This window comes from Cottoperca gobio, chromosome 9 (assembly GCF_900634415.1).
Source record: "Cottoperca gobio chromosome 9, fCotGob3.1, whole genome shotgun sequence".
Classification (NCBI taxonomy): Eukaryota; Metazoa; Chordata; class Actinopteri; order Perciformes; family Bovichtidae; genus Cottoperca; species Cottoperca gobio.
Window position 1 is genome coordinate 18,284,611 of NC_041363.1, and position 72,089 is coordinate 18,356,699.

General features: G+C 39.8%; 2 protein-coding genes across 2 annotated transcripts; both read left to right on the top strand.

The window, feature by feature from the left end:
- Positions 1-2,748: 2,748 nt before the first annotated feature.
- mccc2 (methylcrotonyl-CoA carboxylase subunit 2) lies at positions 2,749-20,005 on the top strand. The gene is made up of 17 exons (XM_029440747.1): positions 2,749-2,964; positions 4,419-4,485; positions 4,971-5,055; positions 5,364-5,465; positions 5,733-5,860; positions 6,242-6,354; positions 7,182-7,295; positions 7,559-7,623; positions 8,588-8,687; positions 8,795-8,890; positions 10,227-10,299; positions 10,418-10,494; positions 12,349-12,415; positions 12,809-12,965; positions 13,605-13,719; positions 15,342-15,427; positions 19,546-20,005. The coding sequence occupies exons 1-17, from the start codon at positions 2,833-2,835 to the stop codon at positions 19,661-19,663; spliced, it is 1,695 nt and encodes a 564-aa protein (XP_029296607.1). The 5' UTR covers positions 2,749-2,832; the 3' UTR covers positions 19,664-20,005.
- Positions 20,006-23,393: 3,388 nt separating this feature from the next.
- tmem8b (transmembrane protein 8B) lies at positions 23,394-56,571 on the top strand. Its single transcript, XM_029440770.1, has 13 exons — positions 23,394-23,556; positions 28,466-28,655; positions 29,234-29,441; positions 33,209-33,342; positions 33,988-34,256; positions 36,299-36,681; positions 43,001-43,097; positions 43,615-43,738; positions 45,945-46,087; positions 47,552-47,730; positions 48,399-48,545; positions 51,399-51,515; positions 55,464-56,571. Exons 1-13 carry the CDS (start codon positions 23,475-23,477, stop codon positions 55,797-55,799), a joined length of 2,409 nt encoding a protein of 802 aa, XP_029296630.1. The 5' UTR covers positions 23,394-23,474; the 3' UTR covers positions 55,800-56,571.
- The last annotated feature ends 15,518 nt before the right edge of the window (positions 56,572-72,089 follow it).

Consider the following 72,089-nt stretch of genomic DNA (forward strand, 5'->3'; position numbering starts at 1 on the left):
ATTCTTGCCCTCTATAAGGACAGATTAAACCGCTTTATAACAGTGCTCTTTCTTCTGGCACAGCACTAGTCGTGGTTTCTCAGAATATATCTACTTTTTTTTAACAAAACCTCAAGCTCAACTTATATCAGCAATGGGGAGGTTAGCAAACAACGCCCTTCCTTTGCAGCAGCTACTGTGCTTTGATCATACAACATCCTCTGAACTTCTAATCATTGGTCATTCTTTTGATGGAAAACACAAAATCCAAGGAGACAGCGGTGGGTATGCTGCTGTGTGTATTTACTCTTTTATTCCCTCAGAACAGGGGTTCTGACACTGTCCCGGTCCCACCCCCCCGCCCCCCACATGTTTACTTGCTTAGTTTTTCTCAATTCTTGGATGCCTATGGGATTATTAGTATATCATTTCATCCTATAGACACTCAATAATTGAGCCAAGATAACATAGTATTGCTGCACCAAATAGATGAAAAAAAGTCTGTCCTAAGGTATTTATTAGTTTCTGAAAATGAAAAAACTGTACCTTTCTCCAAAACTGCTGTATCTCTGAACGTCCAAATCATACATGTTTAAGATATTTGATGTGATTTTCATTTGATAAATAATGTAATGTGTTTTCACTTCCATTCAGAGAGCCTCCCCTGAAACTTAAATAATAAAAGTAGATGCATTTCTATTAAGCCTACATCCAACCACCAATAATTGCTGTTTTTTATTCTCCTGTAGTACACTGCAGGCAATTTAATAACGTTTGTCAAGAACCAGACACAACCTTATAACCCAGGATCAGAGCAACACTACTATCAGACAGTAATAAGGTAATAAAAACCTAAGGCTAATATGCACCAACAGGATTTTTTCACATAGAAATACAGCAGATACACTAACAGCTGACATGTTCCTTTGGTGCAGGGATATGTTGTGCTTTTATGTGTTCAGGATGTAGTTTAGTGTATTTTAATGGGATTCCACAGATGCAGTATAAGGCTTTTTCACGGCCTTGTATTACATTTGAACTTATACAAATATGTCCTTTGTTGTGGCTGACTTACTAATATCTCCTCCCACTTATCACCTTTCATATCTGTGAAAGATATTGGATGATGGTACATAGGAGGAAGCACATACATCAGTTCATCTGGTGGAGTAAATTTGATGGCGATCCTGTAATGAGATGAAAGATTTGTAAGGAGCTTTATACTTTTAAGTGATTCAAATGGACATTTCTCACAACAACAGATGAGGCTAACAATGGACTAATGATTAATTATTGTCGAGGTTATGCCCGTTAGTGGGCGCGAGGGGGGCGCACTCCGCGATGCTTTCATATCCTACATTCAAGGCTGTGTCACACATTAATGACTTCTTTGAGCTGTGAAACGAGCATCATTATCTATTTTCAAAAAGGGATTTCAAAGATTTCCCGACTTTCAGTCAAGACTTTCTGTCTGCTAAAGCAAGTGTCACCAGGAGCACATTTTGCCATGAGGACATACACACACCGACTTACAAGATGAAAATAAAGCCAACGTCGTTGTTGCAGCTGGCAATGATACGTTGTTCTTTCTTTCCTTTTCAACCACTGTGTGCATTTCACCAACCTTCCTGCACTCAACTCCCTGTCATCCAAATATGTTATTTATTCATATATATTTTTTCTTTAAAGAGGCTTTTCATGCCTCTACATATATTCTGTCACTCCACCGCTGCGGTAGTGAGAAAGGTTCAAGGGTCAAGGCAAAGTAGAGAGAGCTGGATGAGTGAGAGGGTTTAAGTTCGCACAGAGAGTGGAGGATTGTATATTTCCTAAGAAAACAGGAGCAGCCATTTGAGTGGAGGTCATGGACATTTCTATGCATGCCGACAAAATAGGTAGAAGCGTTGGAGGAGAAAGGCCTCTTAAAACTAAATGACCCAAAAGCTCTTGGTTTGAATACTCTTCAGCCAATACTCTGCCAAATGTACTCTAGCTCGAATAAAGCATGTGGGTCAGAAAGGATGTTTTTTTAAGCTTTTAGGCTTTTAACTCTGATTCCTACTTGAAAACAACTTTAGTTCCCATTTTGAAAATAATCTCGAAGGTATGAAGGTAATATTTGAAAAATGTTTATTGTAATTATCTAGACTTTTTATGTGGAGTTCAACAGTGGTGTTGTCAAAGAATATGTGCCTTTAATATAGAAAGCTCCTCACACACGCACACACACACACACACACACACACACACACACGCGCGCGCACACACACGCGCACGCACACACACGCACACACTCAAATTATTCACTGATTGTGGGGGAGTAATGCTTGTAAAATCCACATGATGGCAGTATAGATCTGAATAATGATCCATCTTCTCTTGCTTGGCATCTGGATTTGTTGCTTAATAGGAATCATATACACATTGCAATTTAAATGCAATAAAAGATCACGTTTGAATTGACCAATGAAGTTGTAATTTATTTTCTAATGTGAGAAACCATATTTGTATGGCTATCAATATGGATGAATATTGTATTATAAGGTACAATGTTGTGTTTACATTATTTTTGAGCAGTTCATAATCACAACATTTCATTGTTCATCTCAAGAAGGTCCACTCATTAGCTTTTTGAAAACTGAACATTACGCCCTGGGATGCAGATGAAATATATTAGATTATTACAACATTTACTGTATACAACTGATAAAAGTGTAATATTTATATAAACAGCAGATGGCGATATGGAACCTCAATCCTACTAACAAAATAACCACAGAAGAAGAGCCCTGCTAGGTTTGCTAGCAAGCTATCAGCTACAACTTGCACGTTTAGATAGACGTGTGCATCAACATGCTTTTACATACAGCCAGACCGTGGTTGCTTCGTTGCAGGAGTCTACCTTTGGCTTGCACAAGGTCTTACTACGCTGATAAAGTAGCTCGACTCGGGTCTCAGCCGGATAAACAGTCTTCTGAATATCAGGTAAGTTAGCCTGCTGCTAACGTCAGCTAGCCAAACGTTACAACTCTATTGGCTGCTGCTAATGTCAACGTTTATTCTTCAAAAACATAACTGACAGCTACTGTAAAATCACGCTAAGGTCAGCTAAAGTTAACACGCACGAAGACTATGGTTTACTTAGTTCCTAAACTACACAGAGACCAAATCTACCCTGTTTACTTGTGACAAGAGGTCAAAACCTTGAGCTTTCATAGTACAAGCTAAGGTCTTAGCATTATCACACTAAGTTAGCCAGGCAGGTGCATTTCTACTATTCACTATTGTGCTGCCTTTCAGCAGCTAGACACAAGATGTTCAGTCCTGGTCGAGTAAAATAGTCCTTCAAGTTATTCTTTAAACCACGTCGGTTTTCTGGAGTGCAATTGCCATGAAACATTATGCATCCGAGCCCATGTTGTGCCTCTATATAGTAATCATCATTTTTACATTTGAGACTTTTGGGTCATATATACTAACTCACCAAGACCTCCCAGTTCGTGCCATGGATTTACAATGTAAAATATTTTTTTATGCAATGCATAATAACAATTTCTCCAAATTATGTTTTTTTTTATGAATTTGATTACTGTAAAGATATTTGGCCACAAATATTTACATGAATACACGTTGCACGTTATCCTCAGGGTTTCTTGGATATTCAGTGCAAATTTCAACCAGGCCAATGAAAAATAAGTAATTAGTGAGGCTTAGAATACACAAACTTCCAAAATGTCAAAACCCTCAGTAATTAAAGTATTTGGAGTTGAACTATAGGATTTAATGGAGGTTTTCATTTTCTTTTCTTAAAGAAGATCCATGACATGAACTGGAAGGTCTTGGTGGGTTGTTATGGAATGACCCTTTTCATAACCGGGACTATGTATAGTAAATCCCAGTTATAGATTGCTAGGGTGGCAACCAGCAGAGCTGTGGTACTCAATTAACAGAGTTGAGAACCTCTGCCTCAGTGGTCTATACACTATAAATAACAAGGGAAATAAATGAAATGCATAAAGAGCAACATCTACCATAAACAACACTTGTTGTTTACATGTAACCTCTGAAAATGAGGCATCAGCATCACTGACTTTAATCACAAGAAGCGTCGGTGTAATTATTTGTACATAGTGTCGACATTCAGTAACCAACAACCAATTTGTGCTCACTGATGCAACACCAAAGAATGTCACTGGATGGCACCACAGACACATTTTCTTTATGTTTCCTATTTGAATAAAGAAAATATACCAATGTAAACATGTTTATTAAGTGATCCCGTACCACATTAAGTCATTGCAGCTATATTCTTGACCTTTTTCATTTCCTCTTGATAAATGCAGTTTGGTGTTTCTGTTAGGGCTGACTGGTATTTGGATTAAATAGTTAATTATGTATTTTTGTCATTAACATTTAATGATTTATACATTGTTTTTCAGGAGAATTATGATCGAATGCAAGTTATTGTTGATGAACTGAAAAGCCGGACAGAGAAGGTTAAATTGGGTAGGTGTGAACACCTGACGGATTACACACTACACTAATTTTAAATTCATCACTTTGTGTTTTCATCAGTGCAAATTAGGTCATGCCATCTGGTTGATGAAAGTGTTGACAAAAAACAAATTAATTACCCGTATCTCTTCTAATAAAACTGCTCAGGATTCACCCGTAGATATTAAGGCCTCCAGGGCCTGCTGTCACGTGTGAATGTGCACACTTAATTACCTTGCTTAAATAAATAAAAGGGTAAAAACTCTAACTCACACTTTAATTTACAGCAGATACTTAGCATTTAATCTGCTGGAGTAGATTACAGTTTAGCTACAGTGAATTTCATGACGGATGATTCACTTGAGTTTGAAGTAATGCAAACATATTCAAAGTTTATCTTAGTTTTAATGTGAAGGGTATACGTTTCTGCTTTGGGTTACGATCTGTCCAAAGTTTTGCCAAATCTTTGAACATTCTGTTTATTTGTATTATTCCAGGTGGGGGAGAAAAAGCCAGAAGACTTCATACTTCTCGTGGGAAACTTCTGCCTAGAGAGCGTATCGACAGACTGCTGGATCCAGGGTACAGTATCATCTACTTTCATCTTCGATTCAAAATTCATGGCTGACTCATACCCAGCAGACCAGATGTAAAAGATGTGCTCTGGTTTGATGTCATTACACAAACCATGGAGCAGGTTGTTGTAACGTGTAAAGCTCTTCACACTACCCTGTACGAAGAGGACAAGGGTAGGAGGATAGCATTTCAGTCATCTTAACTGTAAAACAATCCACCATCATCACAGTTTCCTGCTCAGAACTTTGGACATATCAAGTTTCAAAGGGTCATTTTAATTGCCATCCTGTATTACATGTTTGGTTTTTTTGCAGGACCCCTTTCTTGGAGTTCTCTCAGTTTGCTGCATATGAACTGTATGGAAAAGAGGAAGTCCCAGCAGGCGGTATACTTACGGGGATTGGTCGGGTTTCAGGGTAAGCACCATGAATGAGCACGAATGAGCTACTAAAACTGACTTCACAATAAGTATGGATTTTAAGACACTGTCTATGCCTCTTTAAATGCAAATTAAACATCCTTAACTAGATGCAAAATATTCACATTTTAAAGTCTATGATAATTGCATGGGGTGTTAATTTAATCTTTGTGACTTGTAATTAGCTTTTTGGATCATTTCCAATAAGATCTTCCTGGAGTACTCCAGGTGCACCACACATTTCAATTTTATTTTTTTCTCATAGGGTGGAATGTGTTATTGTCGCAAATGATGCTACTGTCAAGGGAGGAACATACTTCCCAGTTACAGTGAAGAAACACCTTCGTGCACAAGAGATCGCCCGGCAGAACCACTTACCATGCATTTACTTAGGTGAGTTGTTCTATATTTGAAAGGGGGGGGGGGGATATGTTCACTTCCAGAATCATAAATATGAAAGTCATGAAAAAAAGAGAAATGTTGTTTATCAATAATTTCAGAAAATGAGAATACTAGAAGTTGTATTTTCACTGTTTCATTACATTCAGTAACTTGATCTCTGCAGTTGTTCCAAAGTCAAACGGCCCTTGTGGGAAAGATCCTAATGTTTTTTTTGTCAGAGAAGACTTGGCACATCCCAGAATGCCCTGGTTGAGGCTTTAGACTCCGGTTGATTGTATAAGGAAGACTGTGTGTCTGTAATAAAGCCAGAGGCCAGATGTTAATACTAATCACTGAGGTCTCTGAATATTCTGATATTCTTGACTCCTTCAGTGGATTCAGGAGGGGCCAATCTTCCCAGACAGGCCGAAGTCTTCCCAGACAGAGATCACTTTGGACGTATTTTCTACAACCAGGCCAGGCTGTCTTCAGAGGGGATATCACAGGTAATGCACACGTTGATCGTATGACACACTTGGAGCAGCTGTGACTTTACAATGGTGTCATGATTTGCTTGTCTACCTTTTGTCTGTTACTGTAACATATTGCTTTTAATCGTGGATACTACATTTGTTGTGTTTTGAAATAACTTTGCAATTATTCATGGATCAGTTCTTAGAAGCAGGATTATCTGAAAAATGTTATCAGAAAGAGCGGGGGGAATACATTAAGCATTTCCAATGAACTGCACTATTGTAGGTTATTCATCCTTTCATTGTCTGCAGGCCACTGATCCATCTCGCTGTTGTCTGTTAGAAGAAGTCCGTTTCTATGAGAGCTGATAAATGTGACTGGTGACTTGGAGAAGTCTTGCACTCACATCTCACCTTTTAGATCCAGGGTTTGAATACGTTAATACCACCAGAACAATTAGCAACGATTGCTAATATTGCCCCTCCTAATGATTTAAAATGGTCATTTATTCAAAGATCTTTTTCGCCCTCGTCCTGTTTAGTATTACATCCACATTTACCACAAGATTGCTGTACTACAAATGTACAAGTTCAGTTTCCTAGTACCCAGCACATTGTTGTTAATCACATTGACAATTCAATTCTTCGTTGTAAAAAGGGCCTACAAGGACAGATCCCTAATAGAGCGTACAATCAATACTGAATCTGAATTCCTACTGGTACAATCAAGTGTGAAGCTACAACCTTGCTTGGGGCTAAGTTGTATTCTAGCTGATATTACACTGTCATATAAATCAGACATTCATTTGATAGCAGAGTTTTCATGTCTTTGTTAATATTAGACTTCTTGACTCTTTTAGATTGCAGTTGTGATGGGCTCCTGCACTGCTGGAGGGGCGTATGTGCCTGCCATGGCAGATGAGAGCATTATTGTGCGGAAGCAAGGAACCATTTTCCTCGGAGGACCACCGCTGGTAGGACATATTTCTACTGTTTGATTATCTAAGACTAGGATGAAAGTTGGAGCAGCAAGTTAGCTTGTAATCCTGTTCATGTACATTATCTAGGTTTTTACCAACGTCATTAATTAAGAATTATTAATGAATCATACAGTTTTTGTTGAAGTTATTTCATTTAAATTGTTCAGTAAATAGTGAGAAGGTAGCAGACTTCTTAAAAATACTTTACGGATATTGTTTGTGTTTGTTTGAGAGTTTCTGTTCTTTTGTATTTATAGGTCAAAGCTGCCACTGGGGAAGAAGTTTCTGCAGAGGACCTTGGTGGTGCTGATCTTCACTGCAAGTAAGAAAGTTTCCAGTTTCTTTTTAATAATACGTTGTATGTGTTTTTGCTTTTAGAAAAGTGTTGTTCATAAACCAAAACATCCTTAAGCTGTTGTCCATACAACCCTACAATAGACCAACATTCTTGACAAAAAATGACAACAGATTGTAGAAATGTTTTCATTTGAAGATGTGTTTACACAGAGTAGAGTTTTCTCCTCAGTGAATGTAATGGACAATTCCGCCCTTTCGAAAACAGCACTGATGACACAGCGTGGCCTCCTAAAAATGACGTTTCCATACCATGAATGTGCAAATACTTTTTGAGGGGGAAATTATTTATTATTATTATTATTATTATTATTATTATTATTATTATTATTATTATTATTATTATTACTTTTGCTTTTGACGTACAAAGTAAGATGACTTTCACACAGCAGATTTGTGTCCTGTCAACGTTGACTTATTTTAATTTAAGTCCATAATGTAACAAACGTACTGTTTTTAAGCCAAATCATGATCCAAAGTATTTTTGTTGAGTTTTTGGTTTTGCTTTAATTTACAACGTTAACCACAAGTTTGAAACTGCAACCATAATCCGGGTTGTGTTTTATTTTACTATGGAAACGTGATAGAGAATGCAGGTTACTCGTATGGAAACGTAATTTAGCAGGAGACGGGGTTGGATGAAAAGAGTAATTCTAAACTCTTCGTCCGGTCATTATGTTCCTGTCCTGTGCGATTTTCTCTTTTACTCATTTGTTTTTCACTGTTCATTGATTTCAGTATTTTATAATGCAACTAAACAGGCAGAAAAGGTCACAGATTTAAATACTGTTGGTGTTTTGAAATGTCTTGTTGTTAAAACATAATTTTATTTACATTGATGAAACGCATGCATCTATCAGTATCAGTATGTTAAGTAATGATATATGTGCCGTAATAATGTCACAGTGATTGATTTGCTGCTTATTTTGCAGAAAGTCTGGTGTGACGGACCACTATGCTTTAGACGATAACCACGCGCTCCATTTAGCAAGAAAGGCAGTGAGAAACCTCAACTACAGGAAAAATATTGAGGTCAGTCCAATGATGACGATCCTTAGAAATCACCTTTAATACCGTCTTCTACCAATTTAAGCTGCCTGTGTTTGGAGTTTAACGAGGAGTCTGTTTATATTTTTCAGGTCACCACAGAACCCACTGAAGCCCCCCTCTACCCTGCAGACGAACTCTATGGCATAGTTGGAGATAACTTGAAACGCAACTTTGATGTCAGAGAGGTATTTGTCCGGCTTCCTCTACAATGTCTCAAAGGGGCAAGGACACAAAGTTATAGGCTGTACTCAAAGAAAGAAATGATTTTATATTGCCACAAAGTTTGGGTTTAATGTCCCGGTGGGTTGAGTCGCTTTTAAAGTCGTAAAACACTTAATTAGATACTACATAATCATCAATTAAAAATTATTTCTTATCTCCATTCACTCGGCTTCAGATATAACTTTGCCATGATGCTCTTTTTTTTACTGTGTGTTTAGCAGAGCATTTTCAGTGATTACATTGATTTATTATAGTATTATCACCAAATGAGATTTATAGAACATATCCACACAAAGCAATTCTCTTTTATTACTTAAGATTTATGGAAAATTACAAGCAAACCTGGCGTTTTCAGGTTCAGAATGCACTGTAAAAAATATTTAGCTGTCGGCTCTTTCTGTCAGGAGTCGATAATGGACAGCGGCATCAATCACTTTGTTTTTTTTCTCTGGCAGGGCTTGCCAGATGTTCTCATTTGGTTTAAAGCCTTTGCCTTTGATTCTTGATGTAGACCCTCGAGCAAGAATTACTGCTAACTGTCGAGATGGCAAACTGTTTGTTGTGTAGAACCGTATTGGCAGTCCATTTAGGATGCAAGATCAAGTGGCTGCTCCCTCTTAACAGGAGTTTTTCTTTTTAACTGTAGTAGGCTTTTCAACACAGGGCACCCTTAAACCACTTAAGTGAAATCCTTCAAATAAAAATGATGTCAGTCTGGTGACTTTATATATTTCTCAATAGTTTTGAATAGATTAGCCAAAGCCTGATTGTCCCTATTCCTCTGTGCCATAGAGCTCCATTGTTGTCCCAAAGCTATTACAACTCATCACTGCTGCACATAGGCATTGTATTTTTTTTAATTGTTTGAACAAACACTTCCTTGCTGCTATAAATACTCACTACCACCATATCCTCGGCTGAAAGTAATCCCCAACAAATACTCTATTAACTCCTTTTTTATTAACTTCTGCTAAAAGAAATAAAAGAGCCAAGATGGAAACTCTCCAGTTTTTTTGTCTCAAAGAAAAAATATATTTATAATACAATATATTTGTGGCTCATAAAAAGGTACACCCTCAGAAGAAATAGTTTGTGGACCTATCTCGTGCAGGTGAAATAACCAAAGACCACAAATTACATCTCGTGCGCACAAAATAATAAATCGTGGATTTATTTATTTATTCTCTCCCTGGCATATCCCAGGCTCCGTATATAACAAACAAACAAAAATGACTCTTGGTCTGTATTTGGCTTTGCATTATTGCCTTTTACAACTTTCCTCTTTTCATTGGATTGCAGGTCATCGCCAGAATTGTGGATGGCAGTAAATTTGACGAGTTCAAGGCTTTCTATGGAGACACACTTATTACAGGTATGGGAAGTAAAAATGTTCTACAACCCAGAGAATTATGTTTAATATTATGTTTTTTCTCATGTTTTTCTTCAATCTACCAAGCTCAACATTGCACTCTCATTATGTACCCGTTCAGGCTTTTCCAGAATATTTGGTTACCCCGTCGGAATCATTGGCAACAATGGAGTCTTGTTCTCAGAGTCTGCGAAGAAGGTAAATATCGTTTGTACCCTAAGATGACTGAAACGGTTCAAGTCAGTGTTCTCTAAAGGATGCATATGGATTCCTGACATCTCTTCAAGTATCTCCATAGAGTTAATTAGAAAAGTTCAAATGCGTCTCTGGCTTCACACAACATTCAGACTCATGGTACAGCTTTGATCCTGAGATATTATAAACAGAGTGACGACACCTGTGCAAAAAGCTAAGCCTCATGATCAAGGTGAATTGGAAAGTGAAAGTGGTAAAAATTGTACTGGAAATGTGTTTCTCTTAATGTCAAGGACTTTCACCTAATACTGAACCACTTCAGATAGTATTCTCCACAGAGATTGGCTGCTTAAAGCACCATCTACCGATATTTCTCTCTTGAGGGAGCTTTAGTCTTCGTAGATGGTTCGCACTGACCTTTCACAGTAGAGTTTCTCTTGTACAATAAGCTCTGAAATTACACTAGTCTGGAACATCTCAGGAGTACTCTGGTGAAAGGCATAGTAATAACGTAGCATTTAGAAACCATGAACAAGGGACAATCAGGATTTTCATTCAATATAATTCACTTAATTTGCAAGCCAGTCTGCCGTGAACAGCTGAACTTTACACAGGCTCACGAAAGATGAGGAGCTGAATTTGTGATTATACACTAATGCGTTTTTCAAACACATTTTGAATTAGATTACAAGCTTGACCTGAAAAAAAATATTTTTTCTTTGATTCATTTCTTTCTGTGAGGTCTCAATATGACAGTAAGAGCATTGGTTATCTCATCAGTGTAATTGCTGATGAAAGGGACTGACACCGTGCTTCAGACACAGATGTGGAACAGACATGCTCAGAGAGCATATACAAGAAGAATCAATACAGCACCTGCATCTTGAGATGCATTTTTAAGACACGCTGTCATCACTTAAGACATGCCCAGGCTTCTAGTATGCTAACTGCTCAATTGTGAAAAGCTTTACCCCAGGTGTTTGTGAAAGAGAGAGGTAACACAGAAAAGATTAGATTTCTGTTGTTGTGTGCACATTTGGGAGCAGACTGACGGATCATTTTTCACCAAGTGACAGTTTCTAATAAGCAGCCGTCTTTCACGCCGTCTCCAACTTCTGTTTACACTTTGCAATGCAAGGCAGGATGCTTCGCCGAAAGAAAGCCGGCAAAGTTAACTGCCAAAATAAAGAAAACACCTGAGCAATTCAGCAATACAAAATATATGGAAATGAGGTGTCTCCGCACAGTGCACAGTCTTTTGTGCTTGTTTTCCTGTGCAATAGCTCCTGGCAGCTCTGTGTTGTTCACTGTATCTTTCTGGCAAGGCTGAAGGCCATTCAGTTTTGCCTATTCAAGTAAAAATGTAGCAAGAACAAAGGCAGTGTGAAGCCAGATGACCTCCCTCCCAAGTTGATACATTTCTGTCTCGAGTCAGATGATGATGAAGGTGAGGCCAACTGCTCACAGGACACACACTTAATGAATGACTCCATGAACATGAAGCAGTTGAGTTTGATTCAGACTTTCCAATATGCTCCCAGAAGTTTCTGTCTTGTGAAAAGCACAAATGCCAGATGTGATCCAGACATTAAATGTTTAGCAACAGCCCAGACACTAGTCCAGCACCACAAGCAGGTCACATGCTCACTTTCTCTGTTACATTAGAAACGGCTGTTTTTCTGTTGGCGCAGGCAAAGTTCTTGTAAATCTGAGGTGCCAAGAACAACGAGTTGTTACCGTCCTGTCATTTCATCTAAAGGTTGCGATGGTTCATGTGTGTGTTTTGTCCTCTGGCCAGTTGCTTTTGTTTCAGTGGGAGTATATTAGATTCACTGAATATCTTTGATTCCTTTTCAGGGCACGCATTTCATCGAATTATGCTGCCAACGAAACATTCCACTTATCTTTCTCCAAAACATAACAGGTCAGTGGGAATTCGTAATATCTGAGGTTTTGGAATTATTGACATCTCAGATTGTATTCTGTCTGGGTGTTTTTTATTTTTCCTCTTAATATTGATCCATCACCTCAGTTCAGAGTGAAAACAATAACGTAATTCATTATTATTTAAGTACTTAAATAACTGAAAATATTAATGAGATCTTAGGCCCCTAATGAACCCCTGTATTTAATACAAGCTTGTAAAGTGATATGTGATTTTAAAGACTTTCACATGAGGCACATTTCTTTTCGCAACATGCTTTTTACCTGATTTATCATTTATTTTTAACACATCTAGACGCTGTCCCTTGAAATGACGAAACACAAAGTCAATCCAGTTTTTATTTGCAATCTCTCCTCTGCATCTTTATCTCAGGCTTCATGGTGGGTAGAGAGTATGAAGCAGGAGGAATTGCCAAGGATGGAGCTAAGATGGTAACTGCAGTTGCCTGTGCCAATGTACCCAAGATTACTGTTATCATTGGTGGCTCCTATGGTGCAGGAAACTACGGCATGTGCGGCAGAGCCTACAGGTAAGAATAAGTTCATGAAAGATAAAAAAGGCAGCACCGGTAGCATCACAATTAAACAACAAAGAAGCCTGGCCAAGACCTAGAGTAACATGAAGATCGTTAGCTGTTGGTGCATCATTTAGATGTACAAAATGTACTCTGCATGCTGTTCAGTATTTGGAATAATCTGCATCAGAAGACCATGGACTTTTATATTTAGATGGAAGTGACCTTTTGTAACTGCAGAAACGGAGGCTTTCATATTTGAACCTTTCCGATGCTAAAAGAATATTTTATAATAAAACCATCCATTTGAATTGGACTTTTCTGACACTGACTACCATTCCTCGCCTCTTCATTGTTTGTTTGGATTAGGTCCCCTGACAGCTTTGTTTCTCTAACGATAAGATGCAGATGATTATAATTCTGCTTTATTCAGCCTTTTCTCACATATGCAGTTGTACACGCAATAATTCTTGTTTCTTCTCCATCGATTTAGATACAATTATTTAGTGTTTCTTAAGTGGTGCTTTTGCTGTTCCGAGTGCTGGTTTCTGTTTGTTATTTTGTTCTAATTAGTTGTTCGTCTATGATTTATCTGATTGTTCTGGCTCAGCAAAAAACAAGAAAATTAATGAATTCATTATTTTCTTCTCACAGCCCACGTTTCCTGTACATGTGGCCAAATTCCCGAATCTCTGTAATGGGCGGTGAACAGGCCGCCACTGTCCTGGCCACTATCACCAAGGATCAGAGGGCACGAGAGGGAAAGGAGGTAACATTAATCATCCCGTCTGTGCTTCACTGGAAAGGCTTAAATTTAGCTTTTGTGGATTTGCTGCCAAAAGCATAAACATTATGAAGACACTTTTCTTTCAGTAATGGCTTGACATGGCACTTAACATTGATATATTTTCATCCTTGTTTAAGTGTTACAGTGATGACTTATCCAGAATATTGCAGTCATCAAATGGCTGTAATTAAATTGTGTCGGGGATGCTGTTATGGGTGTATTAAGAGTGCATTAATAGCTTCAAAATATTACCTCTCATCAATACCCTGTATGACAGGCATTTCAATCAGTTATGTTTAAGATTGTTCCACAGTGTATGGCATTAAATAGTCATGTGATAGTTTTTGAGTGATATAACCAGCATTACTCTGCAAAACATTGTAGACGTAGCTTGGCTCGGGAATACAGCAGCAAGGTGCTGTTGGCCTTCACTCACACCACCCTCACCATGTTATTAGGAGATGGGCGAACAAGGGAGAGATAATACGCTGGACCTCTCGCTCAAGGTTTTTGCCATCTTGCATCCAAACACACACCTCTGACCCATGATCTCACTCTTCTAGCTACAACAAGCTAATGCACAAGTGTGGCTTTATATCATGGGTGCCAAATCCCAGTTGGTTAGAGACATTTATATTAATCAACCCCGGAGTTCAAGATGAGTCGAGGGATTTTGATTATACAAGTACTCAAAAGTTTGTTACCTATATTTTCCATTTAACAATAGATAGCTGAATGATTGATACGGGATTAGAATTTGGAAAATCTTTATTTTTTGATATTCTCCCGCAAGAGTGAAATGCACCCCAAACTGCGCTGCCAAGTGAATAGTGTCTTGCTGCTCCTGTGCTGTTAGCACATATATCAATGATGTAATATGCAAACATTTTGTGCAAAATTGGCCCCTTTCTATGCAAATGATCCTCATTGTGAAAACAGTCCAATTCACAAAGTTCAGCGCCATTAGCCACACGCTGTTACAGTGAAATGATTAGCTTCTTCAAAGACCTGGTGGTAACTGAAGCCCAGATGTGAGGGGTGTTTGCGCAAACACATTTATTTTGGGATGCAGTGACAGGATGCAATGACAGTTGTGACATGAAAAATAAATGAATAAAGCTCCCCTAACTGGCATTTTTGAAAATACATGAGAGAAAAAAAGATAATATTTTTGAAAAATAAGGTTATTATATAAATGGATAAACAAATTATTTCTTCCCTCTCCCACCTTTTACCAAATCCTGGGATTGCTTTTTTATTTTTGCTTTCTTCTTTCCTCACTGCCTCCGGGAGGATTGACACAACCTCTGGCTCAGGCTGCCTCTCAAATTGCACTCGGCTGCAAAACTTTGCGTGCGTGTTTGCTCTGTAATATCATTAGCGCAATATCTTTTGTGAATCAGACCTGGAGACGGAGCAGATGGCAGGTGTAAATAATGCGCAGTTCATGGTGCTATCAGCGGCCTCAGTTGCCAGTTCTTTCAGTCTTCCTAGCTAATGCAGTCTAATACAGCAGCCCTGCAATGAATGACATTTTTCCGGCTGTTATCTTTGGCAGAGTTACAGCACCAATTCCTTTTTTTGTTTTAACAATTCATTCGCAGTTCACAGCAGAGCAAGAGGCTGCCATGAAGAAACCAATAGTGCAGCGGTTTGAAGAGGAAGGCAGTCCATACTTCTCTAGTGCTAGGTGAGCTTTGGTCACGACACTGTGTGTGTGTGTGTGTGTGTGTGTGTGTGTGTGTGTGTGTGTGTGTGTGAGTGATGAAATGATTCACCGAAAGGCTGTACAGCATTGACTAAATGTATACACCAACAGGCCATCAGCATTTGTTTCTAATTAATATTTTTAAATCGTTTCTATATCATGTTATCCTGATTTTCCAAGTCACAAGAAAGACTGGTCATGCATGTGTTGCTGTGATTGTGTGATGCTGGGATGTGTCTAAAGTGCATTTCTTCTCCATTAGGTGTCCTGTTCTGCTAATATGAGCCCTTTGCTTTTCATTTAGTCCTGTGGGTTATTTTCTGGTGTATGTGAGCAGAGCACATATCAAATGTTGGAGGTCTTGCAAACAAGATTGTTTATATGTTGCAGTACAGGGAGACAATTAAGATTTAGATTTTATTTATATTTAATTAAATGGGAAAAGGCCTTTACTGAGATGTCTCATAACACAGACTCACAATGAATTAGATAAACTATAAATAGAATAATCAAGATTCACAAAAACACACAAGTTAAAAGGATTTTAAATGGATGAAATGCTAAAATATAAAAGATGGTTGATAAGAAAAATCTATAACCAGGCATGATCCTGCTGATGGCTTTATCAATAGAGGCTATTATTGTTATTATTATTGTAGAGATGATCACATTGTAATTGAGACACTGATGTGTTTTGCAGAGGGGAGGGATCAAAACTCTAGTGACCACCAACCGAGGCCCCATTAAAGACACTGACCAATAATAATCACAAAAATAATAACTTTGGTCCGAGTGTCCGGTTAGAATTTGCCAAATGTATGTTAGTCAGACAGTATTGTGTGAAACCTTTTATCCCATCCATCCATCCATAGTCTACCGCTTATCCGGGATCGGGTCGCGGGGGCAGCAGCTCCAGTAAGGAACCCCAATCTTCCCTTCTCCGGGCCACATCCTCCAGCTCCGACTGGGAGATCCTGAGGCGTTCCCAGGCCAGAGAGGAGATATAATTTCTCCACCGAGTCCTGGGTCTTCCCCGGGGTCTCCTCCCAGCTGGACGTGCCTGGAACACCTCCCTAGGGAGGCGCCCAGGTGGCATCCTTACTAGATGCCCGAACCACCTCAACTGGCTCCTTTCAACGTAAAGGAGCAGCGGCTCTACTCCGAGTCTCTCACGGATGGCTGAGCTTCTCACCCTATCTCTAAGGGAGATGCCAGCCACCCGTCTGAGAAAACCCATTTCGGCTGCTTGTACCCGTGATCTCGTTCTTTCGGTCATGACCCAGCCTTCATGACCATAGGTGAGGGTAGGAACGAAGATCGACCGGTAGATTGAGAGCTTTGCCTTCTAGCTCAGCTCTCTTTTCGTCACAACGGTGCGGTAAAGTGACTGTAATACCGCCCCCGCTGCTCCGATTCTCCGGCCAATCTCTCGCTCCATTGTCCCCTCACTCGCGAACAAGACCCCGAGGTACTTGAACTCCTTCACTTGGGGTAATGGCTCATTCCCTACCCGGAGTAGGCAATCCACTGGTTTCCTGCTGAGAGCCATGGCCCCAGATTTGGAGGTGCTGATCCTCATCCCAACCGCTTCACACTCGGCTGCGAACCGATCCAGTGACTGTTGAAGGTCACAGGACGATGATGCCATAAGGACCACATCATCTGCAAAGAGCAGCGATGAGATCCTCAGGTCACCGAACTGCAACCCCTCTCCTCCACGACTACGCCTCGATATCCTATCCATGAAAATCACGAACAGGGATTGGTAATAAAGCGCAGCCCTGGCGGAGGCCAACATTCACGGGAAACGAGTCCGACTTACTGCCGAGTATCCAGACACAACTCTCGCTTTGGGCGTACAGGGATTGGATGGCCCTCAAAAGTGACCCCCTCACCCCATACTCCCGCAGCACTCCCAGGCCCCCTCCAGGATCCTTGCGAGAGTGAAGAGTTGGTCCGTTGTTCCACGACCAGGACGGAATCCGCATTGTTCCTCTTCAATCAGAGGTTCGACTACCGGCCGAACCCTCCTTTCCAGTACCCTGGAGTAGACTTTACCAGGGAGGCTGAGAAGTGTGATACCCCTGTAGTTGGCACACACTCTCTGGTCCCCTTTTTAAATAGGGGAACCACCACCCCGGTCTGCCAACCCCTAGGCACTGTCCCAGACTTCCACGCAATGATGATCCCCCATCAGCTTCCAGCTCTGCCTCAACCATAGAGGGCGTGTTAGTCGGATTCAGGAATTCCTCAAAGTGCTCCTTCCACCGGCCGATAACCTTCTCAGTTGAAGTCAGCAGGGTCCCACCCTTGCTGTACACAGCTTGGATGGTACCTGGCTTCCCCCTCCTGAGGTGCCGGATGGTTTTCCAGAAGCACCTTGGTGCCGACCGAAAGTCCTTCTCCATAGCTTCTCCGAACTTCTCCCACACCCGCTGCTTTGCCTCTGACACGGCAGAAGCTGCCGCCCTTCTAGTCCTTCGATACCCTGCAACTGTTTCCGGAGTCCTCCCGGATAACATAACCCGGAAGGACTCCTTCTTCAGTCGGACGGCTTCCCTGACCACCGGGGTCCACCACGGTGTTCGAGGGTTACCGCCCCTTGAGGCACCTAAGACCTTGAGACCACAGCTCATCACCGCAGCTTCAGCAATAGAGGTTTTGAACATCGCCCACTCAGGTTCAATGCCCCCAACCTCCACAGGGATGGCTGAAAAGCTCCACCGGAGGTGTGAGTTAAAGATCCCCAGGACAGGGGCTTCCTCCAGACGTTCCCAGTTCACCCGCACTACCCGTTTGGGTTTACCAGGTCTGTCCAGAGTCTTCCCCCACCCCTTGATCCAACTCACCACCAGATGGTGATCAGTCGACAGCTCCGCCCCTCTCTTCACCCGAGTGTCCAAAACATGCGGCCTCAAGTCAGATGATACGATTACGAAATTGATCATTGACCTTTGGCCTAGGGTGCTCTGGTACCACGTGCACTTATGAGCATCCTTATGTTCGAACATGGTGTTTGTTATGGCCATTCCATGGCTAGCACAGAAGTCCAACAACAAACGACCGTTCGGGTTTAGATCAGGGAGGCCCTTCCTCCCAATCACGCCTCTCCAGGTGTCTCCATCGTTTCCCACGTGTGCGTTGAAGTCTCCCAGGAAGACTACGGAGTCCCCTACTGGAGCCCCCTGCAGGGCTCCATTCAGGGACTCCAAGAAGGCCGAATACTCAGAACTGCGGTTTGGGGCATAGGCACAAACAACAGTCAGAGTTTTCCCCCCCCATAACCCGAAGGCGTAGGGAGGCGACCCTCTCGTCCACAGGGATAAACTCCAACGTAGCGGCGCTCAGCCGGGGGCTAGTGAGTATCCCCACCCCGGCCCGACGCCTCACACCTTGGGCAACTCCGGAGAAGAATAGAGTCCAACCCCTATCCAGGAGTACGGTTCCAGAGCCAAGACTGTGCGTGGAGGTAAGCCCCACCAGATCCAACTGGTAGCGATCCACCTCCCGCACTAGTTCCGGCTCCTTCCCCCACAGAAAGGTGACGTTCCACGTCCCCAGAGCCAGCCTCTGCTGCCCGGGTCTGGTCCGTCAAGGTCCCTGACCATCACTGCCACCCATGTGACAGCGCACCCGACCCCAGCGGTTTTTCCCATGAGTGGTGGGCCCACAGGATGAAACCTTTTAGCCTGAATCTAAATGTCTTGCTGGACATCAATGCACTCTGATGGTGGGAAAGTGTAAGAATAAGTCAAAACAAAATCAAAGGATTTGTGATGTGTCTTTTTAGAGGAGGTTGTTGGGCTTTAATAAACTGACTATAATGAACATTCAATACCATGCTGGTATTTATTTACATTAAAAGCAACAAAATACATTTGAAAGAATATAGCCATTATTATGATATGCAACAATTATGGTAACAAAAATAATAAAAAAAGAACGGCACAGAATCATTTTTGAATCTTTACAAATGTATTAAAACTGGAAACACAATTTTTTTATTTCTGTATTGAAGTAATTGATAGACCTGCACACGTACTACAAGAAGCCATCAGATACGTGAGATTATCTAATAATGTGCATTGTTTTTGTTACAGACTGTGGGATGACGGGATTATTGATCCCGCTGATACTCGCCTGGTTTTGGGACTGAGCCTCAGTGCAGCACTGAATGCACCAACAAAGAAGACACACTTTGGAGTCTTCAGGATGTAATGCTCATGTAGCTTGTACAGGTGTAGACTGTACTTACACTAGTCTTTATAGTTTTACTTGTGAGTGAGTTGTCACCAGATTAAGAGCAATAAACACAGAAAAAGAAGAAGAATCACTCGAGTAGAATCACACGACCCTGGATCATCGGGGATGTGATTGGATGGTGTGCTGTTGTTGTTGTTGTTGTGGGATATTTCCACAAATAAATTGTGCCTTAACTGTTACTATTCCAGTGTAAATGCAAACTGTACCCAACGGCTTTCCTTCCCCTCTTTCCTCTCATACTTGGATGGGGGTTTTTATCAATTACTGTAAATGATGAATTACAAAAATATGAAAACATACAAATTGTCGTCTTTTTATTCAGGACCGTCACTGCTGCTCAGTACCTGATAAAAAAACTATCAGAGATTAAACATCTTCATAAGGGGGCGCTGTTTAGCTATAAATATCTGATTGGTCACAGTCTAGAAGCACACTCAACCTTTTTCACGCTAAATACCTTTCAGATAGCGCAGTGGTGTTCTAGTGTTAACAGACGAGCTGTTTTTAGGAAAATCATAATAATTTTTTAATGATATCCAAGCTCGGTGCAATTATCTTTACATACTCTACAGTAAAATATCGTGGCCAGAGGCACTAGTGAGTTTATTTACTTATGTTTGCTTTCCATGTTAATAATTGTGCAAATATTGTGTTATAGCAGGCAGAACTAGGATGTAGTCTTATAGATCGTATGCTGCAGGCAGAGTGTGCTGTGTACTGAGGAAGAGTGCTTAACTTTACCAGCTGGCCACCCTGTCTCTCTCTCCCCCTCCCTCCCTCTTTTCCATTGCGTCAATTTATCTCTTGAAATGAACATGCTGCACACAGTTGGTATGCTCACATAGTAGACCATCTGAGTTCACTTTGGCAACAAGTTACATTATTTCCTCCATAGAACTTTTGGTGTGCGAGGATTAGGTGCAGCAGTGGATTTGAATGTTTGAACGTCCTCCTATGAAGCCAGCTGGTTAAAATGCTTAACTTGAAGCCCTTCATGCTCCTCTGTGTATGACCGTGTGTGCGCCACACACACACACACACACACACACACACACACACCGCCTCCGACCACCAATTTTAAAAACTGGTTTGCTGGTTATGCTTCATCCTCTTCCACCAAATGTCACTGTGGGTTCATTACCAAACAGCATGATCCAGTATTACAAGTTTTGAGATTTAATTGAAGTTAGAAAAACTTGCCAGAGATGTTGAGATTTAATGATTTGCAAAAATCTTTTCCTGTGGATGTTTTCAAGGTGTTTGATGAAAGAAACAGACCATGGAAATGTATGTTAATCAGGTTTATGAAAATGTATGATTTTACTCTTCATGACCTAACCTTTCTCTCTGACCGTGACTGCTCTTAGCTGCTGTAGTGATGACTCAATGGGTGTCTTCCAGGTCTTTAACAAAAGGATGAGGCTGTCTTTCTGTCTCATCAGAATATAACAAACTTTCCATTTGATGTTGAGTATTCTGTCTTTGAGGTTGTACAACACTTCACAACCTAGAGGATGACAGCCTTCCCCAGCACACACTGGATTAAAAAGGCAATCTGGACAGGTTGGCAGATGGAGAGATGCTCTCATTAACAGCTGTGTGCAGCCAGTGTGTCCAAACTTTAATATCTTAGAACCTAAACCATAAATTCCACATTCAAAAGGGACAAGTGTCAAAGCTGGCACGACCCTTTTACAGGACCACAAGGACCACTTTTAGTCTTCAAATTCAATTTTGTTTGTCCATGTCGTATCAGTGCTGTACATCTTTGAAATGTCACTGCCTTCTAGGGATTATAATGTCTGCAGCTAAAAACACGCTGGGCCGTTTCAGTCAGACACAATGGAGCAGTATTCACCATAGCTGAGCTGATTGATGCAGCACTTGATGGCAAGGCCACATGTACAAGATGGGTTGCTATGCGTAGGTCGTGGTATCTAGGGAATCTGGCATTCTTTACAACTTTGAAGAACACTTCTAACTTTGCTACCGACCGTATGCCGGTTATCAACAAGTTCATAGACCGGTCACCGACATGTACTTTACCTGGTGTCTTTTGTTGATTTTTAGTTGGACTACAGTTGATGTGATGGGATTTAATAACTGCCTTAAATGGTGTCAACTCTGCACTCAACAAAACACAAACTCTGTTTTCAATATGATTCTTTTTCGCTTACCTTCCTTTACCCCAAAAATACAAGTGTGTTGTGAGTTGGGTTAGTTTGAGGTCAGCAAAAAATGTGTCACAAAGTGTATTTCAACCGACTTATCATTCTTAACCTAGACATTTGTTCTTAGTTCAGTGTGAACAATTCAGTTTAATGATTCATTTATGTCAAATAAATTGTACCCGACCTGGTTCAGGAGCTCATTCGCTCTCTTGACAGATCTACTTGGACAGTTATGACTCATTTTGAATTCACCCCACAGCCTAAAAATAATCATGACTGAGAATTTGAGTCAGTTTTAATGTCCAGCTCCTGGAGGGAAATGGATTATTGTCTGATGTGAGCATTGGTGAAAAATATTTTGTTCCCCAAAAGGAGTCTGCAATCACCTACTGAACATCTTTTTTAAATTATTTGTGTATTAGTTAATGAAGAACAGTTATGCCTTGCTTTTCAATTAGAATAAAACTTGATAACAAAAATGGAATTTTGATACCATCAAATGTTTAGTCCAGTGCAACTCTGTTAATGTCCTGATTGGTCTATTTAGTTTACCCTTCATTGTTTGGGCTTACGCATACCCCACTGTTGTGCGTTATAATATATATATTATTAAAATAATAATTCAAACTTTTCTTTCTTTTCATCTGACCTTAATAAAATAATATAATATAATGATCAATATGTATTACCCATCCCTTTGATAGGAATATTGAATATTAGATGAAAGTGACAAAATACAAAGAAAATACCATAAAACAGTGTTTACAACAGTTATTTCACGTTTCATTTCATATTCCTGTTTTGCCATTTGTCATTTGCATGCAAAGAAAAGTAGGCTACCATGTTGTCCTACATAGTGACATTACTTTACATTTGGGGTCAATTAGACACCAAACTTATAAAACAACGGAAATCCAAACACAGCTATTTGAGCTTTGGGAGTGGTGCTGCTCTGTAATCGTTACTGTCCTCACTTACCACAGACAGGTTCGATCAATGTTGGAAACAATGTTTATTGGGCTGTTAAGTAGACACAGGAAAACCTAATGAAAATATAAAGAAAAAGCTTAATGATTCCAACTTCTTAATAACTAGTAATCTTGGTCTAAACACAAGTATCTGTTTTGTTGCAAATTAACTGCAATGCAGAAGAATCTGCAATTATCTACAAGATAAATATTTCTCAGGACACAGATGTTCCTGAGTTCAGAGGGCTGTACATGATGAGATCAGGTCAGATGCTTTATGTCAGCCCCGACTTTGTGTTCCGGCTCCTGGGTGAAGAGGCTGCAGCCTGTCGCTCGGCCCTGTGTGGTGTGTGGTGTGTGTGGTGGACGCCGAAGTGACGAACCTTGTGGTGCAATGTACGTCTGCACCGTCCCCGGACTGACAGGGCCGGAGGTCCAATGAAATAAGTCGACATATTGAGGTTGTCAAATCAAAGCCAAAGGGGAGGCGCTGTCCCGTCGTCGTCTGAATTACGTCATGCACAAACAGCTGGTCGTTGGCAAAAACCTGGAAAAAATGTAGACCCGCACAGCGACTGAGAACTGCACCCGGGCTGTAGCCCTCCACACAATTTTAAGATTTTAACGATGTGGCAACTGGAGCGTCTGAGCTCAGGATGTAGCCCTCCGAGGCTCCTCTTGCTTGTTTACTATCTGAGCGCTCTTGGAGGTGAGTGCTTTCCATTCAGTGTGTGTTGCTTTGATTCACGGGGAGCTGTTCCTTTTGTCGGGGGTGCTGAAAACCTCCCAGAGAGCAGAAGCAGCAGCGGCAGCATCGGATCCAGTTTGCGGGTTGAATCCAGTTCTCCTAAACATCCACAGATGCTGCTTTTAGTCTCGGACACTAAATACTACCGTTTTTTCTTAATGCACACAGACTCGCTTCAGTTACGTGACGCATAGGGAAGACTGCTGCTAATTATGGCACGCAACACATTGACATATGCTGCTATAGGTTGTACGATACGATACTGAGAGCTGAATGTGGCCACAAGGAAACACATCTGGCTGGACGCTTTCATTGTTGTAGCCTTTGGTATTTGTTTGTCTTTGTTTTGCTTTGTTAAAAAAAGGCAAAGACAAGTTAAGACACATTGGCAAAATGCAAAAATATGACTGAATTCATTAGGCAATAAGGCAATGTTTAAGTTAAACCTTGTTATTCCCTGTTTTTAAATTAGCCTACTTGAAAATAGACAGATTACTTGAATAATGTGGCCATATTTAAGATAAACCTTTGAAATCCCTTTGATTTTGGCTCGTTTTATCATAAAATGTGACCAACAAGTACAAAATATTTTCCAATCTGTATATGTATTACCTTTAAAAATAAGAAAATCTAATGTAGACACCCATTAAGAGCGTTTTTTCCTTGTGTTATTGGTGTCCATGCACCAAGACATGTTTGCTACTTCAAGACAGAGGCGTGAAACAAAACGCTCAGAGCTCAATTGTGAGACAACAATGAATCCATACCTTCAGCACACGCTGTACTGGCTGCGGTCACAGAAGACCTTAAAGGTCTGTCTGAGGATGTTGCAGTCCCCTGACAGACTTGTTGCTGTTTCTCTCCATCGGTGTTGATATATTCTTGGACTTGGTTGAAGTCAGTTAGTTTAATGTCCCCATTTATCTTATTTTTCCTGGATTACTAGGGTTCTCTTTTTAGTATCACAGTAAAAGGGATCAAAGTCATATTTAAGAATTGGGTCTTGAATTGCAGAATTCAATGCTTTTGTTTGTTTATCCGAATGTTCATTGTCTCGATAAGAAATCAGTTTATCAAGTTAGGATAGTGTGCTTGACCAAAAGTGGGAGTTGATGGCCAGTGTGTGCCAAATTCAGTTTTTCAGTCATTGTTGTTACAGATGGTTCTTCTTTCTTTCATTCATTTTTAACATTTATTTAAAAATCCTACAAGATCATGCTAATAGAAGAGGCATTTCGAGAAGCAGCCTTTACCTACGCTGTTCAAAAAAATAAAGTTTAAAGACTATCCCACTAAGCATTCAAGGATAAGTCTCTAGTTGAGATGACAAAAAGCTGGATTATGCCTGTATTAAGCCTCTAACAGGGTAAAACAGTAGTTGGGAGGCGCTCATTGAAGATTACTGCGATTACTGAATGCAGAAACGGCCTGTAAGAACGCCTGTAAGCACTGAGCTGCCTTTATCTTTAAATGTCTTTATTTAGCTGGCAAATAAACGAGCACATTGAAATATTTTGGCGTGTTTACACCTTCACTTTCAATGCAGTCACAATGTGTGACTGCTGGATTGTCACTGAGACGTTTCCTCTACTGAATCTTTTTTTTCCACATAGAGGCGGTTTAAAAATAGATGCACGTTTATTTTTCTATTTTTATAATAATAACTTGGCATGTTGTTTTCAGTCATGCATTTAATTTGTGACACAACAACCCTTTTAAAATGTAGCCTGTATTTTGCCTAATATATAGTAGTAGTAGTAGTATTATATATTATATATATATGATAATATATGAATGTACCTTGCACACTACATTTGAAACACAAGGTTTTTGACAATTACCATTAAAATGCTATTTCAAAATATCACAGACCCTTGACATAAATAACAAGTAACAGAAACATATTTTTGCACACCTTTATACAGACAGGTGTGTATGAGAATAAATGATTACTGAAGATAACAACATGAATCTGCTGCACACTGTCAACGCTTACAGTGTTGTCAGGCATTTCCATATACCAAGACGTCTCTATGTAGAACATTGGTTAATACGAAGCAACATCTACTTGCGACTTAAATGTCACTGACTTGTGAGCAGTTCAATGGAAGAGTGATTTTCCCTTAAGTAAACACTTGCATTATTTCTCTATGCTGAAGAAGTAAAACTACAAAAAAAAGCACAATTGGATAAAAGTGTAAAAATAAATGTTTACGTACCAGTAATGAGATTTTATTTATTCCCACAGGTTTGGGAACCACTGATTTACAGTGTATGGAATCTTATTTTTTTAATGTAATAATAGTGTATTGTAACTGGGAGTGGTGATGCACAATTCATCCTCATTTAAAGACTGCTTTTGAATACTGCACCATCCATAACAATATCCAGATGTGCAACATTGCTGACCTTTTCCACCCAAACATCTGTCTGACTAGCAAGTAATCAAATATTTACAGTACATTATTACATTTTAGTGGTGAAGAAGTCTGTCCGTTTCTCATCATACGAGCAGAACATACAGTAGGCTTGCTGCAGAGGGACTTCAGCAGTGTTAGTGCCGTGCTCCACCTATTGAGTTATAGCACTTCAGTCTGTGACATGGAACTAGTTTCTCCTAAGCCTCAGTCACAGGCATCACTGTAATGAAATTGCAAAGAGGAACCTTAATGCAAAGAAGGCTCACATATAACGCTGATAGAGGAGTAGAGAAAGGCTGGGATGAGAGTGAAATTTAGTCTGAGAGTTTTGTATGGGATTAAGCTTTAGCTCTTGACAGCAAGATTGCTTCATTCTTTTGAGTTTCTGCCTCCTTATTCTGCATCTTTAGTATTCAAGGTTGCTTCCATAGGTGAGAGCCAGTGCGGGTATTGGGGGCTGGTAATAGTGTTGGGGAGAGGAGCACAGCATTTTTCTCTTTTTCCTAACACGCAATAGAACACACTGCACATTCAAGAAAACCTTTTCCTTTATGCCTCAGCACCTTAATACTATAGAGGGTCGCTTGGTTTTCTTTACTCCATGTCATCAACAAGGTAAAAGCAGATGCAAGAGCAAACCATGCGGCTGCAAATGACAGCCTTAGTACAGTGTGCTCGCTTACTGTGTCGCTGCGACTCTTAAATGAATTGGGCTCGTGCTGTTTTAGAGGCAAAGGCTTTCATTGCATCCTTAAAACAGTTTTATGAGATTTTACTATTTTTGTACCAATTGCAGGTGAGATAAATTACCCCCAAAACGAAACAAAACAGTAAATGACATCGCCACAGGTATTCAAAGTACAGATGGTAGAAATGCTTGATATGCATAAACACAAAGGGAGTGTGGAAAACATTCTCCTCCAGTGAAACATCAAGCCTCATCGTTGTCCTCTTTATTTTCTACTTATCTTTATATTCTACTATATTTTATGTAAATGTAGTATGTTCTAGTATAACAATTAACTGAATCACACTCCATTTCCTCAAGATTTTGCCCACCCAATGGGTGTAGCTGGATGGCTCATGTAGGTAATATGGCAGATTACACCTGTCACTTGTTCTGCTGCTTTTATATGCAGAGCCTTTGCTGGATGTAATCCAAGGATTTGACATTATACAGGACGCGAGTGAGCCTGCATACATACATCTCCCTCAGCTGCTTTAAGAGGAGTTAAAGTCTGTGATCACATATTTAGATGATCTAGCTCTCTGCAGTTTGTCGGGTTCAAGGAGATGCTTGTCATTATGGACTTAAGGCAGAGAGACTACTTATGCCTCTGTTCTGTTTACAAGAATGATAGTGCTAACAAATTGGAAAATGTTTGTACTTGGGATTCAATCTTTAAAAAGCAAAAGTCTCAACTTTGTCAGCCCCGCCAGCAGCAAGGCTAGGGATAGCAATGTTGGTCTGTCTGTCGGTGGATCGGCCCAGCACTTTGATTCAGACTGAAATCCTTTGAAAATGACTGGGTGGGTTGTCATGAAATTTGAACAGATACCAATGAGGATGAATTCTAATGACTTTAGGGATCTCATGACTTTGTATCTACCGCCATCAGTTGTTCAAAGTGTTCTCTTATCCTGTGAAATATCAATCAATCAATCACATTTTATTTCTATAGCCCAATATCACAAATGACACATTTGTCTCAGTGTGCTTTACAGACTGTACAGGATACAACACCCTCTGTCCTTAGACCCTCGCAGCGCACAAGGAACAACTTCCTAAAAGAAACCCCATAATTAAAGGGGGAAACATGGAAGAAACCTCAGGGAGAGCAACTGAGGAGGGATCCCTCTCCCAGGACGGACAGACGTGCAATAGATGTCGTTTGTATAGAATAAATAACATTGTAAAAATATAACATAGACACTCCCTATGACAAAAATTATTATGTGAGCATGTATCTTAAGATCTACTCGACAGATTGGCACAACATCTGGTACAGACACTCATTGTTCCCAGAAGATGAATCCTAAATACATTGATGACTTTTCATCTAGTGCCATAATCAGGTCATAATTTCCATTCGTCCAATACTTTGGTTTATGACTAAATGACAGCAAAACTAATGATATTACCATCAGCCTTATCTGAACTTTGTGTGTAGTGCAAATGAGCAAACATTAGCATGTTAACACTTCAAACTAATTAAAGGTAAACATTACAGCTGCTTAGCAATAGCACATTAGCATTGTCATTGTAAATGTGGTAGCACGGTTACACATGGTAAACTCAAAGCACCTAAGTACAGCCTCGCAGCCGCAATCATGGCTTTAGAGTCTTGTTGATCAAAGTAGACACTTCTAAATGAGGATATCACATGTATTCCTCATATTCATTCTCACAATTATTCAGGGAGACTTTGCTCTGGTTCTGTTCCCTACAGATTGCCTTTTTGTGACTGAATACTTCACCCGCACGCCTCGTAAGCTGAATGCTTTTAACTCCTTCGCCAGCGTGGAGCTGTTCCACTTCAATGTGCCTGACGACACCATGATGGCCGTTTGGAACCTCATCACCTTCAAGGAGCAAGGGGGCACGTTTGGAGACAGCTGCCCAAACCGCAATGTGACTGTGTAAGAAAAAAGACCTTGTCACAACGTCTTTTTCTCCTTCTGGAGCCGCTTGTGTTTATCTTAAAGCCTTCCTTTTGTTGCTATTTTGTTAAAGCTAGAAACTGAGAGGCTGAAGTCTGCTCCTTCTCTACGGTATAAATAGATAAGAACAAGAATATTGTACACTTTACCTTTGAGGAAAAGGTTATAGCAGCTGGTTGAACCTGAGCAGTGTCAGCTATTACTGACAGCCTCGACATATGGAGGGAACTGCTGTTAAAGCATTAGCTGCATTTAACTTTTAATGTTGTCTGTCTATTCCTATCATAATGGTGTTTGTCATGAGAGCTGGTATCTCAGGTGACTCTTCTGTGTGCCTGTGAAATTGTGATTGACATGGTTATCACATTCAAATATGTAGAGCTGGATATGATAATTAATGTTTTGGATTTGAATTTTTCATATTTTAAATAGAAGATGCCATCTGTGCTCATGCTGTCAGCTGTTCTTATGGATGAATTTTATACTGGCAGATGCTTTTGTTGTTTGTCGAAACATAAGGCCTAACAGGGACTGAAGTTTGGCTTTGTGTTTAATAGGTACTTCAGGTCTGGGGCTCCTCCAGTAATCAACCCCCTGTACACTCACTTCCCGCGGGATACAGTCGTCCCAGGATCCTTTGCTGTGACTCTCACCTGGACTCTTCCAAACCGTACAACAGGAGCGTTCAACGTGACCAGCCCGCTCCCTGGAGATTGGTTCCTAGCTGCACATTTACCCAAGGATGAAGGCAAGATCTCAGTCAAGGTGAGCCTGAACATTTATCACAAATATACATGTAGTTTCATGTTAGAATATGAATCCCTGAGGAGGCGTTAACATTGGTCACTTTGTCGTTTCTGCACTGCCCCTCTAGAGGTCCACTTATAAAACAAACAGTGGACAAAACTGTCTTCTGTAGATGGCCCTCTTTTGTTTGTCTGTTCAGCCATATAGTGGCTTTTACTGCTTAAGTTAACAACCAGATTCATCCTTAATAAACGAAACATTGGCACAGTGACGCTTTAAAATAAATGCTAACACAAGCATTCTATCATGGTCGCAATGTCAATGCTAACGTGCAGGTTTAATGTTAACGTTCTTAGTCTGGTGTGATAGCATGCTAATAGTAGCTATTTTGCACTAAACAGTACAGCTAATGCTGCTGGGGATGTTGTTAGCTTTGCAGGTATTTAGTCATGAACTCATTTTGGGCAAATTAAAATATAAACATTTTGACCTGATATTGGCCAAAGTTAGGCTATTACATGAAGCGCTGAACCAAATGTCATGGTAATCCATCCAATTCTCAAAATCACAAATGTCCAGTTCATGGTGATGCCGGTGGAAAAGTCACATGCTCGGCACAAGTTTTATGTCAATATATCTCTTAGATGTTGATATATTTCAATGCATGAGTGAATATTTTGACATGCTAGTGGTGCTTGGTAAAAGTCACCTGTCAGTAGGATTTATGCTCTGGGGACTCTCAATGTCTTTACCAATTTTCACGGCAATCCATCTTTTAGCTGTTGAGACATTCACTAATTACCAAAAATGTCAACCTCATGGTTGCACTAGAGGAAAGGTCAGGGGATCATTGCGATTCATCCCCCTGAGGACCATGAATGTATGTGCAACATTTCATGACAGTCCATACACTAATTGTATGTGAGACATGTCAGTCTGGACCACAGTGGTGGACCGACAGAGCAACATTGCCACCCCTAGAGCCACGCTGCGAGCATGGAGAAGGAAATCACATGAACATTAGGCTGTTTAGGGCAGACAATGTGTCACTGCTTTGTTAAATATCACTCAAGCTTATTTATGTGTGAGTGTTTTTTAATATAGCTTAAATGAGATCTAGATCTAAAATATTTTCTTATTGGTTACTTATCTCCCCTTCATAATAGAAAATAAATCCAATAGAAATGATGTAAGTGTTGGTTGGGATTAGTATTCCTGATTGTGCTGCAGAGCTTAAAGAGGCAGAACAGTGTTTTCTTCATCTCATCATGTTCGCCTATTTGGCCGCATAAAAAAGCCTGCTGATTTGCGTTTCAGGCAATGTATTTGCCACTGGCACGGTGTTCAGTTGTTCTTTCATTGAGGTTTCCACTGGCTGGCACAAGTGCACCTGGAATACACAACAATCAAACATATCATCACAAGTTGCAATCAACATTGCATGTACAAAATAATTGGTTTGCTTTGGGGGCACTGAGAATATAAGCTGCTGTGGCTAAGATGTGAGCAGCATCCAGTGACACACGGTATAGATGGAAATAATATACCATTTCCCCTTTCTGCCTTCTGAACCAACCTTTTATCAACCAAGATTTGATGTTATCAGTTCAGAAAGGAAACAACGCAAGCCGAACAGGAGAGAATATATTAAATACTAATAATAAATACTGAACACACTGGATGAATATTTGGCAACCAAGAACAAAGAAGCAGTAATAAACTGTCAAATACATTATTTCTATATGTTCTCCGGCTTGCTTGAATGTCCTTCGCAAAGTTTAAGAATGTATGTGATCATAATTATTTAATCCAAGCATATATTCCTGAGAATCATTTGACCTGGAGTAACTAATTGTTGAATATATTTATTTATTTTATCTCATAGTGTCTTTAATAAGACAAAAAGCAAAATTGGTTACTGTTCACGACATCTATTGCACGTCTGTCCGTCCTGGGAGAGGGATCCCTCCTCAGTCGCTCTCCCTGAGGTTTCTTCCATGTTTCCCCCTTTAACCTTTAATTGTGAGTTTATTTTAGGAAGTTTTTCCTTGTGCGATGCGAAGATCTAAGGACAGAGGGTGTCGTAACCTGTACAGTCTGTAAAGCACACTGAGACAAATGTGTCATTTGTGATATTGGGCTATACAAATACATTTGATTTGATTTGGTGATTCACATGTTTTTTCCATCATTTTCTCATCAAGGCCACCAGGTGTATCATATCCTCATTAGAAGTCTGTGCACGTCATGCAAAGAGAACATGAATGGGAAGTGATGAGAGTAATAAATTATATAAAATGTTTACCCATGCAGCCAAACCATCTGTGTACTTTTAGACCATTATTGGTGCGACTTCATTAAAGTGTAGCAACCAATCTATCTGGTATCTGAGTAAAGGTGATGCTTTAGTAACATATTAATAAAAGCAAGGGTTGTAGGGTTTCTTTTCTCTCATTTACCCATTACTTAAACAGATCGTACCGTTTTATGATGATCATTAAATTCTAGATTTTACATGCTGTATTAGCTTTTTATTAAATGCTGGATACTTGTCAGCATTGTCTACTGTCAGTACAATAGGGCTTATTAAAAACAGTCTGTAGAAGCTGCTACTATTACTATCATGTACACATTATTTACTAATTCAAACATTGTAATTTAATCTATTAATCAAACACACTAAGGTTTCTTAGCTGATAAAGTCTATTTCCATTCAACATATTAGTCCTGCAATAAATCCTTCCTATGAGAGTCTTAAAAGTATATTGAGAGGTGCTCCTTTCTGTCTCATTATAATGTGTATATTAGAGTATTTATATACGAAACTCAATGCAATGCAATTCAATAAAACACATTTTACATTACATTTCTTGCAGCACTATTGCGGCAGATTGCATTAGATTGTTTAGGTGTACCTAATAAAGTGGAGGCTCAGTGTATACCCCAGAGTCTTCCCTTTGCAAATTGCACAGTCTCAGTGGGTCATTCGGGCTGAAAGAGCCAAAGTAATGCAATTAGTCAGATTTCAATGGGGAGTTTTAGTGCTATATGGCCTAAATGGAGTTTTAGAGGCTTTAACACACTGCCAAGACTGAAATTCTGGGGGAAATAAATTAATACCAATATCTTTTTTGGCATGAAAATGGTCACATTTAAAGCCATCATAAGATGTCTGCACTTATAGTGTAAAAACATTGGCCTTAAAATCCCCATTTTGGTTGAGCCTTAATTAAAGCACGACTTGCTTTACAAGACACATGTGCAGGTCCAACTGACAGGCTGCAATAAATCAAAGGGTCACCTCGGCCGCTCCTGGACTAATGACATGCCACAGTAATTGTGGCTCGAGCAGGCGGGGTCAGTGATCGGCTCACAGGAATGAAGGGCCTCATTTGGCATTCACACCTGTCCTTTTGAATCTGGTGCAAGAGACACCCCCTTTCCTTTTTAAAACAAATGTTTACATCAGATCATGTGTAGAAACAATGCACAGCCTCCTGGCTCTAAGTCATTCTGTCTGCTCGGCTCATCTCACAGAGTAATGCACATCAAGCATTAATGGTTTGGAACAACATGAGTGAAATAGTGGCCGCATGTTATGCTGTGTGGCAGGCAGAGGGAGGACAGAGTGATATTAATCCAGGAGGCTGACAGGCTCTGCACACAAAGTCCATTAGGAATTTTCAGCCAGTGTGAATGATATCTAATGTCCTCCCTACCAACGTTTAAAAACCAGTGGTGAGTTAACTGCTACAATGCCATTTACTGCTGTGTTATGTTTGTAGGGTCTCTCTGAAGAATGCCAGTATCTGTTCCAACCTCAGCTCATCGTCCAGAGGCTAATTGGGATTTCGGTGCTTTATCCTGGATACTTTATTGACCAGATGATCCCCGTCCATAACAGATCTGCACTTTATAAGTAAGTCTTTTAACTGAGCTCCCAAGAAACAAAAGAGAAAATACTTTATTATTTTTTTTTGCACAATGTACCTCCCCAGTCTACCTCTTCGTCTGTTTCTTATGATTTTCCTTGGAGTCTTCTCTGTAGGCTTAACTTGCATTCTCATTTTTATAAAGATGCAATTTCCAAGTGTGTGTTTATCGTCTGAGCATCTTTATTAACTTCCTCTTCTCTAAAAGTCACCTCAGGTCTTGTGAGCAGAGGGATATGAATTTATATTCTGTTCTTTATTATCTTTTGAATGTGCCTAAGGATGGAGAGTCAATGTCATTATTATTATTATTATTATTATTATTATTATTATTATTATTATTATTATTATTATTATTATTATTATTATTATTATTATTATTATTATTATTACTATGTGCGTTCAGCGTAAAGAATATATAAAAAGTTTGGTTTATTTATTTGCTGTTCTCTTCTAGGAATAATTATTGGGGCCTTTTTTATACAGTTTTTTATCTCATAAACATGAACCTGAATACATTGTATATACATCGCTGTTCTACAACGTGCTTCTGACATAGTGTATAGTATTATTACAGCCTAAAACATGTGTGTTTTTTTGTTCTGTGTGTCTTTGTGTGTGTGCTTGTGCAGAGTGTTCATCCCCAATTATATATCAAAGGTGAAGGTTCAGCTGGTAAACTGCAGCACCAAGAATAAGAGCAGCGACAGTTGTCCCGTGGTGCTGAAGATAAGAGCGCGGGCGCCGCCGGTGCATAACTCAAGTGCCCTCGACTGCAGGGAGTGGAGCCCCTGTGAATTAGACACTCTTGTACCTGCCTGGGAACAATGGTACTACATCCTTGTGGAGAGATATCTAACTAACAGCAACGTCTACTTCCGCATCGGGGTGCAGGTCACAGGTGAGTGTCTTTTACGGCAAAATGCCTTCCCTTTTTACATTGTATAAACACATAACATCAAACTAAAAACACTGATATACTGAAAAGAAAATGATAACCCTCTTTATCTATTCACCTATTAAGCTTAACTTTCCCACTTTTCCTAAGAGTTGTGTTGTAATCCAACCATTTACACACTCATTAGTTAAAACAGAACTGTGTCTGTATACAATTAATATTAATATTTAAACATTCATTCTGTTAAATGCATTTAAACTCACTAATGTGGCAACAATCATCGGTAGGTTGGACATTTATTATTTTTGGATTATTGTATTACTTTTAAAGTCAAGTATGATGTTTGAGCTCTCTGGTACTTTTGCTTCTCGTCTAATTGTGGAAATAACTTGCAATGTTTTACTCGCCCTATTAACTTATTCAATGATCTCTGAGAGGTAATGTGTAAGATTACTCTTTTCTCTCACCATTTCAAAATGAATTGTTTTGCCCCAATCTGCGAGATTCAGCATCGTTCATCAGTTCTCTTCCTGCTGCTTTCGATGTGCAATTCAAGACGATACTGAGGTGTTTTTTATAAACCTGAGAACTTAGCGCTATTTAAAAAAAGGTTGGTTAGGTGGAATTTTGAAGCAAAAACCTCTTAAAACGTGCCCAAGATGCTCATGTGAGGGGCATGTATTTTCTTTTTAACGTGTGTTTTGATGGGGAAACGGTGGCCAGACATGGTCAGACTATTAATAGGCTTGTTGGAGAGAAGACCGGAGCGCAAACTCAAGGGATTCATATGGGATTGCAGTGATACCAAGCTAAAGTGCTGCATGCTGTTGTGGAGAGTGGAGATATTTTTTATGCTCTTCTCTACAGGGATGGCTCACAAATCTGTGGAAGTCTTCTCCCATGTAGCGATCCCCTCCCTCCGTTGGACACTGTACAGTGCACTTTGTCACCATGGCAACACAGACACTAATTATTCACACTCTGTCTCTCCCCCTTCCTGCCAGGCAGATCTTACTTGACCTTTTGTGGATTTGAATTGAAGAACACCTCAGGTTTAGGGAAAAGACCATCTGGAGTCCTCACCTTCTCAAGCTTTCTCGCTGTTATTGGTTATTGTTGTTACGAGTCGTCTCAGAATGATGTGCCCTTACTCGAATTCAGTCCAATTTACAGATATCACGGTGGCTGGCTAGACAGGAAGTGGTGAAACTAGGTTGCACTTTATTATTTATTATTGTTGTTTACAGTATTTTCACCGCAGGTATCTCAAAAGAGAGTTTATGTGTCGTGCTGTGTATAAAATCAAAAATAAATCATTTCTTTGGATTATGAACTTTATGAAACGGTATGTTTACACGGCCCCTCCTCTCCCACCCACCCACACATATTCATACATAAACATATTTGGTTCTTAACTGATTTTACATCGATTTTTCTTGTTTCTACCAAAGTTACATTTGCCTTGAGCAAGCAGTATTTGGTGTTTCAGTATTTTTACGAGTGCTTCAGCTGCCTGAACGGACATCAAAATACTTCAAACCCTTTCAGAGACAACACTATGCAAACGAGGCTGAGCTAGAAAAGCCTTTGAAATCCTTTCCCCTTGGGGATTGGCGGTATGTGATGGTACTCTGCCAGTTGCCATCAATGACCATTTTGCAGAATTGTTTTGTGTTGAGTGAAAGCATACTGTTTGCAATTAGTGTGAATCTTTGTCTCATTAAAAAGCAGTGTTCGGAGCTGAACCTCGCTGTTTACATTATGGAAGCCAGCCGAAGGGTATCATTTCAAACATTTGCAAAAGACTTGGTTGCTTAGCATGCATAATGACGCAAGTGAGATAACTGACTTAGTTATTGCCTGTTTGTTTGAGACTTGCAGGGGATTGGTTGTTTGACTTTAGGATAGGGATTGTTATTACACTACACAAGATGGTGCACGGTGCATTTGTAAAAGCTTCTGCAACAAGCCAGTGAAAATCCATCATACTGGAATCAGTTTGATTGATTTCCTTTGTGAATTTGACATCTTTCTCCTCTCGCTAGATTGCTCCAAGTCCAATTCGCCGAAGGACCAATCACAGCCCAGCTCCTCCATGAACATGCCTCAGTCTTTTGGAACAGCGATGGGTTTCTCCCTGTCTGAGACGCTGTCAGTGGCGTCCCTGCCCAGCGTGTCGCAGAACACCAGTCACCTGCACACGTCAGAGGACAGCATCATTTACCTCGCCCCCACAGCCGACAACAGCAAGTGCTGGCCCATCCGTCCGACCCTGCGCAATGAGCTGGACACCTTCTCGGTGCACTTCTACGTCTTCTTTGGTCCAAATATATCGATCCCACCGGACAGGGCCGCTGTGTTCGCCATCAACCTGATGCCTGTTTTAGACAGTGGAGGAGTCCTCAACATGGAGCTCAAACTCAACATGGTGAGTCGCTCTGATGATGCTATCGCTGACCCTTTTAAAGGCATAATCCATCATCCAAGAGTAAAAACGTTTTGCTATTAAACAAATTGATTGGGAGGTTTTCTATAAAGGTATAAACACTACACAATCATTCATGTTGGTGCTGTTAATAGTTTGTTTACTTACATTTTTATACAAGAAAACAAGATTATGTTTTCAATCATGATCAGTTGACATCCTCTTTTCTGATTACGGAGGAATTCCTAAACTCAGACCTCCTCTCTCATCCTAACTCTAAATGGAAACTCAATGCTTCAATTGGCACTCATCCTGTCATGCCTGTATCCATGTTTCAAATGTACACGAGACTGTCTGTATCTGAATGTAGGCTATTCCAGATGGACAAGCCATAATATCGACAGATATCACTTAGCTAGCTGGATATTATGAACAAAGGAAGACGGGCATTAAATTAAAGTCACCATTCACCTGCTGTACTATTGAAAAGGATCAGATAGTAATCAGTTCAGTAAATATGCAACAGTTAGCGCATGGAGGCTGGGAAACGTGTGTGTCAGAGCGAGCCTGCTAAATACAGATTGTTGTGACTTTGCTGTGGGAGCTGAAAAGGTTCACAATGAAACAGCCGCCAGTGTTTTGGCTTGTGACATATGTCTCTAATTAAGAAAAACAAAATGCAAATATCAGCCAAGAAGGATTTAATATGTCTTTGTTAAGACATTAATTTGATAGTAATGACATTAGGAATGCACCTGCAGTGGCTCTAGAGGACTACAGGAAGCCAGAAACTGGAGCGCTACAGGCTGGCAGATGGACTTTTAAACATTTCACTCCTAATAGAAAAGTACTGAAGAAGCATTAAACCCTAACAAATATATTTTATTGTTCAGTTCAATAGCATATCCTGACATTTTGTGAAATATGCTTTTTTTTCTGTCTTCCTGGGAGTCAGATTGTTATCAGTTTTATCTCTCTGCATTGAGAAAAGATATTGGTCAAGGATATTAAGCCTGCATTACCTGTAGTTTAGCACAACAGGCAGGAGGAAACAGCTGGCCTTCAGAAAAGGCAGAAAAATACAGCAATACAACTCTAAAATGAACAAAGCAATCACCACAATTTGAGATTGAAAGTTCATTCTTGACTGTGGTACGTTCAAAAGCTCCGATACAGCTTGTGGTGAGATGGTTTTGTCAACTACTGTCTCTCAATTTAAAATGATTTATTTACATGTTAGCCACCAATAAAACCAAGATTCACCTGAGTTATGTTCAAAGTGAGCCCATGGACTCAGTTATAATACTTTCAATACATCATTTAATTGCTGATAACATATATCAATATACAACATATAAAATTGAAATTGAAAATTGGTAAGACAATTAATTTATTCGTTGACTGAAATTGAGATAGAAAATCAAACCCAATTTCTTTTAAGCAGAAATGCCAAAAGTCTAAATATATTCTGCTTTCTTTCTCTCCATTTTATATGATATCAAGCCTCTTTGGACATTTTTAAAAGACACATCCATTAATCGATTAATCAAGAAATGAATGATAACAATAAAATAAAAAAATCCCTGAAACACAACAGATTAGACGTTCAAAGTTGTTATCATGCGGCCTCTATGCTGCTTCCACACTTAGTGATAAGCTAGGCTAAACACATCTTTCATCTGAACACACAGAGATGAAATTGATAATCGATCTTCTAATCTAATCTCCGGTAAGAAAGCAAACAGCCTTATTTCCCAAAATGTCAGAGAAAAACACAAACAGTTGACTCTAAAGGACAGGAAATAATTGACTGTAATGAATCTGATGGTTTATTGATTGACAGTGAGTTAGTGGATACCGTCATCTCTCAGAAAGATCGTCCTGCGTATAGATGGCAACTTTCCGAATGTTTATTATGTGGTGAGAACCTCTGTCTGTACTGTATCTCTGTGTTAGCCCTGTAAAAGATTTCTCCTGGGTGTTTTCCTTCCTTATGCATTCTGGGATAGACCATGACCCCTCCAACCCACTACCCTACACCCCATCAGTTTGTATAGTTGGTTGATTTTAACTTGCCGGATGTCACAGAGAGCGTGTGCTATGATGAAACCTGGTTGCTGTTGCTGTATGAACCGCAGGATGTATTCTTCAGAGAGACTGTCATGTGATATTATTCTATGGACAGATTTCTCCCCCCTCGGCGATGATCTGTCAGTCGCTTGTCACAGGAGCAGAATCCAGTCAGGCGCTGCCACTGGGGGATTTGCAGGGTTTTAGGAGACAATAGCTGGAGCTGCTTGTCTGCCTTGCATCACTCTCTGTGAAAGAGTAGGAAAGGAACACATATGGCTTTTCTTTCCACCGATACCTCAACTGGCAGTAGATCAGTTTAATCGCTTCAGATCTGTTTTTTAAATTTCTCTTCAGGTATGGCTTATGCAGAGAAAGCAATTGTATGCACTGTAATAAGCATTACTCCCTATGCCTTGTTAGCTTTTCTATGTTACAGTTGTTTTTTCACAATATACTATATACTACTAATATATTATCATCTGAGTATTACAGGCTCAAATAAAATAATGAATAAACTAGCATGATGCATTAAAAATAAATTAATAACGGAAATGGCATTAAAAGTTTTTCTGTATGTATTTTTTTATTTATAGATTTATTTATCTCTACATTTATTTATAGATTTTAATATTTACATCCACATTTATTATCAACCAATAAGAGCCCATGAGAGAGACCATGACATAGTTGTGTGACACTGTCTCTCATTATCCCACAGGACATGTGGAAATACATTTGGAAATAAACATGTAATTAAATATATGAATACATAAATATAACATTCTTTATTCATGCCCATTTATCCATTTAACTATTATATTTTTTTGGGAATGATTATGATTTATTTATTTTTAAATCATAATGCTGATTTATTTATTCATTTATTTATCTCCCGTGTCACTTTGGGGGTGTGGTGTGTGTGGGGGCGTGTGTGGGGGGGGGGGGGGGGCATATTTAAGAACTTAATTGTAAAATGATGTTTGATTTGATTAGAAAATATTGAACTGAAAAAATCTTTTCAAATGTTCATGTTTGCTGTTTTTAAACAACATTTCTGTGTTCAGACGGGGAGATGCTCACAAAACCTAATCATGATAATCATAATGAGTCAAAACAGAAGACTGTTTAATATTTTACTAAGCAAAATGAAAACTCATCAAGGAGTTCATTTTAATTAGTTTGTGCAGTGGGATGTGCTGCATATAGTGCACATGCCAGCTTCATCCATGTTCTGGCATTGTGTCCTGGCTGGCATCAGCATAACTCCTGGGAAATTTAGCAAAGCAAAAGTACACAACAGAGATAAACTAGCCTTCATCAAAAGTGTTTTTATATCTGGAGCAGTTTTATTTTATTTTACGAGAAATCAGAAATCTGTCTTTCTGTTGCACTTATTTCTAAAAGATGTTTACAGCAGTTTACTGTCAGTAACCTTGAACATTGCATTTTTGTAAGATGGAACTCACGGTTGAATTATGCCTCTGAAACTCACGTTCCACACTCTTAACTAACAGCTGCATTATGGATCAGGCATATAAATAACAACATTAAACATGATTAATGTAGCAATGTTCACAACACTGTTACAAAGTGCTTTAAAACTAACCGTAATGAATAAAAACCCAAACAAATTTAACATTAAAATTCCAGGCATGAATTTAAAATGGGGCACAAAACAGACAAGAACTGAACATACATTAACAAGAATGCCCTGACAAGAGAAGAGTGATTGAAATCCTTTTTTAATCACTGGTTACTGGACAGCAACGCTGCAAGCTGCAGGCTGCAGGCTGCAGGGTCAGCCTGCAGCTTGAGGGGACATCATATGAGATGGAGCTGGGACACAGATTGAGCCTCTGAAGTTATCAGTAAAATCCTAATTTGAGCGAAACACAGGGAGAGTGAAGTCGAAATCAAAGGAATCTTCTGGTTTCTACAACACGAGTGGTTCACACAATAGATCTGAGAAGGATAATGAACTATACATCATGTGAAAGCAGAAAGCCTCACCCTTTCTTCTGTGTAAAACATTTTAAGACGTCACTGCCACAACAGGTGCTTACTTTGTAACAGGAATGCATACAAAAGAAAACGGCAATAAAATAAAGTGAGTTTAAAATAGGCGAGCAAAACATGTTTTACCATGTGTGTCTCCTATAGGCGTGTCTATGAGTTTGGGATTATGGCTGTAATCAAAAGTGTTGAACCATATGCATTTTATTTGAGGTTGCTTGGACTCAAGGATGAACGGATTAGAAATGTGTGGTCAAAGGTCAAGGTCACCGTGACCTCACAATACACGTTTTTGGCCATAACTCAAGAATTCATATGCTTATTATGACAATTTCACACAAACGTCTAACAGGATAATAAGTGATGACATATTATGACAGACATGGATGTACACAGCAGCACATTTAAAAAGAAACAAAGATACTTGCACCCGTACCATATCAGTTCAAGAGAGAACAAGATGTGTTATTTATTCTTATTTCTCCATTTTTATTGCTTAAAAGAGGAACACACATTTCCAAAATTGTTGGCTGGATTCCTCCTGTGTGCCTCTTCATGCACAGTGATGACATCACTTTAGATTTTCTTTGTGCCAGGAAGAACAAGTTGTGACACAAGAAAATACTTATCCTTTTGTTGTTTTCTTCTTTGGCTCAGCTTTCAAATAGGGGTCGATTTATCTGGGCCAGGGAGAAGGGCAACAACTTCGAAGGAACTTACTTTTAATAAGGCAGTCTTTAAAAACGTCCACAACAAGGCTGTTGTTGTGACTTTCTGGGCTTGATTGTTTGAGTGGGACAATGGGCCCCTGGGCACAGGCGTGTACAAGGCCCATCCTTACAACGCAGTGTTTTTATTCTCTTTAGCAACATCAGCAACTTTCCTCAGCTGAACTTCAGCCTACTGTGCGGAGTATGCACTGTGTAGTTATATTATGTTGAAAACAAAACAAAATATTATTTTAAAAATAAATATTGTACTCATTATGGCGAGATATAAATTAAGGGAGTCTTATGGGTTGAAGCACAAAACTAAAATAAGTTGCAGCAGTGTGTCTTTGAGACTTTACTTAGCTAAATGCTAACATCAGCATGCTACCATGCTCGCAATGATAATGCTAGCATGTTGATGTTGACAGGTATAATGTAACCATCTTCCCCTTGTTGATTTAGTATGTTGTCTTGCACTAAACACAAAGTCCATGTCAAATGTTAAAAACAGTCACTTCATATAAAGAGTCTGGCTTTGGGGGCTTGGTTTGGTCCGTCTGGTAATTCATCCACAAGTCTTTCTTGCTCAATCCTTCATCTTCAAAGTGTAGGACAGATTCGGGACGAAAGGGGGGAGGCGGGGGGAGGATCTATCTTGAAATGCCAGTGGGTGTGATTGAGTCTTACTACCAAGAGAGTACAGGCCAGATGGCAAGTTTAGGAAGCCTGAAATCTCAGCACCTGGCAAAGCGGTTGTTGAGTCATTGCATTAATCAACAACTTTGCCAACTCCCTGCATATATATTATGCTCATCTTGTGCTGGAGGGGTGATAGAAATCTTATTTATTCAAGAAATGATTGCCTTAAGTTATCCCTACCACCAAGCGTCTGTGTCCCTCTGGACACAAAGCAAATGAATATAACGTGCTGTATCTTCGGCAAAGTTTTTATGTGAAAAAAGAACAGCTTTTACTATTTTTGACCTGCAGTTTCAGGTTCAGTAACTTAGTTGGACACCGCTCCTCCTTCCCAAAGACAGACACACTGTGAATAAATTAGAAGGAATTTAGAAACGTATAAAGTATCAGATGTGTCTAAATGCACAATGATACTTTATGAACACATGCAGTAATTTATTGCTGCTATTTGTACTCCCGTTGACCTTTTACTAATAGACCAAATGGGCCTGTGGTGGTATTCTTTCACCCTCTGCAGAATGAGCCAATTTGTATAAGCATATGCAGCTCCCAACACTTGAATAATTCCCCGTGATTTTTTTTTCATGCCTGTGCATGTTAATGTATAATTGATGCTTTAAGGAGATAAACTGCCAACATCTTCATTTAGGTGCCTCATGCAGTCAGACGAAGAGCACTTTCACTTGATTTGTTAGTTTTAAAGTTTACTTTTACGGCAGAAATGATACCTGAAGTAATCTTGAGCAGTTTTAGCTCACCAGTATGATGGCAGCAGATGGTTGATGGTTGGATGGATGAATGACATTTGCTTGTGTCTCCTCTTGTAGTCTACGCTGAAAGGAGAAAATGTCACAGTGTTTGGCTGCCTGAACCACGGGATGCCACTCTTCTTACGGGAAAACTCCTCATTGAAATGTGAATCAGGTATGTTTCATTTAACGTGAGTGTAAGGCTCTTCCAGGTCTTCGTTCTTGACCAATAAAAGTACTTCTCAAGCTCCTCTAACTTACACAGCTATTCGTACATATTGTACTCCTATTGTTTTGCTTGAACTTCAGCCAACACTTCAACTGACATCATCTTTCAGTTGCACGGGCATTACTTTCTATCAGGACTTCCACTTCAACGTACACCTCCACCTCAATATATCACCTACACACGGCGGCCGTGTCAACTCCTTTCAGCACTTTGATTTCAATTGATACGTCAACCTTACCTCTCTGCTTACAGCTACATTGACACTTCAACTTCATTCAGCACTTCTGTCTAACCTCTTTCAATATCTTTCAGTGTTTAAGTATTTTAACATTTCTAAATGTTTTAACAGCAAAATTTCAGAAGCGGGTATATGTACATTTTTATATTTCCTTGTTAATGCTGTTTCCAGTATGTGTAAAGCTCTTTCAGTTTTAAACTCTATGATTGTTTTCTACTGCTGCAGAATCGGCGGCCGGCTTTTTCCTTTCTGTGAACGCCTCTGCTAATATCACCAAATTGAGGATTCCCTACCCACAAACAGGCACCTGGTACCTCAGTCTGCGCTCTCTATGTGGCACTGAACATGGGTATTTCTATAGATATTTGTTTATCCTATATGATTACACTATGCTTTGTTACCTTTGGACAGAGCCAACTGTGTCCCCGTTTCCTGTCTTTATGCTAAGCTAGGTTAGCCAGCTGTGGTGGGTTAATCTCTAACACACATGAAAGTGGCCTCTAGCTTCTCATTTTACAAGAAAGTAAATAAACATATTTCCCTAAAATGTCGAACCATTCTTTAAAGTGGAAACAATAGTGTGCTCTGGCGAAGTCAACCGAGAAAGTCTCCAAAACATATTTTACAAGTAAAAATTCCCTGAAAGCAGTTGAATGACATTCAGACTCATAATCATTCCTTCAGCTTGGTCCCAGGGAACCTCACCAACCTCTAAGAAACAATATTTGTTTGTCAATTACAGGAAGACAATTTACAAAATAGGACATTCGGTTTTTCTAAAAAACCTCCTTGTATAACAATCAGTAGTTTATTTACCAAAATGAATAAATCAGAGCTCTAATGAAGACACCATGCTCACTGTTTAAACAGTGCTGCCTCCTCATTCAGCCACACTGTCGCCCATCTGTCACCCAGCAGATTCAATTGGGATTGGTTCCATGAATGTGCCTCTGGCTCACACCTAGCATATGACATGGAAGAGGGCTAGATTTTTAGGTTTAAAAACAGATTTTTCATATTACGACATTTGCATAATGGGACATTTGAACAAAAGTATTACTATTCATTGAAGAGAAATGTATTGTTAGAGAGACACACACTAGTTTTTCCACTTTTAGGATACAGAGCAGACTGTAATGCATTGCACCGACATGACATATTGGGTTTGATAAAGGGCACAGCTCTTATCTTTTCTTGACTAGAAAGCATCTTATCTCTATTGTTTTCTTTGGCTTCATGTACAGTTTAATCCACAGATGAGTGCAACACACTTTGTCTCTGAGGATTGTTTGAAGTCATTATGAGAAATGTCGCAAGGGGAAGGAGGGGGAAATGTTTCTATTAAGTTGTCCAACACAATGTTTTTCACAAGTTTTAGCTATTCAGCAGATTGAGCTGTTCTGCCGAACACTTAATGGCACAAAAATGTGAACAGAATGAAATTAAGCGGAGTTTTTCCGCCGTCCACTTGGGAGTTCCAATTGAATTTGAATAACAAATAATAGCAGATGGTACGGGACATGGTCTCATCCTCACATGGGAGCATTGCTGAGGTATGAAAATGTGGAAACATTCACATAGCTACAGTATGTGTTAGATTTCCACATGCTTAATTAATCAGGTCTTGTTAGAGACGAAAATAGGTAGTGTGAACGATAGTTGCTCTTTAAAGCAATTAAGTTGTGAATTAAGAGCGATATAACTTAAAAATGGAGACGTGAGCAGCTGTGCCAATTTAAAAAATGGGTTCTGGGAAAAGGCACAGAAACACATTTGTTACCTCCTGGAGTTTCATTCTCTGTGGCTGATTGTATAAACTAGCATTTAGAAAAGATTCAATAAAAGCACAAATATGCAAAGTTTTTTCTTTTATCCCATGTAGCATAACAGTTTAACACAATATGTAAAGGTCCATGAGCAGTCGTTAGGTTGTACACTACAGTTAGCTGCACAACATCAACCTCTAACAGGCCGTGAAATTCCTAAACAATGTTACCTTTTGTTTGAAATGGTTCTTTAGGAATACTAAAAAAAGATTTTGACTTTAAAAATGGAGTAAAAGGTAGATTATTGTGAGAAATTCCAAGTGGGCTACCTAATTGAGATGCTTAATGAAGGTTAAACCATCACAGTCGAACTTTAGCTTCCTTGTTGGTCTATAAAGCACAGACATCATTTGCGGAAAATCCCTTTTGTAATTGCTTCTGGAGATTGCACAAGTTTAACAGAGAAAAGTTGTCTGACTTCTGATAACCCTAAAACGACCTTTTGAACACAGTCTGGACAAACAACAAGACCGAGTCTACAGCCACTGACTGACTCTGTAATCAGTGCTTTGAGTGAAATGTGAACGTAAGCATACTAACATGCTCACAATGACAATGCTGATAATTAGCAAGTATAATGTTTAACATGTTTACCATCTTAATTAAGCATGTTAGCACATTTCTTTCTCCACACTGATAGAAAGGCTACTTATATTCACCAGTGTTGCTGCAGTGATGTTCCTCATATTCACATCCAACTAGCGTTCTGCCTGTCTGTGACTCTTTCAGATTTGAGGCATGTGCCAATGTCACCGCCGAGGTGTATATGCGCGCATACCTGACTCCATGCATCAATGACTGTGGGACGTACGGACAGTGTAAGCTTCTGCGCACCAACAACTATCTTTATGCTGCCTGTGAATGCAAAGCAGGTAAGAATTTACTTATAAAATCTTTTGCAATGCATTCTTTCGCAATGTCAGTGTGTTTTTCAGGCTCACACTGAGAGCTCGTTTCCTCATTGTTTGTTGATTTGAATTTGTGCACACTTTTAATGTGAACTGAATTCAGATTAGGCGGTCTATTTATGTCTTCTTTTGATTCTATTTTAACGTCCGCTTTTTCAAATTGCATTCGCATTTGCTAAGCCCAGTTGTAGAAGCCAGTTAGCAACAAAGCAAAGCAAGTTGTTTGAATGAATAATTGTATAAATATGGTGTGTACTCAACAATGCTTTTAATTATTAATCAGTAATTAATAATTAGCAAAAAAGCGTGACCATGACTCGGAAGTGATTCTCAGCAGTCAAAGGCTTTTTTTTCATACAATATAAGATAACAACTTTCTGTCAGGAAATTGGGTCATCATTGCTGCAAAGAATATCTTATTTGTTTGAAAATACATCGTGCAGAGTGACAAAAAAAAAAGGGCAGACAGCAAGGTGGGATGGCACAAGTCTCTTTTCAAAATGAAACTGGCAATACAGCGATTAAATTGTATCTGCTGCTGTCCAAGGAGTCATACAGCGGCCTGGCATTAATCTTCTAATATAAGCCAATAAAACACTCTCTTAATTACGAACAGCTTTTCAATAAAAGATGAGCTTATGAAACCAAACAAAGGACGTCCTCTTGGGCTTTTCCTTTTTTTTTTTTATCCTGCCTTTGATCTTCTTTTTTATCAGAGCTGCTTTCTCTTTCATTGTCATACTTCATATGTGTGACTGCTTCTTGGCAGGCTCTTTGCATTCAGCACTTGCCCCTGGCCCATCGCATTCTGCAAACCCTCCGCTCAACAGTGCTCACGAATATTTAATTCACACTGTCTTATCCAATTCATCCCTTTATAAGGATCCAATTCAAAAAGCAAAGCTGGGGGTGTTATAACATAGGAGGGAGTTCACACCAGGAGACTCTATTGTTTACAGGTTGAGCAACTTCACACATATCTGTTTTGGATTGTTTTGCACAGAGACATGTCTGTTGATAAGAAAAGGGCCCATGGAGCATTCATCTTGTCGAGAGATAAATATTTGATCCATTTTAAGAGATATTTTAAATTCTAAAGGGAAGAGCTTTTTGCACCAAACTGATTCATCCACAGTAGAATTCCTTCTCAACCATTCAGCCATAAGATTTAAGAAAACTTTCCTAAAGTTTATTTTGAGTTTCAGGAAGTCAGAAACCACTTTAACTCCAGTCTCTTTTTATCCAACCTATAAAGCCTCCAAACACAAAAGCTCTCCACTCTCTTTGATCTCTACTTTCTTAGATCATACAGTACAGTACTGACTCTCTGTGTGTGTGTGTGTGTGTGTGTGTGTGCGTGTGTGTGTGTGTGTGTGTGTGTGTGTGTGTGTGTGTGTGTGTGTGTGTGTGCGTGTGTGTGTGTGTAAGGCTGGGATGGCTGGGGATGCACAGACAACTCGGAGGCCTACTCCTACAGTTTTCAGCTCCTCTCCACCCTGCTGCTCTGTCTCAGTAACCTGATGTTCGTCCCACCTGTGGCCATCGCCATCCGAAGCCACTACCTGCTGGAGGCTTCAGTCTACATCTTCACTATGTTCTTCTCCACTGTGAGTGTGAGCCACACAGAGAAAGTGGTGCATGTTCTTTCCTCTGTAAAAACAAAACAAAAACAGAGTTGACCTATAAAATATTCTTTGGAGCTCATACCAGCACAAACAGTTGGAAAGCTGCTTTACTGCTTCATCTGCCACTGAACTAAACTAGCATGTTCTGTAAGGACACCATCAGATGACTGCAAACTATCAAACATGGATGCAAATATTGGACAGTTAAAATGTATTAAAAACAATAACTGGCTTTACAAATGTAAGAGGAAGGACATGCACTTAACATATTTGTTAGGCTATATTCAAACCAACTCGAGCCCGGATTGAAATGGTTGGGAAAATGATTTATTATCACTTTGTTAAAGATTTTCTTTTAAAAACCCAGATGTTCCTAGAAAGTTTTAAGGATGAAGAGTGGTGGCGAAAATAACCAATTTTGGGCTAAATTTAGACCAAATTATAAAAACGTATTACTTCGTCTGAAAATAGTCGTGCTCAGCCAACAACCACAGAATAACATTCAGCTTGTCAAACAGTAGCATGTCAGCTTTTGTCAGGTAAGAAAAAACACACCTAAAAAAATGGTTTTAATAAAAACGTTCTTCTTTCTTCTGACACATCTGCTTGTGAATTTAACCACTCGCTGCCTTTTCCCTCTCGTCTGACAGTTCTACCATGCATGTGACCAGCCGGGTATTGTGGTCTTTTGCATCATGGAGTATGACGTCCTGCAGTTCTGTGACTTCCTCGGGTCGCTCATGTCAGTGTGGGTCACTGTCATTGCGATGGCCAGGCTAAAGTCCATCATCAAACAGGTAGGCACCTGCTGTAGTTCTAATTATCCTTACAGGAGAGTCGAGTGATATAGCGGATAGGGAAAAACATTATTTTAATGGACCTGTAGTTTGTCAAAGAGCAGTGAGTGTAGGCACATCTGTCCTGATATTCCAACTGAATGGCCATACAACACATATTTTAATACAACTTGTGAAGTTGAGTACATTACATTACATGCACAGCATTCAAGTGGATTCATGACAAAGTGTACGAGCCGTGAGCTAGTAGATAACCTCCCACCTTTAGAGCCGCCCATAAAAAGCTCTGATTGTGTCTCTAAATGGAGAAGCAGCCATTCTAAAGAGAAACTCCTGACTTTTTTGATTTGCTGGGCAAAATATTACATGTGGGCGAAAGAGAGATCCATGATCAGTCAGTGATCAACAACTTGAGGTAAACCCTGAAGTAAACAGGGATGAGAGCACTGCGAAGTAGAGCTGTAGAACTGTGAAGGGGAGGCATACATGAGTACCGCATATTAATAAGTTAATAATCAGAAGATCAATGTGTTGGAATCAGCGATGCATGGTGCTAAATTCTCCGGTTGTTGACATATTGCGGTGGAAAACAGTAAACACTAACAGGTGCACCTTCTCCCCGGGTCGCTCCCTGGCTGCACACTAAGATGGAGCGGTCTCAGGGAAAGTGTGTGTGTCTGTGTGCGTAAGTGTGTGTGTCCATGTCCATAAATGAGACAGAGATGGGGGAGGAGGAGAGGGGGCAGAGTAGTGGGAGAGAGGGAGAGTATACGAACAGCTGCTGTCCTCTAGAGTTTTCATTTTTGCTGAGCGCTGCAGTACGCAGTCACTAATCAAATCGCACATGTCAGGACTGGCAAGTGGAACTGTGTGTGTTTGTGTACTAGAGAGAGACAGTGTGTGCGTGTGCTTGTTTGTTTGTGTATGTGGGTGTTTGTTTGTTTGTTTATGTCAATGACCGCAGCAGCAGTAGAGGGCAAAGGACCCAGGCGCTCCTGATTTTGTGTGTGTGTGTGTGTGTGTGTGTGTGTGTGTGTGTGACTTTTGGACCTTCAAAGATCTAAAAGTCCTCACAAATATGTCAGCAGAATATATTAAAAGTACATGTTTGCTTTTGTTTATCTCTACTTGCTGAAGGTCGTTGCGTCAGAATCATATACATCCATTTAAAGTATAATTACCTTTTATTACAACTTGGGTGTCATCTCTTTAGTTGTTGCCCTCTTTTATTGAGCAGTTATGATAACTTTGTTCGCCAGATTATTTTAATCACTTTATTCGGAGGTAAAACCAAAAGTGAATGCATCTGAAATGTGCAGAGAAAAAAACAGTGTGCGCACAGTTAGGCAAGTGCGCTAGGTCAAAGTTGAACCAGGACGTCGGTCTGTAAAATATACAGACTGTAAGAAGTGGAAGTCGTCACCCTGACGTCACCCACAGGTTTGTGGACCATCGTTTTGAAGCCCTGAGCATCGCCATCTAGGTTTTTGGCAAATGCCATCTTTTGGAAACAAAAGTGTGTGTCACTAGAGGGTGGAGCTAAGTAGAACTGAACCAAAATGTTACAATTATCTTTGATGAACTGAAAACACATTGTGAGAGAGTTACAGGTTACCGGGTTCGGGTCCAACCCACAGCCCTTTGCTGCATGTCGTTCCCGCTCTCTCCCCATTTCCTGTCCATCTTCTTTAATATCATTAAAGGCATATTTATAAATCAAGAATGCAGGTTTAAGGCTTTTAACAATCAAACCATTGACTTCACTTTTTGGACCCAGAAGATTGCAATAGATGTATAAAACAGACATATCAGGTAAAAACGTTATTTTTAGCTTTTGTTTTCTCTTTCAAATGAGCACATATAACACCATTCCCCCAGTAATAAATCATTGTTAATATGGAGAAGAGATTGTGAAGTGCCAAGGTTTAATTTAGCGAATGACCATGAGATTTGCTTGCAAGCTCCTAAAGCTTGTACGTGTACTTTTGTGCTTAAATGCTCTTCTCCACCGTAGTGGGGTGAAAATATGTGTGGCATATAAAAATAGACTTTGTACCAGTATTCCCAAAGGCTCGTCCGTCACAGCTGCAGATAATAATTCATTACAGCGAAACCCCTGCCTGAGCGTCCATGCATTCATGTCTGCATGCAATTCATATATACATGCGTGTTTGGGTGCCCCTGTCTGATCCAGCAGTGCAGTATGACTGATGACTGTTGCTGCACAGAGTCCTCGGGCTGCACCACGCTGCTCCTCTCCTCCTTGGTCTGTGCCAATTAGTCCTGTTCTGCTACAGCACGGGTCTTCCCTTCCCCGCTCTAAAATTCCCAATTTCTCCTCATATTCCCTTCCAGACAGAAGAATGCAGAACTGGCCAGGCTTAAGTTCTCCCAAAGCTGTAAAGCACAGTTTATTGATTTTTTTTCCTCTCACTTTATTTATTTCATATCCTGTGGCTTTATGTGAAACTGAGAGCTTGACAAAAAAAAAAAAGTTAAACTGACATTATTTATAGCATGGGCTTCTTTTGCCAGTGTTTTGTTTTCGTTGGATATTGTGGAGGGAAGTTCAGTCAGTATTTTGCTCCGCTAAGCACTCCAACTCTGGTGCATATTTATTTACTGCACCAGGACACTGTACGTGGGATGTGTGTATGTTACCCAGGGCAACAGTGTGGCTCATTGATGTGTTTTTAATGTGTGGAGAAAATTACAACTTTGACCGTTTTGTTCTCTCCAAAAGCAGTGATGTATTGTTCTCTTACCACACATATATCCTGTTATTTACTGGGGTAGTAACAGTGTCAACAGTGTTTATGGAGGACTGTTATTGATCCATTGTTTTTTGTCAAGGTGCTGTATCTGCTGGGAGCGATGTCTCTGTCCATGGCTTTGCAGCTCGACCGTCACGGTCTGTGGAACCTGCTGGGACCCAGCCTGTTTGCTTTGGGCATCATGGCCGTGGCATGGGTAAGAGGAACTCATATATTTACTGCACAGTAGACCTGTAGCCTGCAGTTAAAGTGGCTTTATTCCATTATGAGTTCACTTACATGTGAAAACAGCCGCTGCATATAGAAATGAACTATTCCAAGTTAAACCAGTTAATGAGAATATGGCAAAAACTAAGGCATTAGAATTGTAACTATTTGTAACATGTTTGTTCTTGATGACCAAATTATAACAATATTAGCTTCTCAGTCTTGTATTTCCGAGGAGTTTCCCCCCAATTGTTAGACTTCTTACAGTATATGGTCTACAAGGGATAAAAGAGGATTTATTTTAATACATAATGTGTGTTTGACATTCAAGCTTGTTCAAACATGCAGATGAAATGTTTCAGCACTGTCCCTCTATTGTTCCTCATGCTTGTAAATGTAAAATTATTTAATCCATCATTTAAGCTAAGGGCTGGAACATGTGCATGGCTAAAAACTGTAGGTTTCTGACCAATGAAGCTGTTTTACATTAGCATGGAAAGGGCTTTAAAAGTTTTCAGCCTGTGGGTATTAGTCATGGGTTGTAGTTTCATTATAAGTCAGCTTGTACTTCCACTGACTCATCTACGAGTCATAATGTGCTCCCTGAACTGAGAAGATAACAAATAATAGTCTTTCAAGCAAGGTTCTTGGAAAAAAAAAGTATTTAATGCCAAACCTCTGACATGACTTAGAAAACAAGGTTTCCTTGGAGAAAGTGTGGGAGTTGTAGCTCTGAGAGTTATCTGTCTGTCTGCTGGAGGATCCTACAGAAACTGCGGAAGATGAAGGACTGTTTAATTCCACCATGTAAACCCTCCAGTTTTATGAGAGTATATTTTAGCATAGAGGAGATTCTATTCTTCTGAGATTAACAACAGCGCTTCAGGATTCATGTAGGGTACTACTGTACCATCCATGTGTGAGTGTATGTGGAGATTTACATAAAGACACTGGCTTCCAATATTTGGCTGGTTTTACTTTAAGACTCTGGCACATTTGTAATTCAATTACAGATAGGCTTGTTGACATATGTTATCTGACAAATATGAAATATCATGGTCTGGTTTACTGTCACTATCAAATAAAAGCATATAATGCCTTATAGAAAAAAAGAAAAAAGATTGAAACACGGAGACATAATCTTCCTAAAGGCCGTGACACACTCAGCAGATTATCAGCCGTCGGTTAATGTCGGGTCGTCGGTGAGCGTCTGTTGGCCTGTTTTCTAAATCGCGGTGGAGGCCGCCGGCAAAATACATCATTCTGATTGGTCATTTAAGCCAATCAGTGCACAAGAAGAGAAACAAAGAAACAAGTGAAGAGGGCACACACAGGGCACACACAGAGTCTCTTTTCCTTCTTCATCTTCATCTGATCATTCATGTACACGGATATTTTCACAACGGCATGGCCAACGAAGTGTTAAGCGAGAGTGGTGTGAAAATGGTCGGCAAACTCTGCTTTGTTTTAATGTGTGTATCGGAACAATGGCTTGTATATTTACACTCACAGGTCTTCTGGTTTACTTTTTCTAATTTCGAATACAGACTACCGCCGCCTGCTGTTACTAAGAGGTATTTCCTCTCACGCAGGCGCAGAAAGTATGTAATAGTTTGCCGTTGGCCAAGACGCAGCAGTCTTCTCTGTCGCCACTCGTTGTTTGATGTGTGTCTGGTGTGTCTGGGCCTCACACTAACTAGCCACAATAGTTAACTCAGCACAACACCGTTCCCATAAAAACTCACCCGCATCTTATGCTAATGTTGTTGTCTTAAAGATAAACCTGAGCCTATGCTTTGATTACTGGGCACTTCATTCTTTAGCTGCTGTACAATAGCGTATGTCTGCATCTTTAGCACTCCTTCCTCAGAGCCTCAGTTTGAGTGCCGCACATTTTCTACAAGTGCCCTTTCATTTCAACTTGTCATGTTTCTGCAAAGCCTGGCATTCTGAACGTTCCCAGACACAACTGAATTAGATCCGTCAAGTGAAGGGCACCGAGCGCCTGCTGCTCAGCTCTGCAAAGGTGTCATGAACAGCGAGAAGGAGTGGAGAAGTTCAAATCTGTCGACGCCAAATATCCCTAACTCTCCAAATTAAATGAGGTCCCTGACTTTTATACATGAAAAGATCATCCTGCTCTGCAATTGTTTGTCTTAACCAGAATATTGTGCAGTTTCAATGTGACGGGAGCAGTGACAACACATTTCATGTTTCTCTTCACTTGGCTTCACATAGATTATTAGTCTTTAACCTAAAATGCATACGGAATAATAACTTAATCAGAGCCTTTCACCGACACAATACATGTAATTATTTGTGTCATTTATGAACGGCTTACATTTCCCTTGACAATGTCGGAATTCTGTAATGCAAGCAATCAGTGTTTATGAACCGATGAAAAAAGAGTCTGAATTCAATAATGAAGCACTCTCTAAACGCTGTTCAGAAAGAAATGAAATACAATGTCTCTCTGTGCCACACGTTCAGCAAAGAAGGAGTGAATGCAAATAAAGACATCGTATACAGTTACTGCCAAAAAGGGGCATAAATAACAAATTATCCAAAGCGGTGACCGGCTAATCACTGATGACCAATTTAAAACATCTATCAGCTGATTATGATCCTTGTGAGGGACTGTATGCTGTAGCAGGAGGCATGAATGCAAATTTCAGACAACAGAGATTTATGAAAAACCCTGTACCTCTCTTCCTCCAATCAAAGTAAACTGCCTGCTGCTCCCTCACTCACATCCCATTGGACTCCATTGTTGAATGTCTGCTCCCTGTGTGATCTCCCACTTCAATATCCTGTTTTGACATGAAATGTGTTAATTAAATTAAGTAAAGAAGAACATTAAACTTGGTGGCCTTTGAGAAATAAACCATTATGGGTTATGGGTCCCTTAGTTTCCTAATAATCTTGCAGAAATAAATGAATATGCAACTGTTTCTTCTTGGAAAGGACTGTTAAATGTGAGACTAATCACAGAAAAAACGTTTTATTTGACCAGTTTCTAGCATAGCTAAGCCTGTGTCACTGGAATTATGCTGGTTGTGCAGACACGTAGTGCTGACCTGCACTCTGTCGGAATGTTTCCTTTATTTCAGGGGGGAAAAAGAGTTTGGTCCTACCAGCATAGTACTGCAACATGTGATCATAGCAAAGCATAGGAAACTAAATTCCTCTTCAAGGTAGGCTACTTAATAACGTGGCCCATCCTCTCATTGTCCCAACTGTTTACATTGATGTAGTGGTTTGTTTACTCTGTCTCTGGAGAGACATCTATTTCCATTTCTTGATTTCTTCTACGTTTTCTTTACACTGTGGTTTTCTAAATGGGACAATGTTTCCTATTGGACAGGTACTGTACATTATACTCCCAATCACACACAAACATGTTCAAACAACACCTGTGTACATTGTGCAGGCTGGAGAAGCATAACTCCATTTTTACTCCGTAGTAAATCAGTGAACATAAATACAAAAATAAAATGTTTTTTGTGGTTCTGTGTGGTTGTAAATTGAACAAATATGATAATAGATTATAAAAGTATTTACTTTGGTAGTGAAATGGATCTCAGTATTTCAAGTTGTGCAGTTCTTTCCTGGAAATTCCTCTTCTTACAAACTCCACCTACCTCCGCTCCTCTATAATTAGTCTTTAAGTTATCGTCATTTCCTAGCACAAATAAATTAGTTGGTATTCATCAAACGTATCCATTGTACATGTTATCTTAACCACCGTTCACAGGCCTTTCCCAGGAAGAATCCAGAGAAAGACAAGTTAGATATCCATTGATGGAATATGTTGAACAAACTGAGGGACCTGTACAACTAATTGTTACCACATGAATTATAAAAAACACTAAGCTACTTAAAACTTGATGTAAAAAATAGGTCATAACACATTGTTTTATGTCTGTTGGCCTGTCAGACGGTACGCACCATCCGTCGGCGGCGTTGCTACCCGCCCACCTGGAAGCGCTGGGTGTTCTTCCTCTTCCCGGGCACCATGATCGCCACCTCTGCCGTGGCCCTCTACGCCTTTGTGGAGACAGAGGAGAACTACTTCTACATCCACAGCATCTGGCACATGCTGATTGCAGGGAGCGTGGGCTTCCTCCTGCCGCCTCGCGCCAAACCCGACGCCAAGGTGACCCCGCTGAATCGTAGGCGGGGCTGCGGCTATCAACTGTGCGTTAATGAGCACGAGGAGCTGGGCCTGGTGGACCCCGCCATCATCTCCATCAACAGCATCTGTACCAGCTGATAAACTCCCCACTCCCAGCCTTTTACCTTAGAGACACTTCATTGCCTTCTTTTACTTGGGAAATTCACACACGGAAATTAAGCCACAGAACTTGAAAAAGCAATGTCAATACTTTAATGCAGGTGTGACACATTGGATTTCTTTCTTTGGTCGTAATTGTCATGGTTATTACTATCAATACAACTGTAATTATTATTATATATAGTTAAAGTTGTTCTGATGAATTGTGGGTGTACAGTGACACACTGTTGTTTGTGAATATGTATTTAAAGTCAAAGCTGAAACACTGCTGCTATCTGACGGTGACTGTAAAACTGCTTCTGTTGGTTATTTATTGGTGGTCTTGTGAACAGGCCAATTATTGTACTGTTGGGGCACAGATCAGGGGGAGACGTGGGGGGTCATTTCTCAAGGGCACGGCTTTTCTGAAATTCTTTTCGAATATATCTTTTGCACTGAGACACAAAAATGTTATTCTGTAAATTTTTATAACAATATAAACTACAGTGGGCATCACAAATGTAAAACCTAGTTGTCATGTGGAATGTTAGACTGTCTTTTAAAATTGCAATGTATCGCTTTTACACGAATGTGCAGATTGTGCTTGATGGGAACAATTCCAAAGTCCAGCTGCCTGTTGAAAGAGAAGAGGGGAGGCAGGATTATTTCAAAGACCTCAAACCAAGACCTCACCTCCCTGTTCTTTTCTGACAGGACCTGTGTGACACCACATTCATAAACAATAAATGTTTCCTTTCTTGCCTCAGTATCACATCTGCTTTCGAAGCCTTTAAATGTAGTGCAACTTTTGAACCTCCCACAAAGACATCATATTGCAATTCCTGCTCTAATGAAAGCCAGTGGTACTCAGACAGTGAGAAGAGACGCTGTCAACTACATCCTCCCAGGAATAGAACAAGAGATAAATAATTCTCCTACAGAGCAGCAGTGTGAGGGCAGCTTCAGAGCATGCTGTCGATATGTAGCCTCTCTTATATAGGGAATATGGCTCTTTGTTGTATGCCTTATTAGGCGTGATCCATCAGCAGCTCCTCAGTATTGCTCATCCTGTGTGCATGCCCGTTCTTTTTCTATCAAATTATAGAAGAAGAGAAAGATGCAAGAATTTATTCTTTTCAAATTGAAGGTTGTGCTTGGCCTTGACACTAAAAACCACACGTGTTAGAGTCTACAGCCACGTTGGCAGCTCTGCGAGGTTGTACTTAAAGAGGACATATTATTCTAATTTTCAGGTTCATACTTGCACTTTAGGTGTCTATTAGAACATGTTTACATGCTTTTATGTTCAGAATACTGTTTGTCTGAATATACCAATATTTTCCCTCTGCCTGAAACACTCCCGATAATGCTAACACATTGATGTTTAGGAGGTATCATTTTTAACCAGCTTAGTTTGTCGTATTAGCATGTTAACATTTGCTAATTAGCACTAATCACAAAGTACAGCTGAGGCTGATGGGGACTCTCATTCATTTTGCCTTCATTTAATCATAAAGTATTGGATAAAATGACATTTTGACCAGTAGATTGCGCTAGACGAAAGGTCAGGGGATGAAATTCATCTTCTAAGGACCATGAATGTGTTTACCAAATTGCACAGCATTTCATCCAATAATAGTTGAGATATTTTAATACAAAATTAAAAATTAAAGCTCTAAGGGAATAGTTTTGGGAAATATGCTACTGTAATTCTTATTCTTAACAAGCATTGGCATGAGAGGACTGATACTACTGTTTGTCCAGCGCAGACTGTAAAACATGTGGTTTTTATACTTGGTATAAACAAGATAATGTGTTAATTGTAATGACATTAATAAAATATAAGCACAATTAGACAAAACATTTAAAAAAAACCCACAATTGACACAAAACAATTAGACGGTACAAATGTGACAAAAACACACAAAATCAAATATAAATAAAAATAATGTTTTATTCCTTCAAGGTTTCTAATGATACAAACACACACCATACACCCTCAGTCCAGGGATCTAATCAACATTTTTCCATTTAATTTTTGCATGCAAAGCATATATATATATTCACAGGGCAGGATAGAGGAGGAAAACAAATTCTTCATTTTTACCAGAACTGCTACTGCTGCAACTAATTATGCATCACTTCTCCAAGTGTTTCTGTTGAGCTTTGAAAATGTGATGGAATGAGGTCACTGGGTCGTTTAAAGTCCTTACATTAACTTTTGTTCTCTACTCCTTGTCAAAAGGGGCACAAGATAATAATGAGTAATATGACTAATACACAGTGGAATTGCTTCATGCTTTTACCTACATTTTGTTGAACCATACTCACATTGATATCCTTTATATACTTTTCTTATATTAAAGATATATTAAATTGAACACGGTACCCACACAACCTATATAATACAAAGAGTCTGTGTAGCTCTCTTCGTCTCTTCGTCTTCGTCAATCCAAAATACACAACTCAAAACGTGTCAGACGTTCAAACAAAAAGAGCTTTAATCCAAAGTTTATCAATTTAACAAGAACCATACACTTGATTAATCTTTACAAGATCTTACCAGACAAACTGGCACAAGACCAGGAGAAACAGGACTATTTATACATGAAGTAAGGGGACACAGGTGACGACAATTAGGGGCGGGGCAGACCATGACAGAAGCGGGAAAACACACAAGGCAGGAAGTTAAGTGACCTGGAACGAGAGGGAAAGGTGAGTTTCAAAACAAACAGGAAGTACAAGACTGACACTAGACAAGAGTGACGGTAACTTAACGTAACCTGACCTGAGAGGTATTACACGCTGAACATGAACTAACCTATAACATAAATACATGACATAACATTAAATAATCTGACGGGACATGACACCTGTTCCCTTTTTCAGTTCCAGCAGATAGTTTAAGGAACACTATTCTAAAAGGATTCAGTTGATTTTGAAAGGAAAAGTTCCATTGAAATGCAAAATCGAACACTAGCTAAATCAAGTCACAACTTTGTGAAGCTCTATATATTTCAGGGCATTTCTCTGTCGCTCCCCTGCCACTTCATTGAATGGAAATTTGTGTAATAAGAGACTCAATATTCCAAGTGGAGAGTGCACCCCTTGGCAGGAATAAAAGGCCTGTGACTGTACTTAATGAGACGAATTACACCAAAATGACAACGTCTTAGATATTGAAATTACAAACAGTGGATATTTCTGTACTTCCACCACATAGAGAAAGTACTTTCTTTGTATTCATGGATTCTTGGCTAACATATCTAACAGGATTATTACTCTGACACACCATAACCTTTAGCACTAGAGCAATTTCAACTCAGTTTATTTGCATGGCTGTGCAGAGCTACAACACTGGGCTGCAATATGAGGAGACGCACCAAAAAGGATTTTTGATTCTTTCTTTTTTTTGGCTCCGTACATGTTGCTGGTCCACCTCATTCTTCAAAGTCTACAGCCTTGCAAGCAGCTCTGTGAGGCTGTACTTAGGCACATCAAAAAATGTTCACCATGCCAACAATACTAACATGCTGATGATAAGTAGGTATAATCTCAGCATGTATGCATAACATTGGCCAATAAGCACTTAAATGCAAAGTAAAGTGGCCTACATGTGAGGCCTAGTCCATACATACACAGGTATTACGGTAAACGCAGCGTTTCTATGCATTTTAAAACCGTCCTTGTGTGGATGGGATTTGTTTTGAGAACGATGAGGATAAATCCCCGTTTACAAAAATACACATGTACATGTGGTCTAGGCCTGAGGCTGGTGGGAATGTCATTAACTTAGTTATTTGATCCTAAACCAAAGTGGACAATTAAAATGTCCATGTGATGATGCCGCTGGAGGGAATGTCAGTGGATCACCAAAGAGATTGCCTCAGGAGATCATCCTGAGAGGGACACGGATGTGTGTAACACATTTCATGGTAATCCATTCAATATCTGTTGAGATATTTCAGTCTGCACCAAAGCGGTGGATTGACCGTCATCACCATGATGATGGGTAAACGCTGTTATTTCAGCAATTGTAGAGGTGACAATTATTCTCAAACTATGACTAACAATTGTTCTGTTTTGTAAAATCACAAACACTGGTTCGCCTCTAAATATTTTTAAATGTTATCAAAATCAGGCACTCACATTCCCAAAACCCCTTGATGGCAACACTTTGCAATAACTGATTCTCAAAACATTCATAAAATGTGAAACGCCTGTATTATAGATACGGTTTTTAGAATATTCATGAATATTAAGGCTCACCTTACAGGTGTGCCAGCTTTCAGTGTAACAAGTTTATATACGCCAAAACCTGCAGAAAGGTAGGAAACAGATATCTGTTGTCAAAAACAAGTTTCCTAAGATGTATTAATTTATTACTGTGCCATGGCTACGTGTTGTTATAAGTTGAATGCAGCTGTGTGTGTAGTACTTTTGCCCAAGGAAGATTTCCCCTCAGAGTTCAGAGAGTGTGAGTTAAAAAAAAATCAACACAATACTGCAAACAGAGTCACAAAGAGGAACAATAGATGCTCTTAAAAGTGTGCGTGCTGTCAAAAAGATTGAGAGCTATTGAACACTGTAGAGGGAACACTCTTGAAAATGAACTTACTCCAAACATGAACAAACTGCCTCAGCAAGAAAACTACAGTTTTGCCCACATATATATTCAGTTTAGAATATAATTTCCACTTCAGTGTCAACAAAACTGCACATCACAAGCATCCCAGTGCAAGGACCTATCACAGAGAAGCCGTTTGTGCACCGATTGTATCCAAGGTCAACACGCAAAGACGCACATGTTGGTCTAAAGAGCAGAAATGCTGAAGGTCTGATAGATGATAAGTCATCTTTCAGACTCTTTTCCTCCAAGAGGGTTTGACCGTTAAACATGTTGGTCAATCTGTAACGGTTTGCACATCCATCTGGTGAGAGTTCAATGTTTGTTCTGCACGATTGCATAGCACCCAGGAAATATGAGGCCATTTCATAGGACCAGATGTACTCTACGGTGCAAACACTGGTCCATAATGATGCTATGACAGATGTTGGTGTAGTTTAAGTTAATCAATTACATCTTGGATGGGCTAATGTTATTACAGGAGATAAACAAATAGTTTCTCATTTTTCTTCATGGACAGTTCAAAGCTTGTCCAACTGTGTTCCTGCATCTTCTCCATCATGCTAACACTCACTTGAATGTAGCTTGAAACAGTAACATGCCTCAGACTCATGAGTTGTGATTTTAATATAAATCAGAGATTAGTGAATGTTCATGGGGGAGATAGAAAAGAGAGAAAAAACATCAATGAAGTTGTTACAGCTGCTGTAGCTCTACCCGTTAGAGGAGGCAGAGAAGCTCTTCTTTAACTGCAGCAGCAAACAGCTCAGAGACTGAGGGGAAAGTGGAGACTCTTGAGTTTTATCTCAGCTACTGAACTCAGGGCTGCAGGTTAAAGACTGTACTGGGGAACAAGCCCAGCAACGAACATAGCAGTTTTAATGGGAGGAGGAGGAGGTGGAAGTCTACTGCAGAGTTTCAAACCTGGAATATAATTTTAACAATGGGCTGATACACACTAATACTGTATTGTTTAACTTCTCTCCTGTCTAGATATCCCTAATGGCAGCCAGTTCACACTACGCAGCCACTACATGCTGGTCTGATCACACATTTGCTTTCAGTATGCAGCCAATCAATATCATGGTGCTGTTGTCTCTCAGGACTCCTTATGCTGCTGGACTTAATTAGATTTTGTCATAGACTTGCAGGTGATTCTTTTACTTGTAAGTTATTTGCTTGTTGCCTTTATTGATTTGCGTAGGGTGGCAGCATGGCTCTATGGTTGGTCCACCACTTTGTTTCAGACTGAAAGTTGGTCAGACATTCATGGTGCCCAGAGGATGAAACCTACCGACTTAGGTGAATCCCTAACCTTTCCTCAAGCGCTGCCATGAGGTTGACGTTTGTGGTTTAGAGGGAAATGTTTGAACTATTGTAAAGATTACCATGAAGTTTGCCTCTGCAGGCTGAATTGCATTCACATTGACGATCCAATGACTTTTCATCCAGTGTCATCAAGTCAAAGTTCAAATTCATAAACCAATACTTTCCATTAGCCCCAGCTGTGTCTTATATTTAGTGATAATTAGCAGATGTAGCTTACAAGCATGCTAAACTAAGATGGTGAACATGGAAGGCTTGTCAGTATGGTCATTGTGAGCATGATAGCGTGCTAACATTAGCCTTTAGCTAAGAACAGCTTCACAGTGCTGCTAGCATTTCTGCAGACTCTAAGTCTTGTTTGTGGACATATGTGCCGAAAAATGAATGAAACATGTATAATTTCACACAAAATATATTTAATAAATCTTGATTATAAAAAAAATACGAAGGGCCAACAAAACACAAACCAGCCAGTTTTGTTAAAATTGCACCACAGAGTGTGACTAAAAGTAAAGGAAACAGTGTGTGTCTATACCATCATTGATTTTCAGATTGAATTGTTCCCCAAATTACATCTTTAATGCTCATAATAAAAATTCAGATGTGTTTATTATAACTGGAAGCAGACTTACTCCACATATAAGTTTTACTTTTATTTTGTATTTGTTAGTCAGACTACACAGGAAATCATACTACGTGAAGAGAATGTTTTGCACAGACCATAAATGTAAGTGCATTTCTCTACATAATTATTGATTAAGTTGGTACACAGGATTTGGAAATAGCCTGAGAGCTATTATCCTCAAGTACTAAAAACTTAAATTAGATAAATTGAGCAAACATCGAAGCCATCCAATAAAATTCACACATAAAATAAAGCAGTGGTTGAATTATGTAATCCTTTTTCAAGATTCAAGATATTTATTGTCATATGCACAGATAACAGACAGTTATACCGTACAATGAAAAACTTACTTTACTAATCCTCCAACAGCAAAAATGTAACTAAAAGTAAAAGATATACACAATATACAATATAATAATAAATAAAGAGGTAAAAGGTATTACACATAGATTCACAGCACAGTGTTAGTACTGTGAAAATATAAGGCGGACAACAACAAAGAGCACCATGCATAGTTCAAGTTGTGTTGTGTTCACAGTTCAATCAGTTGGGGTGGGAGTGGGGGGGAGCATATTCACCAGCCGGGTAGAAACTGTTCGTTAGTCTCGTTCAGACTCCTGTAGCGCCTGCCTGATGGCAGGAGAGTGAAGAGTCGGTGCTGGGGGTGTGTACTGTCCCTGATGATGTTGTGGGCTCTCCTATTGACCCTGGTGGTGTAAATGTCCTGTAGTGAGGGGAAGGCTGCTCCTGTGATGTACTGTGCAGTTTTTATCACACGCTGGAGTGCCTTCCTGTCCCGGGCAGTGCAGTTTCCATACCAGACCGTGATGACACTGGTAAGGACGCTCTCAACTGTACATCTGTAGAAGTTGCTGAGAATTTTGGATGACATGTCAATTTTTCTCAGCCTCCTTAGGAAGTACAGTTGCTGCTGAGACCAGGTGAGATCCTCGCTGATGAGGGTTCCGAGGAATTTCAAGGTGTGTGCACGCTGAATGCTGATTATCCAACTTCCGTGTCCCACGAGCTCTTTGGTCCCGTTATTCTGAGATAGACATGAAAGTGTTATTGATTAATGCTGGCATAGATCATCATCTGTTAATATAAATTCTTGGTAAAAAATGGTGTTGCTTTTCAGTTTAACAGATAAGTTCAATGCAAATAACATTTTTGAGTTTTATAAACAAAAGATTGAAAAAGCTTTGAGCTAAAGTATAAAACCTGAGCGTCTTTAGTTGTAAGTGCTGTATGACAGGAGGTGGGTTTTCAAGTTTAGGAGAACTAGCCTGCGTGCTTATAACATTACAACATAATTTCTGTCAAATGTTGTATTTGTACTATGTTTATCCTGTACACACGACATCTATTGCACGTCTGTCCGTCCTGGGAGAGGGATCCCTCCTCAGTTGCTCTCCCTGAGGTTTCTTCCATGTTTCCCCCTTTAATTATGGGGTTTCTTTTAGGAAGTGTTTCCTTGTGCGATGCGAGGGTCTAAGGACAGAGGGTGTCGTAACCTGTACAGTCTGTAAAGCACACTGACACAAATGTATAGTTTGTGATATTGGGCTCTATAAATACATTTGATTTGATTTGATTTGAAAGGTTGTAATCTTTAATCAGCGCCCCTAAGAGGCCTATCCTCTTCTGGAACGATGAAATATGGCAATCAAAGGATCAGATGATCCAAGAACATCTGAAAGAGCTTGGAAAATTGTTTTCTAGTAGTTAGATGATTTAGGACAGAGCCAGGCATGTGTGCCAGAGTAGCAGGGAGCTGCTTACAACGGTTACAAATCATATGAGTCTACACTAGGAAATAGTTTGGCAAGTTATAGTGAAGAACAATGAAGACGATGTAGTAGCTAAGGTGGGGTTTTTAATAAGTCCTAAATAGAGAGGTATGGAAGGGTGATAAAACGGGGCAGATCTGAATAAGTAGCTTCACTTCTCTGATTTGGCTGCACACTCGGCTCCTTCTCCTGTCAGCACATACTGAACCCAAAAACATCAAGCAGACAGCCTGGCACTCTGATGGGACTAGAAAGGTCATGCTACATTTCAGATGCTGTGTAGAGAGGGATCGGCCGAATTTTGGAGATTTGAAATTGAATAAAGTCTGTCCTGGGTAGGCTATGTACCGTGTGCATCCCCACACAAACATACAAGACTAAATCATGGCTGGCTTTTGAAACAGTGGAAAGCCTCTGGATTTGTAGAGTGCTAATGATGCTCATAGTTTAACATGCAATCATTTTTCGCAACTTCAAAATGAAGGGTGCTTGTCCTTGAAACAATATCATCAGTAATTATAGTTGCAGGAATGGTACTACTGTACAGTATAATTAGCGGAGCAAAGGTGAGAAAATCCCTTTTAATTAACTGAAGTCATATGTCCTCATATTACACAGTATATAAAACAAAACAATGCAGGATTCTGGGGAAGTATTCATTTATACACTCAAATGAGCTTCTGTAATATAAGGGTGAAGCACCCCTTCCTAAATGTGCAAGATTGCAGACATTACATTATTGATAATTCTACCCCTGAAAGAAAGCAGTTTAGCACTATGTTTCATAAATAGTAACACATTGTTATAACTTCTCAATGTCAACACTGCAGTAAGAGTCTTCGTAAATTATTTGATTGATATCTTTTGCAGCTAAACAAAGAAAGGTTTTACCAACTAGCTGCTGAACATGGATATTGATCGAGACTAAAAACAGAGCTAAAAGAAAGTGAATATTGAACCTGACTGAAAATAAAAGACAATGTTGCTCTAACTGCTGGATGTGTAAATAAGTTTACCATATCAACTTAAAAGGTAATGATGCATCAAGGCTGTGTTCACAACTTGTTTCTGCTGGCCCCAAGAAAAAAACAGGGATGGCAGGTTTAAGTAAAAGTAATTGTACTTATGTAACCCACAGATGTATTAGCAGCAACATTTACTTGAAGTGTCGAACACTCATAGGGTAGCAGGATGATCCCCGAGTAATCTGTTTGTTTTGGATGAAAGAGCAAACAAAAGTATAATACTTGCCTCTTAAATGTAGTGGAGCAGAAGTATGAAGTAGTATGTCATGGAGCTTGTTACTCAAAATTGCACATATATAATAGTATATAAGTATTTAACTTTAGAAAATCGTCCATGTTATAAATAGCTTCATGGATATCTTTGCAAAGGCTTGAGAGAGTTACCTCTTAAAGGTTTAGACTAACGGCAGCATCCCCAGTTTATTTTCAAGTAAGGGAAAATGTCCAAAATGTTGCAGATTTAATTGAAAATGTCTCTCATTTCCTCTTGGAATGTCAAATCTAGAAAACATTTGTATTGAAATTGCTGCTGAGAGTGCAGTTTAAGTTCTTCTTGATTTCTTGACATAAACAAAGACTACCTTTGTTCAAATCAAATCAAATTTATTTGTATAGCCCAATATCACAAATTATACATTTGTCTCAGTGTGCTTTACAGACTGTACAGGTTACGACATCCTCTGTCCTTAGACCCTCGCATCGCACAAGGAAAAACTTCCTAAAAGAAACCCCAAAATTAAAAGGGAAAAAATGGAAGAAACCTCAGGGAGAGCAACTGAGGAGGGATCCCTCTGCCAGGACGGACAGACGTGCAATAGATGTCGTGTGTACAGGATAAACAACATAGTACAAATACAACATTTGACAGAAATTATGTTGTGTTGGAAAAAAAAGAAATAGAAAGTATGGATGAATCCAGGAAAATGTCAATAAGGCTTCCCGGTGTCCAGCAGGACCAGGTCAGCAGGCGCTGTCACGATTCATGATCCTGACGGAAACTTTATCAGTGGCAACCTGCCACATGAGAGACAGACACTCCGGGAATGATACCCCGGATGGTGAGTTAGTAAGGGAGGTGTCCCCCAGCAGTCTAAGCCTATAGCAACATAACTAGGGGCTGATCCAGGGCAAACCTGAGCCAGCCCTAACTATAAGCTTTATCAAAAAGGAAAGTCTTTAGCCTACTCTTAAATGTGGAGAGTGTGTCTGCCTCCCGAACACAAACTGGAAGCTGGTTCCACTGGAGAGGAGCTTGATAGCTGAAGGCTCTGGCTCCCATTGTACTCTTAGAGACTCTAGGAACCACAAGTAACCCTGTAGTCTGGGAGCGTAATGCTCTAGTTGGTTTATAAGGTACTATGAGATCTTTAAGATATGCTGGAGCCTGACCATTAATTGATTTGTAAGTCAGGAGAAGGATTTTGAATTCTATTCTGTATTTTACCGGGAGCCAGTGCAGTGCAGCTAATACAGGAGTAATATGATCCCGTTTCCTTGTTCTAGTCAATACACGTGCCGCTGCATTTTGGATCAACTGAAGAGTCTTAAGCGACATTTTGGGACAACCTGATAACAATGAGTTGCAGTAATCCAGCCTTGAAGTAACAAATGCATGGACTAGTTTTTCTGCATCATTTTGAGACAGGATGTGTCTTATTTTTGCAATGTTACGTAGATGAAAGAAGGCAGTCCTTGAGATTTGTTTTATGTGGGAGTTAAACGACAGATCCTGGATCAAAGATGACGCCAAGATTCCTTACAGTGGTGCTGGAGGCCAAGTTAATGCCATCCAGAGCTTCTATGTCATTAGAAAATGCGTTTCGGAGGCGTTTAGGGCTAAGTATAATAACTTCAGTTTTGTCTGTGTTTAACATCAAAAAGTTGCTAGACATCCAAGTTTTTATGTCCTTAAGGCATGCTTGAAGTTTAGCCAATTGATTGGTTTCATCTGGTTTAATTGATAGATATAATTGGGTATCATCCGCATAACAATGAAAGTTTATAGAGTGGTTCCTTATAATATTGCCCAAAGGAAGCATATATAAGGTGAATAGAATCGGTCCAAGTACAGAACCCTGCGGAACTCCAAGACTGACTTTGGCTGTCATGGAGGATTTATCGTTAACAAGTACAAATTGAGATCGCTCAGATAAATAGGACTTGAACCAGCTTAGTGCGGTTCCTTTTATGCCAACACAATGTTCCAGTCTCTGTAGTAGAATGTCATGATCAACAGTGTCGAAAGCAGCACTGAGGTCTAACAAGACAAGAACAGAGACTAAGTCCTTTGTCTGATGCCAATAGAAGGTCATTGGTAACTTTCACCAGTGCCGTCTCTGTGCTATGATGAACTCTAAATCCAGATTGAAAAACCTCAAATAAACTATTATTATGTAAAAAGTCACACAACTGTTTTGCGACTGCTTTCTCAAGGATTTTAGCGAGAAAGGGAAGGTTAGATATCGGCCTATAGTTGGCTAAAACCTCTGGATCAAGACTAGGCTTTTTAAGAAGTGGTTTTATTACAGCTACTTTAAAGGATTTTGGTACGTAGCCAGATAATAGAGACAGGTTGATCATATTTAATAACGAGGTGTTAATTAAGGGTAAAACTTTAAACAGTTTAGTTGGAATCGGGTCTAAAAGACAGGTTGATGGTTTAGACGATGAGATTGTTGAAGTTAGTTGGTTAAGGTTGATTGGAGTAAAACAGTCTAGATATATTTCAGGAGTTACAGATGTTTTTAAAATTCCAACAGTTGAAGTTAAGTCATTACCAATTGAGGTCAGGAGGAGATTAATTTTGTCTCTAATAATTATAATTTTATCGTTAAAGAAACTCATGAAGTCGTCACTACTGAGAGATATAGGAACAGAAGGCTCTGTAGAGCTGTGGCTCTCTGTCAGCCTGGCTACAGTGCTGAAAAGAAACCTGGGGTTGTTCTTATTTTCTTCTATTAAGGAATAGTAATAGGAAAAGTAATAAGCTGCTCTGGCATTACGGAGCGCCTTCTTATACGTTTTAAGATGATCTAACCAGACTAAACGAGATTCTTCCAATTTAGTGGAACGCCATTTACTTTCAAGATTTCTCGACTTTTGTTTTAGTTTGCGGATTTGTAAATTAAGCCATGGAGCTTTCTTTTTCTGTTTTATGATCTTCTTCTTTAGAGGAGCGACAGAGTCGAGTGTTATTCGCAGTGAGGCTGCAGTGCTATCAACAAGATGATTAATTTGGGAGGGACTAAAGTTAGCATTGGAGTCCTCTGTTATATTGATATTGAGTCCTGGTATTGAATTAAGTGCTGATGGAATCACTTCCTTAAATTTAGTCACAGCACTTTCAGATAGACATCGAGCGTAGGATATTTTGCCTACTGGCTTGTAGTCCAGTAACAGGACTTCAAAAGTTATTAAAAAATGGTCTGATAAAAGAGGATTATGTGGACACACTAATAAACTTTCAATTTCAACACCATATCCCATAACAAGGTCCAGAGTGTGGTTTAAACAGTGAGTTGGTTCATGTACATTTTGACTGAACCCAATTGAATCTAATATTGAGATAAATGCATTATTAAGGCTGTCACTATCAACATCCACATGAATATTAAAGTCACCTACAATAATTACTTTATCTGTTTTAAGGACTAAATTTGATAAAAATTCTGAGAATTCAGATAGAAATTCAGAATACGGACCAGGAGGGCGGTACACAGTAATAAATAAAACTGGCTTTATTGTTTTCCATGTTGGGTTTGAGAGCGTAAGAACAAGGCTTTCAAAAGAGTTATAGTTTAGTTTAGGCTTAGGATTGATCAAGAGGTTTGAGTCAAATATGGCCGCAACTCCACCTCCTCGGCCAGTACCTCGAGGAATGTGAGTATTAATATGACCAGGTGGAGTAGATTCATTTAGACTGACATATTCTTCATGTCTCAGCCAGGTTTCAGTGAGACAAAATAAATCAATCTTATTATCTGATATTAAATCATTTACCAATCCAGCTTTCGTTGATAAAGATCTGATGTTTAAGAGCCCACATTTAATTTTTCGATTTAGTTGTACTTTTGCAGCGGTGGTGTTTATTTTAATTAGGTTTTCATGTATAACTCCTCTTCTGTTAACCATAGACTTGATTAGTTTCAGTGGTCGTGGGGCAGACACAGTCACTATGGGGATTTGAGTGAGATTTGGGGATTGTTCCCACCTGTGCTGCAGCATGCTCTTGTAGGGTAATGTATCATATTATTACATATATTTACCCCACTGCTTTCATTTCCATTTTTAAAAGCATGTTGCTGATGGACGGTAACTTTCCCAAATGTTCTCCCACTTTATAATTGCAGGTGAGGTAAAAGCATTTTCCGCTGGTCCGTGGTAGTTATATCATATCATGAGTCACATCTGGCCTCCCTGTTGCCTTCAGGGGCTTTTGCATTATGCTAAATAGTCAAACTTATCAGCACACTACATGTAGGCTTGTGCCAGCTGCTGAGTGTTGTGAAATTATGAAAATCCCTTTTAAATTATAGGATTAATTTTAGCAAACTTTGTTAGCAAGCGTTGTACCTGCTGAGGTTGTCATTAGTAATTAGTGTGTTTCTCACATAGTCTGTGAAGTTTGCAGATATATTTAACTCCTTCACATAAAAGTGTTGCATTGTATCATATTTATTATTATTATTATATTTACTTTTCTCTTCTTTTAAAGCATTTCATTTCCCCATCTGCTTGTCATTTCTTCAATATTCAGATTCTGTGAAGTTATTGGTTGTTTTAATTTTTTTGTCTGGTGGGTGCAGTGCCTGTTACAGGAGTCATAAAAACAAACACCCCTGAAGATTAAAGTTGATATGACAGCAGGTTTTTTTATAGCGCTCATCATTCACTGCCTTCTTTTTGACAGCGAGGTCTGATGTGACCTGTGCTGTGATCTGTTCACAGAGTGCCTGTCACTTATGTCAGGCTCATCTCTCAAGTTGCGGCCACTGAGGCTGCACTCATGCTGGAGGCCTACTGGAGCACATCCCAATTTCTTATTTTAGTTTTTCTTTCAACATTTGTCGGGTGGGACTGAAATACTTCAACAGCAGTTGGGTGGATTTGGACACACGCTCATATCCCGCAGCAACACATTCTGAAACCTAACTTGTCAAAAACGGTTTCCCCCAGAGGAGGAATCCTACGTACTTTGGTGATTCCCTGTCTTTTCCTCTCGTGCCACCAGCAGGTCAAATGCTTCACTAATCCAGTGAAATATCTCAACTAGATGGATTGGCACAAATCTTTGTACAGACATTCATGGTCCCCAGAGATGTATCTTATTGACTTTAGTGATCCCTGACTTTCTTCTAGCGCCACCACATTTGTGATTTCCAGGGGACAACATGGCTCAGCAGACCGACGGAAAGACCGTTGGAAGCCGGCGAAGCCACTCGGGAGGCCAGTGGACAGGCCGAGCTGGAGGTGGGCAGAACCGTTCAGGAGGCCGGCAAAGAGGCCGGGCTGGAGGCGGGTGGAGCCGCGCAAGAGGCCAGTGAAAAGGTCGGGCTGAAGACCGGCGGAGCCACTCTGGAGGCCGGGCCGGAGTCACTGGGGTCTCGACAGTCAGGGGGAACACGGGGATCTCGAGAGTGAGAGGGAATAGGTGGAAACAATCAGGGGCGGGGCAGGCACTGACGATGGCGGGAAACCACACAAAGACAGGAAGTAAACACAAGATATGACACAAGGGAGGTGAACTCTGCAAAATAAAACAGGAACACAAATCCAGAGTCATGACAGTGAGTTGATTGGATTTGATAAATTGTGCCATTAGATGCTATTTTAGTTTCTTTACTTTCGTTGTGTCTCATTGTCCGTCTTTCAGCCTGATATATGTCAGTTTGACTCAGCCAAATATCATCATTGGAAGGTTTGGAAGGTATTATGATTAACTAAAGAAAGTTTGATTATGATTATGACTCATATGTTCCACCTAAAATGTTCTACTTGGTGCTTTCTAATAGTGTAGAGGCAGATGGGGATTTGAGTAACTGTTCTGTATGTCTGGTGTGCATCTGTGTGCTGCTGTTCCCATGATGCTACAAGTAACTATGCCTTAACAAGCTCCACAGCCAGCATGCAGTTCCACTCCTGTGGAGATCGACACATCCTGATTGGCTCATTCTTTGCTATAAGCCCATAGTCTTGCCAATTAGGGAGTCGGAGTATTGCTCTGGGAGGGGAGGGACAGGGAGCCCAGAAAGTTGGGTCAATCACTGGGTCGAGTCAGGCCATCTATGACAGCTTGTTGGGTTTTTCCGTGGAGAAGATGCTGTGGTGTTGTTACACTGGAAATGCACAGTGTTTTGTAAAGCAATTTTCTTATAAGTTTTTGACAGTTAGGGATGTGCCGCTATCCTGGAAATCATGGAGCTGAGAATAGTGGAAATGTGCCAATGCTGAGCCAGTAGCAACATTTTCTTTATTTGCAATATGGAGCTTTTTGGCATTGAAATAGCAATATAAAAGTGTTTGGGTCCATTCCAAATTATCAACCCATGCAGGTCTTGATCTCCTTGTTCACCTGGAATTGGATCTCAGTGATGTTCGGGATGTTTTGTAGCAGACACATTTCCTCACGGGGTGACATCTGGTGAGAATGAGCAGGTGGAAATGATGTCAGAAGGCAGCCAGAAACCAAAAGGGTAGTTAAGGGTGGGTGGCAAAGATAAAAATGGAGACAAAACATTGTTCATTAGCAGCTCATCGAGATGATGTAACCACTCACATGACTCTCTTTGTAAGCTGCAGGTGACAGACGTGTGAAATATTTTACAGGTTTGGTTAGCGAGCCTGCACGCTCCGCTTCTCTTTTTGTTACAAACCCGTCATTTGCTTGTGCAAAATACT

What these genes read in the sequence shown, in the direction of transcription:
- tmem8b (XM_029440770.1), top strand. Translation starts at nt 23,475, where the DNA reads ATGTGGCAACTGGAGCGTCTGAGCTCAGGATGTAGCCCTCCGAGGCTC. An exon ending in CTATCTGAGCGCTCTTGGAG is followed by an intron (nt 23,557 to 28,465) that starts GTGAGTGCTTTC and finishes TGTTCCCTACAG; the next exon opens with ATTGCCTTTTTGTGACTGAA. An exon ending in CTCATTGAAATGTGAATCAG is followed by an intron (nt 43,098 to 43,614) that starts GTATGTTTCATT and finishes CTACTGCTGCAG; the next exon opens with AATCGGCGGCCGGCTTTTTC.
- mccc2 (XM_029440747.1), top strand. Translation starts at nt 2,833, where the DNA reads ATGCTTTTACATACAGCCAGACCGTGGTTGCTTCGTTGCAGGAGTCTA. An exon ending in GCAACTTTGATGTCAGAGAG is followed by an intron (nt 8,891 to 10,226) that starts GTATTTGTCCGG and finishes ATTGGATTGCAG; the next exon opens with GTCATCGCCAGAATTGTGGA. An exon ending in TGGAGACACACTTATTACAG is followed by an intron (nt 10,300 to 10,417) that starts GTATGGGAAGTA and finishes GTACCCGTTCAG; the next exon opens with GCTTTTCCAGAATATTTGGT.